The 69,914-nt window shown below is 41.0% G+C and overlaps 5 protein-coding genes across 5 annotated transcripts; all 5 read right to left on the bottom strand.

The window, feature by feature from the left end:
- Positions 1–1,721: 1,721 nt before the first annotated feature.
- LOC146630756 (ubiquitin carboxyl-terminal hydrolase 12-like) lies at positions 1,722–6,555 on the bottom strand. The gene is made up of 18 exons (XM_085356609.1): positions 6,529–6,555; positions 6,275–6,330; positions 5,891–5,963; positions 5,698–5,781; positions 5,154–5,209; positions 4,744–4,834; positions 4,596–4,658; positions 4,386–4,486; positions 4,206–4,262; positions 3,974–4,105; positions 3,758–3,881; positions 3,520–3,671; positions 3,315–3,414; positions 3,098–3,174; positions 2,808–2,916; positions 2,141–2,198; positions 1,814–1,971; positions 1,722–1,727 (listed from the first exon to the last, which is right to left on the bottom strand). The coding sequence occupies exons 1-18, from the start codon at positions 6,553–6,555 to the stop codon at positions 1,722–1,724; spliced, it is 1,524 nt and encodes a 507-aa protein (XP_085212735.1).
- A 9,916-nt stretch (positions 6,556–16,471) lies between these two features.
- Positions 16,472–21,305, bottom strand: LOC146630757 (ubiquitin carboxyl-terminal hydrolase 12-like). The gene is made up of 18 exons (XM_085356610.1): positions 21,279–21,305; positions 21,025–21,080; positions 20,641–20,713; positions 20,448–20,531; positions 19,904–19,959; positions 19,494–19,584; positions 19,346–19,408; positions 19,136–19,236; positions 18,956–19,012; positions 18,724–18,855; positions 18,508–18,631; positions 18,270–18,421; positions 18,065–18,164; positions 17,848–17,924; positions 17,558–17,666; positions 16,891–16,948; positions 16,564–16,721; positions 16,472–16,477 (listed from the first exon to the last, which is right to left on the bottom strand). Exons 1-18 carry the CDS (start codon positions 21,303–21,305, stop codon positions 16,472–16,474), a joined length of 1,524 nt encoding a protein of 507 aa, XP_085212736.1.
- A 9,916-nt stretch (positions 21,306–31,221) lies between these two features.
- Positions 31,222–36,055, bottom strand: LOC146630758 (ubiquitin carboxyl-terminal hydrolase 12-like). Its single transcript, XM_085356611.1, has 18 exons — positions 36,029–36,055; positions 35,775–35,830; positions 35,391–35,463; positions 35,198–35,281; positions 34,654–34,709; positions 34,244–34,334; positions 34,096–34,158; positions 33,886–33,986; positions 33,706–33,762; positions 33,474–33,605; positions 33,258–33,381; positions 33,020–33,171; positions 32,815–32,914; positions 32,598–32,674; positions 32,308–32,416; positions 31,641–31,698; positions 31,314–31,471; positions 31,222–31,227 (listed from the first exon to the last, which is right to left on the bottom strand). Exons 1-18 carry the CDS (start codon positions 36,053–36,055, stop codon positions 31,222–31,224), a joined length of 1,524 nt encoding a protein of 507 aa, XP_085212737.1.
- Positions 36,056–45,971: 9,916 nt separating this feature from the next.
- On the bottom strand, positions 45,972–50,805 carry LOC146630759 (ubiquitin carboxyl-terminal hydrolase 12-like). Its single transcript, XM_085356612.1, has 18 exons — positions 50,779–50,805; positions 50,525–50,580; positions 50,141–50,213; positions 49,948–50,031; positions 49,404–49,459; positions 48,994–49,084; positions 48,846–48,908; positions 48,636–48,736; positions 48,456–48,512; positions 48,224–48,355; positions 48,008–48,131; positions 47,770–47,921; positions 47,565–47,664; positions 47,348–47,424; positions 47,058–47,166; positions 46,391–46,448; positions 46,064–46,221; positions 45,972–45,977 (listed from the first exon to the last, which is right to left on the bottom strand). Exons 1-18 carry the CDS (start codon positions 50,803–50,805, stop codon positions 45,972–45,974), a joined length of 1,524 nt encoding a protein of 507 aa, XP_085212738.1.
- A 9,916-nt stretch (positions 50,806–60,721) lies between these two features.
- Positions 60,722–65,555, bottom strand: LOC146630760 (ubiquitin carboxyl-terminal hydrolase 12-like). Its single transcript, XM_085356613.1, has 18 exons — positions 65,529–65,555; positions 65,275–65,330; positions 64,891–64,963; positions 64,698–64,781; positions 64,154–64,209; positions 63,744–63,834; positions 63,596–63,658; positions 63,386–63,486; positions 63,206–63,262; positions 62,974–63,105; positions 62,758–62,881; positions 62,520–62,671; positions 62,315–62,414; positions 62,098–62,174; positions 61,808–61,916; positions 61,141–61,198; positions 60,814–60,971; positions 60,722–60,727 (listed from the first exon to the last, which is right to left on the bottom strand). Exons 1-18 carry the CDS (start codon positions 65,553–65,555, stop codon positions 60,722–60,724), a joined length of 1,524 nt encoding a protein of 507 aa, XP_085212739.1.
- Between the last annotated feature and the right edge of the window lie 4,359 nt (positions 65,556–69,914).

Genomic DNA, 69,914 nt, shown 5'->3' on the forward strand with positions numbered 1-69,914 from the left:
GTGAAAGCATCCTCACAACATAAATCACCACACTACCTGCTTTTGTTTCAGGTTTTTTCTTTATCCTTGTTAACATGTTTGGGTACTGGGTTTACCTGTAATGCATTTTGTGCTCCAAAAGCTGTTATTTTGTGCAGCTGTGCTCCAAAAGCTGTAAGCATGACCTTTCTTATCATTAGATTGTGCCACACCAGCACCTGAGAGAAAAGCTTTGAGTTTGATTTTGTGTTTGTGTTTTGCAGGCACTCAGGAGAATAAGTCATGATGTTTCTTGTGTTTGTCATGTTAGTATCTCAGTGCTTGTCAATCACCAGTCAACAGTGTCACCACTGTGAACAACATCCTGCGACTGTTTGAGCCAAAACCTTCGAGAAGTCCCTGCAGCTGCTTCAAAACTCATCACTGAGCTCGATCTCTCTTTTAACACGCTGGAGACAACAATGAAAGATGACTTTCTTTCATATGCTGCTTTGAGGGCTTTGCTGATGAAGTTCAGCCAAAACAGGAAACATGCAGCAGGAGACAGTAACTTGTTAAAATGTTATAAAAGGTACAATTAAAGATTTTCACCCTACAGGGTTGTCAATGATCCAAGGATAAATGTCTAATTTGGTCAAAAGTTTATAAGCCATTTCTGGAGAGACTGCAGTGGAAATGTTGTCACTTTTGGACTTTGCTACCTGCAGCTAAACATTTGCAGCTAAATCATTTATTTAAAAGCAGAAGCTGCAACTGATCGAGTGAATGTTTGTCTGAAAACTTAAACTGAACTCCAAGCGTACCATTGCTCCAGCTTACCATCTTTACCTGAGTGAATCAGTTTGTTGAACAATCTAAATGATTCAGAAACTTCTGTGACATCAACTTAACTAAGGCTCATTACAAATTTCACAAAACACTGCTGAATACTTTTAATATTTTTTTTATTAGTTATTTTTGTTTTGTTGTTATTTTGATTTTAATAAAACAAAATAACATAAAGAATCAAATAATTTCTTTGTTTTTTTAAATTTAATTTATTTTACAAATAAATTAATAATAATATTAATAATAATAACAACAAATTAGTGCTGTCAGCGTAAACGTCATTAGTTAAAATGACGTTAACGCTGACAGCACTAATTTGTTGTTCCAGAGAGCAAGCCAAACACTGGTCTAGAAAAGGACGATCTCTAGTAGTGCTGCACTACTAGTAGATTTTGTTTTAACCTCCTAGGACCTGGTGTCCACATATGTGGACATAACATTTATGAGACCAAAATACAAAATTTTGCTCTTCAAAAACCTGATATCCACTTATGAGGGAGGACATTACACTGCCCCTGTTCAATCGAACTTTAAAATGAATGTCCTCATATGTGGATCTCATTTTTTTGAGAAACAAAAAAAAGATAGTCCGAATCTGATGTCTTTGTTTTCACATTCATCAGGTCCCAATCAACCCAAATGGCACAGAGAAATTAAAAATGCATGCCATGAAAGAGTTCAGGTCTTAGGATGTTAAAAATGTCCCTGCTGATGAGACCAGTGAATGTGGGGCGACGGTGGCAAGAAAAAACTCCCTCCTGGAGGAAGAAATCTTGGGAGGACCAGGCTCTCTGGGAGGACCCTTCCTCCTGAGGGCAATACTTACCAGTACTTGTCCTCCAGTGTGCGATGGTGGGCTGGGACGAGTGTTGTTTCTTCTCAGCATGATGATGACCTTCCTTCCATTTCCTGTTTCAGAACTGAGAATGAAGACAAAACTGGTTAACAAGGTAACAGGACATTTAAAAATTCTCTCACTTCAGGATGAGATGCTGTGTCTTCTTACGTTTCTCTTGTAAAACAGCATGTAGGCCGAGTGCTGCTGTTCCTCACAAGCTGCCGATCCGGTTGTGTGGAGCACCTGTGCGTCATTATAGGTGAGCCAGCGATCTGATGTAGAGTGCTGACTCTCCTCAGGATGGACAGAACTACAGATGTAGTGTCCTGAAATCACATTAAGACAAATGAATCCAACTTCTGGAAGTCAGCTGATTCAAGCAAACAGTGATTTTGACTTAGTGCGTCTTAGAACATCAAAAGCTTTTGTGTGTGAGTCCTTCACTGAAAAGTAGAAAGTTTTCATTTTCTGTTTGTAACAAGTCTGTTGTTTTACCTGACTCTGTGCCTCCATAATGATTGATGATGCTGACAAGACTATAACAGCCACCACCCTGAGAAGGAACAAATCCAAAGAGTGTTAGTTTCACAAAGTCTCACATCAGAGCCATAATTAAGCTGATTTGCTGAGGCTACGTCCACACTAATGCGTTTTCGTTTGAAAACACATCGTTTTCTCTCCGCTTTGACCTCCCGTCCACACTGAGATGGCGTTTTCCTCAAGGAAAAACACAGCATCTTGAAAACGCTCTCGAAAACGCACACATTTCAAAACGGAGTTGTCCCGTCGCAGTGTGGACACTCGAAAACGCAGACTTTCTAAAACGATGACGCATTTTAGTCATGTGATGCAGTCATGTGAGCAATTAAACAAAGATAGCCGAGTGCATTATACAGCGGTTGTTTTGATTGCTCTCAACTTTGACAGCCCTAAAAAAGATTAATATCAGTTTGTACATGCTCCGGATAGCTTTTCTTCAAATTCTGTAATCCTCACTCACTTTTGCGCATGCGCAGGACTGGAACGTAAGCGTTTTCGGCCGTTTCAATGCAGACGCACAACTATTTGAAAATGACTGAAAACACTAGTGTGGACACGGAGTTTTCAAATCTATCAGGGCTAGTGTGGACGTAGCCTGAGACGTTCTGCAGTCTGTTTTTACCTGATTGGATGGCACCACCAAGTCCCTCTGCAGCCTGACGGGGTCATCCACCTTCTTAATGTTGTAGGTTTGTGTAAAGCCAAACCTCTTCAGATGCAAGATCAGGACTCTGGCAGAAAAGAAAAAAAAAAAACACAAACAAGGTAGAAAATAAGAAGAATGAGTGTCAAACACAAACAGAAGATGGGAGAAAACGACTGCTCAAGTATTGTCTCGAAAAACTCTGATATTTGATGCGCCACAGTTTGGAAACCTGGTCAGTCGATCAATTCTGATGTGACCTTACTCACCTTGGCAGTGTATCAAAAGACGACTTCAGTTCTGAGGCCGTCCCTCCACAATCACAGCGAAATTCTATTTCTTGTTCCTGAACAACAGCACAGAGAAAACAGGCTTTATGGTAGAAAGAAATCTCAACATATGCACACACACATACGCACAAACACTAACAAAAAAGGTGTGTTAAGATCGCTGACACTACAACTCTATTGGAATTTGTGATCTTACCTTCAAGTATGTCTCTAACATGTTTATAATAGACCCCTCTGGAACAAGGTCAAGAGACAAGCTGGTGAAGTCCTCGTGCTGTGATGATTGGTGACCACAGCTACACATTTCAGGAGTAACGTAGTTAAAGTAAAGATCAGGTAGGTGGAAAAGAGGTATATGAAAATATTGCAACCAGCTCTGCGTTTCTGAAAGACAGGCTTACCTCTTGCATGTCCTCATGTTTTCCATTTTAAAAATGTGATGCTCTTCTACTGGGCAGGTATAACTTTGGCCCAGGAGAGCTGCGTTCCTCTCCAGGTGAGGTGCGAGCCTTTTGACCTCATTGAGGAACAATGTTAGGAATTCATGAGCGTCCTGAAAGAAAAGCAGAGAGATTTAAAACAGTACATCAAAATCAGAAGGTAAAGCAAAAAAACAAAATGTCCAAATAGCTGACGCACTTTCTGTGCACTGCCGGTGTATTCAGGAGCTTGACTGCTGAATGCCTTCTTAAAAGCTCTTAGGTGGTGATCTTTAAGGCCATAATCTGTTGACTCATGACAGTCCCTGACATCAATGAGCCTTCTGTAGAAAGGAAAGGGTAAACAGACATTTCTGCTGTTAGATCTCTTTGTTCTTCAGGTTTTTGAAGAAAGTAGAAGGTTGACGTAGCGCACCTTAAGAGCTGAGCTTCTGGATCTGTGCTCCACAAAACCTCCTGACGCCTGATGTCTCTTATGAACTCCTCAATGTTGAGGAGGCTCTGCAGGCAGGAGTTCATGTAGCAGGTGTTTCCGATGTTTGGAAACCTGACACACACGCACAACGTTTACAGTATCAGTGTAAAAGAATTCATTTTCTCCACTTTGACAAAGTGAGCTTTGGTCTTTGTGCACCACGTGTACTCACCCGAAGCAGTCTATAGTCCCAGTTTGACTTTCTATTATTTCTCCACCGCATGCTACACTGCTCCAAAAAGGTAAAAACACAAACACAAAATTAGGAAAGATGTCAGGATGCTGAGCAGTGTATGTGCATGGATGCATGAGCTTTGAAGTTGAAACATTTTGGAGGACGTCTTTCTCTTACCTGTTAAACACATGCTCCCATCCACTCTCTTGGTCCAGAAGCTCCATAATCCAAGTGTCCCAACTCAGGTCTGCTGGGATCGTTTCCGTGGTGCTTCTTACCTGATATAAATATATAGGACATAGCTGTGTGCCTCATTGCTCTTAATTGCTCTCATTTAACTGTGATGAGTAAATGCTTGATGACAGTGACTCTTTCCATAAAACATACCTTCCCGGATTTAAAAAGAGTCTTCACAGTGTTGCTCTCTGCCTCTGCATCGCTGTCAGTTTGCTGCAGAGGACGAACAAACATAAGTTTATTAAAAAGTACATTTTAAAGAGAATGTGTATTTCATATGTTTTGTGTAAAAGCAAACCGAGGAACAGCAGAAGATGTGTCTCCATTTTCTCTTCTTTTGGCCATTTTCAGGGTCAGCTGGTGTGGCAGCAACAGAAGCATCCGGGATGCTGATGAGGACAAAAGTGTAAATGTTGTGGAAATTTATAAGAAGGAGTACATTTTGCTAATATAGATTGCTAATAAAAGTGAATAACTGTAATGGAATACCAACATGAACAAAATCATGTATTTTATACATTTACACTCTACATTTTCAAACGCTAATCTCTGCATCCATATAAATAATAGACAAGACTAGAAGGAGTAAAAAAGATGTAAATACACAAGGTGGAAGAAAAATGCCAATAAAAGGGAAATAAAAGAGCTCCAACTCAACCACTGCTATAAATATCTCCAGCAGCATTAAAGACTGGCGCATTTCTTTACCTCTGATGAGACGTAGAAGGAATTTCCTTCTCTGCCACGTTTTGTTTGTGTAATTTCTGTTTAGAAACAAGAAAAGCAACATCAGTAATGGCATAAAACAAACATACCAAGTGGGTCTCTCCATGAAAAGTGTCCAGTTAGAGAATTTGGTATTATTTCATATTATTTATCACTTTAGTGAGCTGTCAGCTCATGAAGCAGATATAGGAATATCTTTAAATAAAATAAAAACAATTTATTCATGCCTTAAATTGAGTTTTAAAGTTTGTCCTATGAAATACAAAATCCTTCATTTGGTTCTGATCAAAATTCAGTTTTTACAGAAATCATCCATGAAGCTTCAAAAATGCTTATTCACCATAAAAAATATTTAGAGAAACATCCTGCAAGTCTCTTCGAACTTACCTTTCTGTGAAAAAAAAACGTTTAAACATCTTTGAACTTAATTTGAGGACATGGCTGTGTGCTAAATTGCTCTTAATTCTTCTCATTTAACTGTGATGAGTAAATGCTTGATGACAGTGACTCTTTCCATAAAACATACCTTCCAGAATTTAAAAAGAAACCAGCGACACTTTTTTTGTGTCTTCACAGTGTTGCTCTCTGCCTCTGCATCGCTGTCAGTTTGCTGCAGAGTACGAACAAACATACGTTTATTAAAAAAGTAAAGTCACTTTAAATTAACAAGTGCAATTTAAAGAGAATGTGCATTTCATATGTTTTGTGTAAAAGCAAACCGAGGAACAGCAGAGGTGTCTCCATTTTCTCTTCTTCTTTTGACCATTTTCAGTAACAGGAGCATCCGGGATGCTGATGAGGACAAAAGTGTAAATGTTATTTTTCAAAGTGCAAATTTTTAACAAGGAGTACATGCTGGAGATTGCAGATAAAAATTAATAACTGTAATGGAACAAAATCATGTATTTTGTACATTTACACTCTACATTTTCAAACGCTAATCTCTGAATCAATATAAATTATAGACAAGACTAGAAGGAGTAAAAAAGATGTAAATACACAAGGTGGAAGAAAAATGCCAATAAAAGGGAAATAAAAGAGCTCCAACTCAACCACTGCTATAAATATCTCCAGCAGCATTAAAGACTGGCGCATTTCTTTACCTCTGATGAGACGTAGAAGGAATTTCCTTCTCTGCCACGTTTTGTTTGTGTGATTTCTGTTTAGAAACAAGAAAACCAACATCAGTAATGGCATAAAACAAAGTATATGGTATGAAAATACAAAATCCTTCATTTGGATTCAAAATTCAGTTTTTACAGAAATCATCCAAGAAGCTTCCTTAAAAGTTTCAAAAATGCTTGTTTACCATAAGAAAATATTCATAGAAATGTGCTGCGAGTCTCTTCAAACTTACCTTTCTGTGAAAAAGAAGTTTAAACATCTTTGGACTTGATGTGATCGCAGCCAAAATCTCCTCAGCTTTGCAAAAGTTCAACTGAAAACAAGCAGTCAAAGGTTGTATATTTATAAACTTTCAGCATAGAACGTTCATACCCTGAACAGCAAACATCATCATTATGATGTATGGGGCAAATTTGCATATTTTGGAATGTATGCTCATTTGAACTGTATGGTGCTCGTCTCCAAGCAACTGCTACACAAAACAGGTCAAGTCAAGTGGCTTTTATTGTCATTTTAACCACGTGCAGAGGTGCTGTACAGAGTGAAACGAGACAGCGTTCCTCCGAGACCCTGGTGCTATATATGACATATACGGACAAACCCAGGACTACATAAAGTGCAGTGTGCATAAATTGCAAAAATAAACAAGACAAAACAGTGCAAAACGTGACAGAACAGGACGAAACAGACACAAGACAATGGAAATGTGCAAAATGCTGAGTATTGTGCAAAAGTAACTTGGTGTCTGTATGTATGTATATGAGTGTGAGATACTGCAGATAAGTGCTTGGTAGTGACATGTGTGAAGGTGTGCGTGTGCCAGTGCAGTCACTGAGTGTTCAGGGGTCTGACGGCTTGTGGGAAGAAACTTTTCCGTAGTTTGGTAGCGAGGGCCCGGATGTTGTGGGACCTCTTTCCAGAAGGCAGCAGGGTGAAGAGTGTGTTTGAAGGCTGTGTGGGGTCCTCCAGCAAGCGGGTGTTATAAGGAGGGGAGAGGGGCTCCAATGACCTTCTTAGCTGCTCTCACAATCCGTTGTAGGGTACTGCGATCCAATACGCTGCAGTTACCATACCAGACAGTGATGCAGCTACTTAGGATGCTCTCATTAGTCCCACTGTAAAAGGTGGTGAGAATGGATGGTGGGAGATGGGCTTTCCTCAGCTTCTGCATGAAGTAGAGACGCTGCTGGGCCTTCTTGGTTATGGAGCTGGTGTTGAGGGAGCAGGAGTGGTTCTCCGCCAGGTGGACACCAAGAAATCTGGTGCTCTTGACGACCTCCACAGAGGATCCATTCATGTTAAGTGGGCAGTGATCCCACTGTGCTCTCCTGAAGTCAACGATCTCTTTTGTTTTGTTTTGGTGTGCTGGGGGAGCAGCACAGCAAAGAAGGACTCATCCAGGCTGGAGAAACTGATCAGGAGGGCTAGCTCTGTGGTCGGCATGAAGCTGGACACTCTGGTGACAGTGGCAGAGAAAAGGACATTAAAGAAACTGATGGACATTATGAACAATGCTGGGCATCCTCTGCACATGGCCATTAACAACCAGAAGAGTCTGTTCAGTGACAGGTTGCTTCTCCCAAAGACAAGAACTAACAGACTTAAAAACTCCTTTGTCCCACACGCCATCAGACTGTTTAACTCCTCTCTGGAGGGGAGAGGGAGGGGAAACAGGAGGACAAAGGAGGGGGGAACAACTAAGCTGTAGTGCCTCTTCACCTCACTGTGCAATACCTTTTGTGCAATACTTTTGTAAATAGTCAACAGTGCAATAGACTCAATACTTGAAATGTGCAATTCACTTGTATTTTTATTTTTTATTCCTATTTATTCTATTTATCCCCTTCGTATATGCTGCTGTTCCTCACAAGCTGCAGATCCAGTTGTGTGCAGCACCTGTGCATCATTATAGGTGAGCCAAGGATCTGATGTAGAGTGTGGACTCTCCTCAGGATGGACAGAATTACAGATGCAGCAGCTGTTTCCGATGTATGGAAACCTGACACACAAACAAAAGTTTACAGTATCAGTGTAAAATAATTCATTTTGTCCAGGTTGAGAAGGTGAGCTTTGGTCCTTGTGCACCACGTGTACTCACCTGAAGCCGTCTCTAGTCTGAATTTTATTTTCCATTATTTATCCACCGCCCAAATGTTTCACTACGCTACTGCAAAAAGGTAAAAACACAAACACACAATTAGACGCTGAGCACTAGATGTGCATGTATGCTAGTGATGTGTCGAGTAATGGAGGGGGCGTTTCCGCGATGCACGTATCGAGGCTTGCTTCATTTATGGGAGGAGCTGAAAATGATGACGTCCGAAGCCTCGCTGCCCGGCTGTACCACGTGACTGGTTCATGAAGTGGTTCGAACTTTGCCGCGAGATGTGACAGCGATACAAACCCCTCAGACTTCAATCAAAATGTGGGTGTTTGATGGAGAGCTGCGGTTAGTGAGAGTTGGAGACAGCTGGGAGGCAGTTTGGAGGTTTATGAGAGTGAGGAGAGAAACTCAGGAGAGAATGGAGCCAGCTAAGAAGAGGAGGATGTCCTCCCCTGTGTGGGAACATTTTGATCTTATTCCTCCCAACAAGGTATTTCTACAGAAGATGTATTTTCATAATACTGATGGTGCAATACAATTTAAGTTAAGCTGTATTTACTTTTGTACAAGGTGAAGTGTTTGCTATGTGCCAGGGAGCTGGGATATAACAACAACACCTCATCCATGCTTAGGCACTACAGAGCTTTGCATGAGAATAAGGGGAACAGCGATTGTTGAGCAAGACCAGGTGAGCCATCAAATGCCATGATAATAATAGCATGCCGTAATGTTACTAAATGATATAACAATATTATACAAACTGTAATAAGTTACGTGTGTGATATTTATATTTGTGCTTTGTTTTTATTGTCTTTCCTCAGGAGAACAATCTCAAATAGATGAAAACCTGGTTAGCATGGTGATTGAGGACTCCCAGCCATTTAGCATTGTGGAGGACAAAGGATTTATAAGATTTGTTAAATCATTAAATCCTAGCTATGTTCTCCCCACTAAAAAGGTCATAAAAGCAGTGAAAATTTAGTTTTTACTGAATAAAATATGGGCAGGACTGACGCCTCAGTGTGTAGCTGTCCATACCTCAACGTTACAAAAGCACAACCACTGTCCACACCCCAACCACACCTCACCTCACAGTAAATGATCATTTCCATTTTAAGCATTTCCAAATAATCATTTTCCATACTGCCAGTATAAATATACACAGTATACTGCATCACTACAATATACATGTTTTACACACTCCTTTTGTTGTTGACATTTACAGGCTGTGTGCAAAAGGCCACACTCTTCAAATTCATGCCAACTAATATTTTTACGTCCAGTAGGTGTCCTACTAGAGCAAATAAAGCTTCAAGAAGCTTTGCGCTGGGGTGAACCAATTGGATGAAAAGCTTCAATGCTTCATCTGCCCATCACTAATGTATGCATGAGCTTTGAAATGTAAACATTTTGGGGGACGTTATTCTCTTACTTATTAAACACATGCTCCCATCCACTCTCTTGGTCCAGAAGCTCCATAATCCAAGTGTCCCAACTCAGGTCTGATGGCATTTTTTCAGTGGTGTTTTTAACCTCTTGGGAACTTTCACTACATTCCTTACTTGATGCAGAAAGAAGAAACGAGTCCATATCCAACCTTCAGAGCAGAGGCGATTAAGATCGGTATGGGTGTCACAGGTGTACCAGTCCGCCTTTTCTTCCAGGGCGAGAGGGGTTGCCATTCTTGTTCGCAGAACTATTCCTTTTATATTCAAAACTCAGATATGTGATCCAGGTGGGAGGTTCATACTTGTTACAGGTACAGTCAACTCCACCCCTGTAGTCCTCTTGAACATCTATGCCCCTAATTTTGACAACCCTGACTTCTTTAGTAAAATATTCAATCTTGTCTCACAATACAATGACCATAATATCATTATCGGTGGTGATTTTAATTGTTATTTCGGTCCATTGTTGGATAGGTCTTCTGCGTCCCTGGCCCCAACCTTGAGAGCTGTTTCTGTACTCAATACTCTTACTAAATCTTTGGACTTGGTTGACATTTGGAGGCACCAGCATCCGTTAGAAAAGCAATACTCTTTCTTCTCCCCTGTCCATGGCAGCTTCAGTAGAATTGACTATTTTCTTATTGATTCCAGGCTTATTTCGAAAGTGGTTAGTTCCACTTATCACAGTATTTTAGTTTCGGACCACGCACCTCTCTCAACGGTAATTGACTTCAACCTATATACCCCCCAATACAATTGGAAATTTAACCCCTCTTTATATCTAAATGACTCTTTTACGGTTTACCTATCTACTAAAATCGCAGAATTTTTACAATTTAATGATAATGGTGTAGTTTCAGACTCTGTTTTGTGGGAGTCCTTTAAAGTCGTTATTAGAGGCCATATTATTGCTTATCAAGCTTCTCAGAAGAGGGACAAACTCAGGCTGCGTACTAATATTGAGGCAGAGCTGTCTGTGTTGGAGGAGAAGTATCGCGATACCGGGGCTGCTGACACACTTAATACCATTCTCAAATTGAAATATGACTACAACCACATGTTGGGGGAGCAGGTCATGAATTGTATTCGTCGATTAAAACAGAAGCATTTTGAGCTTGGTGAAAAGGCTGACAAGGTGCTTTCCAGACAGCTGAAGGGCATTCAAGCTGAAAGGGCGATACACAGAATTCTCTCTGCAACTGGCCAGTTGCTGTCCGATCACAAGCAGATAAATGACAGATTTCGCAGTTTTTATTGTCAGTTATACACATCTAGTACTACGGCCACAGTTGCTGAAATCACTAATTTTCTTAATGCTTTAGACATCCCGACTCTTCCTGAGGCTGCACGGGGCTTACTCGATGCAGACTTTACGCTGGAGGAAATTAGAAATGCAATCTGCTCCTTTCCTAATGGAAAAGCATGTGGTCCGGACGGTTTCGGGATAGAGCTTTATAAGACACATATTGACGTTATCGCTCCCCTGCTACTTCGGATGGTAAATTGCGCAGTGTTAAACGGCTCATTCCCTCATTCTTTCTACGATGCCCATATATGTCTCCTCCTGAAAAAAGACAGAGACGAAACTAATGTTTCTTCCTATCGTCCCCTAAGTCTTCTCAACTCAGACCAAAAGATAATTGCTAAAGTCCTAACCAACCGGTTAAATAAGCACATAGGCTCTATAATTCATCCTGACCAATCGGGTTTTATCCCCAATAGATTCTCTTTTTCTAATACTAGATGTCTCTTAAATGCGATGTACTCAACGACACTGCCCAATTCTGCGGTGATTTCACTCGATGCCCAGCAGGCTTTCGACCAAGTGGAATGGAGTTATTTGTTTGCTACTCTTGAAAAATTTGGTTTTGGGTCGAATTTTTTGAATATGATTAAGTTGCTTTACGCTTGCCCTCGTTCCTCGGTCCTTACCAACCATGAGAGGTCGCTCCCGTTCCTCTTACACCGTGGGACAAGGCAGGGTTGTTGCCTCTCTCCAATGCTTTTTGCTTTAGCTCTTGAGCCGTTGGCCATTGCCATCAGAGCCAATTCCCATATCTCTGGTATAAATTGTGGCACGTCAGAGTACACCATCGGTCTGTATGCAGATGATATCATATTGGCTCTTTCAGATTTAAAGATCTCCCTTCCTCCACTTCTTAAGCTGATTGACAGCTTTGGCCACCTATCAGGGTTCACCATAAATTGGAAGAAGTCTGTTCTTATGCCGCTGTCGTCTGGTCTGGGCCCTGATTTCCTGTCTAGTTTGCCCTTTAAGGTCTCCCAGGATTACTTTTCATACCTGGGTATTAACATCCCTAGGAACTCAAAACTCCTCTTCAGGCTTAATTATTCGGTTCTAACTGATGAGCTCAAGTGTAAACTTCTCCCACTTTCAATGATTGGCCGTATCAATATAATCAAAATGGTTGTGCTCCCTAAATTCATGTACCTATTCCAGAACGTTCCTATTTTTCTCAGGTCTTCCTTTTTCAAAGCGTTGGATGCCATTATCATGCCTTTCGTTTGGGCCTACAAGCCCCCCCGCATCTCGAAGTCTCACTTGCAAAAGCCCTCGGACGAGGGTGGTCTGGGCCTTCCAGTTTTCAGACATTATTACTGGGCCTGTAATGCCAGAGCCTGGGTCTTCTGGAATCTGCCTATAGTTGGTGATGCTGTGGGATGCAGGTCCAGCCCTAAATGGCTCGAATTGGAGCTTAGCACTGCTATCGAGCACACTGGAGCATCCTTGCCAGCTATCTTATTTTCAAAATCGGTTATTAAAAGTGCATGTGATGACTTTATTCTTTGCAACTCCGTAAAAATATTGAATCAAATTAAGAGAATCTTGAACCTCCCGGTAGTGTCAACTTTTGCCCCGATCTGCCACAATCCTAGCTTTACGCCTAGTACAATGGATGCTGCTTTCAAACAATGGCCTGTCAAAGGGTTAATTGCTATAAAGGATCTTTATATTGACAATCATTTTGCCTCTTTTGCTCAGCTTCAGACAAAGTACAATCTCCCTACAAGTCATTTTTTTCGGTACTTACAAATTAGGAATTATGTCAAGCAAGCATTCTCAAATTTAGATACCATCCCCATACAGCATGTCTTTTACAATATGATGAACGAACCTCCCACCTCAAAACACTTAATTTCTCGGCTTGTCAACCTTTTTTCTTCGGCAGCCCCCTCTTGCCATATTAAAGAGGCTTGGACAAGGGACACTGGTTTGGTTATCTCTGACGATCTATGGGCTGAAGTGTTAAGTCGGATAAAACTATGCTCTGTTAACGCCCGGCTTCAGTTAATTCAATTTAAGGTTGTCCATAGACTGCACTATTCCAAAACCAAATTGAACAAGATTTTTCCTAACGTTTCCCCCAAATGTGATAAATGTAAACTTGTGGACGGTACTCTTGGGCATCTTTTTTGGTCCTGTTCTACGCTTACAGCCTTTTGGACTAGTATTTTTAGTTTCTATAGCACTGTTTATGATAGGCAACTGTATCCTGACTGTCTTATGGTGATCCTGGGCTGCTCCGGCGACTCCTTGGCACTTCCCTTTGCTGTTCAACAGGCCCTCATGTTTGGTATGGTGATTGCCAAACGTTTGATTCTGGGGGAGTGGAAATCTGCCTCCCCTCCCTGCTTCAAGAGGTGGCTCGAGGAGATGGTCTCCTGTCTATACCTGGAAGAAATTCGGTTCTCTACGTCTGATTCCATGGAGAAGTTCAGGAAGATATGGGGGCCCTTTATAGACCACATTAAGAAGGACAGTCCACGCCCTGGGTCCTGACCACATTGTTTTAACTGCTTTCATTCTGAGCTGTTGCCCATAACTGTTTTTGCATGATTGTTATCAGCTCCTCCTAGCGATCTTTGGATTTGATCTTGTGGATTGGACTCACTAGATTGTGAGTTGTTTGACATGTATACCAGTTGCTTTGTTTGCTTCTCTGCTGTTTTTAATAAGTGCTGGCCTTGTACCCTGTTGTGTGGTTTGTTGCTCTGTTTTTTTTGTTTGTTTGTTTGTTTTTTTTGGTTGTTATTGTCTTTATTGTCTGTGTTCTTCTGTCCCGCTGTTTGTGAATGTGTAAAAAAATTTTGAAACTTGCATAAATAAATACATTAAAAAAAAAGAAAAAAAAAGAAAGAAGAAACGAGTCAGGGATGCATAGCAAGCACAACAAGACACCAGCAGCCCAGACCTTTCACCAACTGAAGACATTTGCAGCACCATAAAACATGACAGAGAAGAGCTGGGACTATGTGAAAGGGTGAAGTGCTGCAGTAAAGTTGCAATGGTCCTATCTTTTATACAGTCTATGGTTCACTCTATTCGATTACCCTTTTCTCATGTTTTTGTTAGTTAGGGAGATAAGACATTGTTATTTGGTTTTATTCTTTTCATAAATAAGTTTTGTACATCCTTTAGATACGGTCCCTTTTGTTTGTTGTTTTGGGGTCCACCCCGAAGCTGTAGTTCGCTCCTTTCCTTTGTTAGAATTCAATCACTGTGAAAAAAAATCACCATCAAAATTGTACTGGTTGTGTGATGTGCTGCTTGGGGTCAGACAGGGGTGGATCACCCTTATATTATGGTCTGGCCACCCTTAGACAGGCCATAACACTAACTAAAATGAAAATTAAAACTAGACTTATAACTGGCTGGCTGGTGTCCTTACCAGTGTCCTTGGGTCTGAACTGTGGGCTCCTCTTTCCAGGTGTTCGTACTGCCTGAGTGGCACCAAGGTGTGCTGTCTTGCCTCTTTTGGGTTTTCTGCATGTTTCTGGCTCAACATGCAAGTATCCACTTCTTGACGTTCGCTGTTGGTTGCAGCCACTTGAGGTTTTTGGGCTCATTTGGGTTCTCAACACTGGGCGACTTTGATGGGAGTGAAAGCATCCTCACAACATAAATCACCACACTACCTGCTTTTGTTTCAGGTTTTTTCTTTATCCTTGTTAACATGTTTGGGTACTGGGTTTACCTGTAATGCATTTTGTGCTCCAAAAGCTGTTATTTTGTGCAGCTGTGCTCCAAAAGCTGTAAGCATGACCTTTCTTATCATTAGATTGTGCCACACCAGCACCTGAGAGAAAAGCTTTGAGTTTGATTTTGTGTTTGTGTTTTGCAGGCACTCAGGAGAATAAGTCATGATGTTTCTTGTGTTTGTCATGTTAGTATCTCAGTGCTTGTCAATCACCAGTCAACAGTGTCACCACTGTGAACAACATCCTGCGACTGTTTGAGCCAAAACCTTCGAGAAGTCCCTGCAGCTGCTTCAAAACTCATCACTGAGCTCGATCTCTCTTTTAACACGCTGGAGACAACAATGAAAGATGACTTTCTTTCATATGCTGCTTTGAGGGCTTTGCTGATGAAGTTCAGCCAAAACAGGAAACATGCAGCAGGAGACAGTAACTTGTTAAAATGTTATAAAAGGTACAATTAAAGATTTTCACCCTACAGGGTTGTCAATGATCCAAGGATAAATGTCTAATTTGGTCAAAAGTTTATAAGCCATTTCTGGAGAGACTGCAGTGGAAATGTTGTCACTTTTGGACTTTGCTACCTGCAGCTAAACATTTGCAGCTAAATCATTTATTTAAAAGCAGAAGCTGCAACTGATCGAGTGAATGTTTGTCTGAAAACTTAAACTGAACTCCAAGCGTACCATTGCTCCAGCTTACCATCTTTACCTGAGTGAATCAGTTTGTTGAACAATCTAAATGATTCAGAAACTTCTGTGACATCAACTTAACTAAGGCTCATTACAAATTTCACAAAACACTGCTGAATACTTTTAATATTTTTTTTATTAGTTATTTTTGTTTTGTTGTTATTTTGATTTTAATAAAACAAAATAACATAAAGAATCAAATTGTTTCTTTGTTTTTTTAAATTTAATTTATTTTACAAATAAATTAATAATAATATTAATAATAATAACAACAAATTAGTGCTGTCAGCGTAAACGTCATTAGTTAAAATGACGTTAACGCTGACAGCACTAATTTGTTGTTCCAGAGAGCAAGCCAAACACTGGTCTAGAAAAGGACGATCTCTAGTAGTGCTGCACTACTAGTAGATTTTGTTTTAACCTCCTAGGACCTGGTGTCCACATATGTGGACATAACATTTATGAGACCAAAATACAAAATTTTGCTCTTCAAAAACCTGATATCCACTTATGAGGGAGGACATTACACTGCCCCTGTTCAATCGAACTTTAAAATGAATGTCCTCATATGTGGATCTCATTTTTTTGAGAAACAAAAAAAAGATAGTCCGAATCTGATGTCTTTGTTTTCACATTCATCAGGTCCCAATCAACCCAAATGGCACAGAGAAATTAAAAATGCATGCCATGAAAGAGTTCAGGTCTTAGGATGTTAAAAATGTCCCTGCTGATGAGACCAGTGAATGTGGGGCGACAGTGGCAAGAAAAAACTCCCTCCTGGAGGAAGAAATCTTGGGAGGACCAGGCTCTCTGGGAGGACCCTCCCTCCTGAGGGCAATACTTACCAGTACTTGTCCTCCAGTGTGCGATGGTGGGCTGGGACGAGTGTTGTTTCTTCTCAGCATGATGATGACCTTCCTTCCATTTCCTGTTTCAGAACTGAGAATGAAGACAAAACTGGTTAACAAGGTAACAGGACATTTAAAAATTCTCTCACTTCAGGATGAGATGCTGTGTCTTCTTACGTTTCTCTTGTAAAACAGCATGTAGGCCGAGTGCTGCTGTTCCTCACAAGCTGCCGATCCGGTTGTGTGGAGCACCTGTGCGTCATTATAGGTGAGCCAGCGATCTGATGTAGAGTGCTGACTCTCCTCAGGATGGACAGAACTACAGATGTAGTGTCCTGAAATCACATTAAGACAAATGAATCCAACTTCTGGAAGTCAGCTGATTCAAGCAAACAGTGATTTTGACTTAGTGCGTCTTAGAACATCAAAAGCTTTTGTGTGTGAGTCCTTCACTGAAAAGTAGAAAGTTTTCATTTTCTGTTTGTAACAAGTCTGTTGTTTTACCTGACTCTGTGCCTCCATAATGATTGATGATGCTGACAAGACTATAACAGCCACCACCCTGAGAAGGAACAAATCCAAAGAGTGTTAGTTTCACAAAGTCTCACATCAGAGCCATAATTAAGCTGATTTGCTGAGGCTACGTCCACACTAATGCGTTTTCGTTTGAAAACACATCGTTTTCTCTCCGCTTTGACCTCCCGTCCACACTGAGATGGCGTTTTCCTCAAGGAAAAACACAGCATCTTGAAAACGCTCTCGAAAACGCACACATTTCAAAACGGAGTTGTCCCGTCGCAGTGTGGACACTCGAAAACGCAGACTTTCTAAAACGATGACGCATTTTAGTCATGTGATGCAGTCATGTGAGCAATTAAACAAAGATAGCCGAGTGCATTATACAGCGGTTGTTTTGATTGCTCTCAACTTTGACAGCCCTAAAAAAGATTAATATCAGTTTGTACATGCTCCGGATAGCTTTTCTTCAAATTCTGTAATCCTCACTCACTTTTGCGCATGCGCAGGACTGGAACGTAAGCGTTTTCGGCCGTTTCAATGCAGACGCACAACTATTTGAAAATGACTGAAAACACTAGTGTGGACACGGAGTTTTCAAATCTATCAGGGCTAGTGTGGACGTAGCCTGAGACGTTCTGCAGTCTGTTTTTACCTGATTGGATGGCACCACCAAGTCCCTCTGCAGCCTGACGGGGTCATCCACCTTCTTAATGTTGTAGGTTTGTGTAAAGCCAAACCTCTTCAGATGCAAGATCAGGACTCTGGCAGAAAAGAAAAAAAAAAAACACAAACAAGGTAGAAAATAAGAAGAATGAGTGTCAAACACAAACAGAAGATGGGAGAAAACGACTGCTCAAGTATTGTCTCGAAAAACTCTGATATTTGATGCGCCACAGTTTGGAAACCTGGTCAGTCGATCAATTCTGATGTGACCTTACTCACCTTGGCAGTGTATCAAAAGACGACTTCAGTTCTGAGGCCGTCCCTCCACAATCACAGCGAAATTCTATTTCTTGTTCCTGAACAACAGCACAGAGAAAACAGGCTTTATGGTAGAAAGAAATCTCAACATATGCACACACACATACGCACAAACACTAACAAAAAAGGTGTGTTAAGATCGCTGACACTACAACTCTATTGGAATTTGTGATCTTACCTTCAAGTATGTCTCTAACATGTTTATAATAGACCCCTCTGGAACAAGGTCAAGAGACAAGCTGGTGAAGTCCTCGTGCTGTGATGATTGGTGACCACAGCTACACATTTCAGGAGTAACGTAGTTAAAGTAAAGATCAGGTAGGTGGAAAAGAGGTATATGAAAATATTGCAACCAGCTCTGCGTTTCTGAAAGACAGGCTTACCTCTTGCATGTCCTCATGTTTTCCATTTTAAAAATGTGATGCTCTTCTACTGGGCAGGTATAACTTTGGCCCAGGAGAGCTGCGTTCCTCTCCAGGTGAGGTGCGAGCCTTTTGACCTCATTGAGGAACAATGTTAGGAATTCATGAGCGTCCTGAAAGAAAAGCAGAGAGATTTAAAACAGTACATCAAAATCAGAAGGTAAAGCAAAAAAACAAAATGTCCAAATAGCTGACGCACTTTCTGTGCACTGCCGGTGTATTCAGGAGCTTGACTGCTGAATGCCTTCTTAAAAGCTCTTAGGTGGTGATCTTTAAGGCCATAATCTGTTGACTCATGACAGTCCCTGACATCAATGAGCCTTCTGTAGAAAGGAAAGGGTAAACAGACATTTCTGCTGTTAGATCTCTTTGTTCTTCAGGTTTTTGAAGAAAGTAGAAGGTTGACGTAGCGCACCTTAAGAGCTGAGCTTCTGGATCTGTGCTCCACAAAACCTCCTGACGCCTGATGTCTCTTATGAACTCCTCAATGTTGAGGAGGCTCTGCAGGCAGGAGTTCATGTAGCAGGTGTTTCCGATGTTTGGAAACCTGACACACACGCACAACGTTTACAGTATCAGTGTAAAAGAATTCATTTTCTCCACTTTGACAAAGTGAGCTTTGGTCTTTGTGCACCACGTGTACTCACCCGAAGCAGTCTATAGTCCCAGTTTGACTTTCTATTATTTCTCCACCGCATGCTACACTGCTCCAAAAAGGTAAAAACACAAACACAAAATTAGGAAAGATGTCAGGATGCTGAGCAGTGTATGTGCATGGATGCATGAGCTTTGAAGTTGAAACATTTTGGAGGACGTCTTTCTCTTACCTGTTAAACACATGCTCCCATCCACTCTCTTGGTCCAGAAGCTCCATAATCCAAGTGTCCCAACTCAGGTCTGCTGGGATCGTTTCCGTGGTGCTTCTTACCTGATATAAATATATAGGACATAGCTGTGTGCCTCATTGCTCTTAATTGCTCTCATTTAACTGTGATGAGTAAATGCTTGATGACAGTGACTCTTTCCATAAAACATACCTTCCCGGATTTAAAAAGAGTCTTCACAGTGTTGCTCTCTGCCTCTGCATCGCTGTCAGTTTGCTGCAGAGGACGAACAAACATAAGTTTATTAAAAAGTACATTTTAAAGAGAATGTGTATTTCATATGTTTTGTGTAAAAGCAAACCGAGGAACAGCAGAAGATGTGTCTCCATTTTCTCTTCTTTTGGCCATTTTCAGGGTCAGCTGGTGTGGCAGCAACAGAAGCATCCGGGATGCTGATGAGGACAAAAGTGTAAATGTTGTGGAAATTTATAAGAAGGAGTACATTTTGCTAATATAGATTGCTAATAAAAGTGAATAACTGTAATGGAATACCAACATGAACAAAATCATGTATTTTATACATTTACACTCTACATTTTCAAACGCTAATCTCTGCATCCATATAAATAATAGACAAGACTAGAAGGAGTAAAAAAGATGTAAATACACAAGGTGGAAGAAAAATGCCAATAAAAGGGAAATAAAAGAGCTCCAACTCAACCACTGCTATAAATATCTCCAGCAGCATTAAAGACTGGCGCATTTCTTTACCTCTGATGAGACGTAGAAGGAATTTCCTTCTCTGCCACGTTTTGTTTGTGTGATTTCTGTTTAGAAACAAGAAAAGCAACATCAGTAATGGCATAAAACAAACATACCAAGTGGGTCTCTCCATGAAAAGTGTCCAGTTAGAGAATTTGGTATTATTTCATATTATTTATCACTTTAGTGAGCTGTCAGCTCATGAAGCAGATATAGGAATATCTTTAAATAAAATAAAAACAATTTATTCATGCCTTAAATTGAGTTTTAAAGTTTGTCCTATGAAATACAAAATCCTTCATTTGGTTCTGATCAAAATTCAGTTTTTACAGAAATCATCCATGAAGCTTCAAAAATGCTTATTCACCATAAAAAATATTTAGAGAAACATCCTGCAAGTCTCTTCGAACTTACCTTTCTGTGAAAAAAAAACGTTTAAACATCTTTGAACTTAATTTGAGGACATGGCTGTGTGCTAAATTGCTCTTAATTCTTCTCATTTAACTGTGATGAGTAAATGCTTGATGACAGTGACTCTTTCCATAAAACATACCTTCCAGAATTTAAAAAGAAACCAGCGACACTTTTTTTGTGTCTTCACAGTGTTGCTCTCTGCCTCTGCATCGCTGTCAGTTTGCTGCAGAGTACGAACAAACATACGTTTATTAAAAAAGTAAAGTCACTTTAAATTAACAAGTGCAATTTAAAGAGAATGTGCATTTCATATGTTTTGTGTAAAAGCAAACCGAGGAACAGCAGAGGTGTCTCCATTTTCTCTTCTTCTTTTGACCATTTTCAGTAACAGGAGCATCCGGGATGCTGATGAGGACAAAAGTGTAAATGTTATTTTTCAAAGTGCAAATTTTTAACAAGGAGTACATGCTGGAGATTGCAGATAAAAATTAATAACTGTAATGGAACAAAATCATGTATTTTGTACATTTACACTCTACATTTTCAAACGCTAATCTCTGAATCAATATAAATTATAGACAAGACTAGAAGGAGTAAAAAAGATGTAAATACACAAGGTGGAAGAAAAATGCCAATAAAAGGGAAATAAAAGAGCTCCAACTCAACCACTGCTATAAATATCTCCAGCAGCATTAAAGACTGGCGCATTTCTTTACCTCTGATGAGACGTAGAAGGAATTTCCTTCTCTGCCACGTTTTGTTTGTGTGATTTCTGTTTAGAAACAAGAAAACCAACATCAGTAATGGCATAAAACAAAGTATATGGTATGAAAATACAAAATCCTTCATTTGGATTCAAAATTCAGTTTTTACAGAAATCATCCAAGAAGCTTCCTTAAAAGTTTCAAAAATGCTTGTTTACCATAAGAAAATATTCATAGAAATGTGCTGCGAGTCTCTTCAAACTTACCTTTCTGTGAAAAAGAAGTTTAAACATCTTTGGACTTGATGTGATCGCAGCCAAAATCTCCTCAGCTTTGCAAAAGTTCAACTGAAAACAAGCAGTCAAAGGTTGTATATTTATAAACTTTCAGCATAGAACGTTCATACCCTGAACAGCAAACATCATCATTATGATGTATGGGGCAAATTTGCATATTTTGGAATGTATGCTCATTTGAACTGTATGGTGCTCGTCTCCAAGCAACTGCTACACAAAACAGGTCAAGTCAAGTGGCTTTTATTGTCATTTTAACCACGTGCAGAGGTGCTGTACAGAGTGAAACGAGACAGCGTTCCTCCGAGACCCTGGTGCTATATATGACATATACGGACAAACCCAGGACTACATAAAGTGCAGTGTGCATAAATTGCAAAAATAAACAAGACAAAACAGTGCAAAACGTGACAGAACAGGACGAAACAGACACAAGACAATGGAAATGTGCAAAATGCTGAGTATTGTGCAAAAGTAACTTGGTGTCTGTATGTATGTATATGAGTGTGAGATACTGCAGATAAGTGCTTGGTAGTGACATGTGTGAAGGTGTGCGTGTGCCAGTGCAGTCACTGAGTGTTCAGGGGTCTGACGGCTTGTGGGAAGAAACTTTTCCGTAGTTTGGTAGCGAGGGCCCGGATGTTGTGGGACCTCTTTCCAGAAGGCAGCAGGGTGAAGAGTGTGTTTGAAGGCTGTGTGGGGTCCTCCAGCAAGCGGGTGTTATAAGGAGGGGAGAGGGGCTCCAATGACCTTCTTAGCTGCTCTCACAATCCATTGTAGGGTACTGCGATCCAATACGCTGCAGTTACCATACCAGACAGTGATGCAGCTACTTAGGATGCTCTCATTAGTCCCACTGTAAAAGGTGGTGAGAATGGATGGTGGGAGATGGGCTTTCCTCAGCTTCTGCATGAAGTAGAGACGCTGCTGGGCCTTCTTGGTTATGGAGCTGGTGTTGAGGGAGCAGGAGTGGTTCTCCGCCAGGTGGACACCAAGAAATCTGGTGCTCTTGACGACCTCCACAGAGGATCCATTCATGTTAAGTGGGCAGTGATCCCACTGTGCTCTCCTGAAGTCAACGATCTCTTTTGTTTTGTTTTGGTGTGCTGGGGGAGCAGCACAGCAAAGAAGGACTCATCCAGGCTGGAGAAACTGATCAGGAGGGCTAGCTCTGTGGTCGGCATGAAGCTGGACACTCTGGTGACAGTGGCAGAGAAAAGGACATTAAAGAAACTGATGGACATTATGAACAATGCTGGGCATCCTCTGCACATGGCCATTAACAACCAGAAGAGTCTGTTCAGTGACAGGTTGCTTCTCCCAAAGACAAGAACTAACAGACTTAAAAACTCCTTTGTCCCACACGCCATCAGACTGTTTAACTCCTCTCTGGAGGGGAGAGGGAGGGGAAACAGGAGGACAAAGGAGGGGGGAACAACTAAGCTGTAGTGCCTCTTCACCTCACTGTGCAATACCTTTTGTGCAATACTTTTGTAAATAGTCAACAGTGCAATAGACTCAATACTTGAAATGTGCAATTCACTTGTATTTTTATTTTTTATTCCTATTTATTCTATTTATCCCCTTCGTATATGCTGCTGTTCCTCACAAGCTGCAGATCCAGTTGTGTGCAGCACCTGTGCATCATTATAGGTGAGCCAAGGATCTGATGTAGAGTGTGGACTCTCCTCAGGATGGACAGAATTACAGATGCAGCAGCTGTTTCCGATGTATGGAAACCTGACACACAAACAAAAGTTTACAGTATCAGTGTAAAATAATTCATTTTGTCCAGGTTGAGAAGGTGAGCTTTGGTCCTTGTGCACCACGTGTACTCACCTGAAGCCGTCTCTAGTCTGAATTTTATTTTCCATTATTTATCCACCGCCCAAATGTTTCACTACGCTACTGCAAAAAGGTAAAAACACAAACACACAATTAGACGCTGAGCACTAGATGTGCATGTATGCTAGTGATGTGTCGAGTAATGGAGGGGGCGTTTCCGCGATGCACGTATCGAGGCTTGCTTCATTTATGGGAGGAGCTGAAAATGATGACGTCCGAAGCCTCGCTGCCCGGCTGTACCACGTGACTGGTTCATGAAGTGGTTCGAACTTTGCCGCGAGATGTGACAGCGATACAAACCCCTCAGACTTCAATCAAAATGTGGGTGTTTGATGGAGAGCTGCGGTTAGTGAGAGTTGGAGACAGCTGGGAGGCAGTTTGGAGGTTTATGAGAGTGAGGAGAGAAACTCAGGAGAGAATGGAGCCAGCTAAGAAGAGGAGGATGTCCTCCCCTGTGTGGGAACATTTTGATCTTATTCCTCCCAACAAGGTATTTCTACAGAAGATGTATTTTCATAATACTGATGGTGCAATACAATTTAAGTTAAGCTGTATTTACTTTTGTACAAGGTGAAGTGTTTGCTATGTGCCAGGGAGCTGGGATATAACAACAACACCTCATCCATGCTTAGGCACTACAGAGCTTTGCATGAGAATAAGGGGAACAGCGATTGTTGAGCAAGACCAGGTGAGCCATCAAATGCCATGATAATAATAGCATGCCGTAATGTTACTAAATGATATAACAATATTATACAAACTGTAATAAGTTACGTGTGTGATATTTATATTTGTGCTTTGTTTTTATTGTCTTTCCTCAGGAGAACAATCTCAAATAGATGAAAACCTGGTTAGCATGGTGATTGAGGACTCCCAGCCATTTAGCATTGTGGAGGACAAAGGATTTATAAGATTTGTTAAATCATTAAATCCTAGCTATGTTCTCCCCACTAAAAAGGTCATAAAAGCAGTGAAAATTTAGTTTTTACTGAATAAAATATGGGCAGGACTGACGCCTCAGTGTGTAGCTGTCCATACCTCAACGTTACAAAAGCACAACCACTGTCCACACCCCAACCACACCTCACCTCACAGTAAATGATCATTTCCATTTTAAGCATTTCCAAATAATCATTTTCCATACTGCCAGTATAAATATACACAGTATACTGCATCACTACAATATACATGTTTTACACACTCCTTTTGTTGTTGACATTTACAGGCTGTGTGCAAAAGGCCACACTCTTCAAATTCATGCCAACTAATATTTTTACGTCCAGTAGGTGTCCTACTAGAGCAAATAAAGCTTCAAGAAGCTTTGCGCTGGGGTGAACCAATTGGATGAAAAGCTTCAATGCTTCATCTGCCCATCACTAATGTATGCATGAGCTTTGAAATGTAAACATTTTGGGGGACGTTATTCTCTTACTTATTAAACACATGCTCCCATCCACTCTCTTGGTCCAGAAGCTCCATAATCCAAGTGTCCCAACTCAGGTCTGATGGCATTTTTTCAGTGGTGTTTTTAACCTCTTGGGAACTTTCACTACATTCCTTACTTGATGCAGAAAGAAGAAACGAGTCCATATCCAACCTTCAGAGCAGAGGCGATTAAGATCGGTATGGGTGTCACAGGTGTACCAGTCCGCCTTTTCTTCCAGGGCGAGAGGGGTTGCCATTCTTGTTCGCAGAACTATTCCTTTTATATTCAAAACTCAGATATGTGATCCAGGTGGGAGGTTCATACTTGTTACAGGTACAGTCAACTCCACCCCTGTAGTCCTCTTGAACATCTATGCCCCTAATTTTGACAACCCTGACTTCTTTAGTAAAATATTCAATCTTGTCTCACAATACAATGACCATAATATCATTATCGGTGGTGATTTTAATTGTTATTTCGGTCCATTGTTGGATAGGTCTTCTGCGTCCCTGGCCCCAACCTTGAGAGCTGTTTCTGTACTCAATACTCTTACTAAATCTTTGGACTTGGTTGACATTTGGAGGCACCAGCATCCGTTAGAAAAGCAATACTCTTTCTTCTCCCCTGTCCATGGCAGCTTCAGTAGAATTGACTATTTTCTTATTGATTCCAGGCTTATTTCGAAAGTGGTTAGTTCCACTTATCACAGTATTTTAGTTTCGGACCACGCACCTCTCTCAACGGTAATTGACTTCAACCTATATACCCCCCAATACAATTGGAAATTTAACCCCTCTTTATATCTAAATGACTCTTTTACGGTTTACCTATCTACTAAAATCGCAGAATTTTTACAATTTAATGATAATGGTGTAGTTTCAGACTCTGTTTTGTGGGAGTCCTTTAAAGTCGTTATTAGAGGCCATATTATTGCTTATCAAGCTTCTCAGAAGAGGGACAAACTCAGGCTGCGTACTAATATTGAGGCAGAGCTGTCTGTGTTGGAGGAGAAGTATCGCGATACCGGGGCTGCTGACACACTTAATACCATTCTCAAATTGAAATATGACTACAACCACATGTTGGGGGAGCAGGTCATGAATTGTATTCGTCGATTAAAACAGAAGCATTTTGAGCTTGGTGAAAAGGCTGACAAGGTGCTTTCCAGACAGCTGAAGGGCATTCAAGCTGAAAGGGCGATACACAGAATTCTCTCTGCAACTGGCCAGTTGCTGTCCGATCACAAGCAGATAAATGACAGATTTCGCAGTTTTTATTGTCAGTTATACACATCTAGTACTACGGCCACAGTTGCTGAAATCACTAATTTTCTTAATGCTTTAGACATCCCGACTCTTCCTGAGGCTGCACGGGGCTTACTCGATGCAGACTTTACGCTGGAGGAAATTAGAAATGCAATCTGCTCCTTTCCTAATGGAAAAGCATGTGGTCCGGACGGTTTCGGGATAGAGCTTTATAAGACACATATTGACGTTATCGCTCCCCTGCTACTTCGGATGGTAAATTGCGCAGTGTTAAACGGCTCATTCCCTCATTCTTTCTACGATGCCCATATATGTCTCCTCCTGAAAAAAGACAGAGACGAAACTAATGTTTCTTCCTATCATCCCCTAAGTCTTCTCAACTCAGACCAAAAGATAATTGCTAAAGTCCTAACCAACCGGTTAAATAAGCACATAGGCTCTATAATTCATCCTGACCAATCGGGTTTTATCCCCAATAGATTCTCTTTTTCTAATACTAGATGTCTCTTAAATGCGATGTACTCAACGACACTGCCCAATTCTGCGGTGATTTCACTCGATGCCCAGCAGGCTTTCGACCAAGTGGAATGGAGTTATTTGTTTGCTACTCTTGAAAAATTTGGTTTTGGGTCGAATTTTTTGAATATGATTAAGTTGCTTTACGCTTGCCCTCGTTCCTCGGTCCTTACCAACCATGAGAGGTCGCTCCCGTTCCTCTTACACCGTGGGACAAGGCAGGGTTGTTGCCTCTCTCCAATGCTTTTTGCTTTAGCTCTTGAGCCGTTGGCCATTGCCATCAGAGCCAATTCCCATATCTCTGGTATAAATTGTGGCACGTCAGAGTACACCATCGGTCTGTATGCAGATGATATCATATTGGCTCTTTCAGATTTAAAGATCTCCCTTCCTCCACTTCTTAAGCTGATTGACAGCTTTGGCCACCTATCAGGGTTCACCATAAATTGGAAGAAGTCTGTTCTTATGCCGCTGTCGTCTGGTCTGGGCCCTGATTTCCTGTCTAGTTTGCCCTTTAAGGTCTCCCAGGATTACTTTTCATACCTGGGTATTAACATCCCTAGGAACTCAAAACTCCTCTTCAGGCTTAATTATTCGGTTCTAACTGATGAGCTCAAGTGTAAACTTCTCCCACTTTCAATGATTGGCCGTATCAATATAATCAAAATGGTTGTGCTCCCTAAATTCATGTACCTATTCCAGAACGTTCCTATTTTTCTCAGGTCTTCCTTTTTCAAAGCGTTGGATGCCATTATCATGCCTTTCGTTTGGGCCTACAAGCCCCCCCGCATCTCGAAGTCTCACTTGCAAAAGCCCTCGGACGAGGGTGGTCTGGGCCTTCCAGTTTTCAGACATTATTACTGGGCCTGTAATGCCAGAGCCTGGGTCTTCTGGAATCTGCCTATAGTTGGTGATGCTGTGGGATGCAGGTCCAGCCCTAAATGGCTCGAATTGGAGCTTAGCACTGCTATCGAGCACACTGGAGCATCCTTGCCAGCTATCTTATTTTCAAAATCGGTTATTAAAAGTGCATGTGATGACTTTATTCTTTGCAACTCCGTAAAAATATTGAATCAAATTAAGAGAATCTTGAACCTCCCGGTAGTGTCAACTTTTGCCCCGATCTGCCACAATCCTAGCTTTACGCCTAGTACAATGGATGCTGCTTTCAAACAATGGCCTGTCAAAGGGTTAATTGCTATAAAGGATCTTTATATTGACAATCATTTTGCCTCTTTTGCTCAGCTTCAGACAAAGTACAATCTCCCTACAAGTCATTTTTTTCGGTACTTACAAATTAGGAATTATGTCAAGCAAGCATTCTCAAATTTAGATACCATCCCCATACAGCATGTCTTTTACAATATGATGAACGAACCTCCCACCTCAAAACACTTAATTTCTCGGCTTGTCAACCTTTTTTCTTCGGCAGCCCCCTCTTGCCATATTAAAGAGGCTTGGACAAGGGACACTGGTTTGGTTATCTCTGACGATCTATGGGCTGAAGTGTTAAGTCGGATAAAACTATGCTCTGTTAACGCCCGGCTTCAGTTAATTCAATTTAAGGTTGTCCATAGACTGCACTATTCCAAAACCAAATTGAACAAGATTTTTCCTAACGTTTCCCCCAAATGTGATAAATGTAAACTTGTGGACGGTACTCTTGGGCATCTTTTTTGGTCCTGTTCTACGCTTACAGCCTTTTGGACTAGTATTTTTAGTTTCTATAGCACTGTTTATGATAGGCAACTGTATCCTGACTGTCTTATGGTGATCCTGGGCTGCTCCGGCGACTCCTTGGCACTTCCCTTTGCTGTTCAACAGGCCCTCATGTTTGGTATGGTGATTGCCAAACGTTTGATTCTGGGGGAGTGGAAATCTGCCTCCCCTCCCTGCTTCAAGAGGTGGCTCGAGGAGATGGTCTCCTGTCTATACCTGGAAGAAATTCGGTTCTCTACGTCTGATTCCATGGAGAAGTTCAGGAAGATATGGGGGCCCTTTATAGACCACATTAAGAAGGACAGTCCACGCCCTGGGTCCTGACCACATTGTTTTAACTGCTTTCATTCTGAGCTGTTGCCCATAACTGTTTTTGCATGATTGTTATCAGCTCCTCCTAGCGATCTTTGGATTTGATCTTGTGGATTGGACTCACTAGATTGTGAGTTGTTTGACATGTATACCAGTTGCTTTGTTTGCTTCTCTGCTGTTTTTAATAAGTGCTGGCCTTGTACCCTGTTGTGTGGTTTGTTGCTCTGTTTTTTTTGTTTGTTTGTTTGTTTTTTTTGGTTGTTATTGTCTTTATTGTCTGTGTTCTTCTGTCCCGCTGTTTGTGAATGTGTAAAAAAATTTTGAAACTTGCATAAATAAATACATTAAAAAAAAAGAAAAAAAAAGAAAGAAGAAACGAGTCAGGGATGCATAGCAAGCACAACAAGACACCAGCAGCCCAGACCTTTCACCAACTGAAGACATTTGCAGCACCATAAAACATGACAGAGAAGAGCTGGGACTATGTGAAAGGGTGAAGTGCTGCAGTAAAGTTGCAATGGTCCTATCTTTTATACAGTCTATGGTTCACTCTATTCGATTACCCTTTTCTCATGTTTTTGTTAGTTAGGGAGATAAGACATTGTTATTTGGTTTTATTCTTTTCATAAATAAGTTTTGTACATCCTTTAGATACGGTCCCTTTTGTTTGTTGTTTTGGGGTCCACCCCGAAGCTGTAGTTCGCTCCTTTCCTTTGTTAGAATTCAATCACTGTGAAAAAAAATCACCATCAAAATTGTACTGGTTGTGTGATGTGCTGCTTGGGGTCAGACAGGGGTGGATCACCCTTATATTATGGTCTGGCCACCCTTAGACAGGCCATAACACTAACTAAAATGAAAATTAAAACTAGACTTATAACTGGCTGGCTGGTGTCCTTACCAGTGTCCTTGGGTCTGAACTGTGGGCTCCTCTTTCCAGGTGTTCGTACTGCCTGAGTGGCACCAAGGTGTGCTGTCTTGCCTCTTTTGGGTTTTCTGCATGTTTCTGGCTCAACATGCAAGTATCCACTTCTTGACGTTCGCTGTTGGTTGCAGCCACTTGAGGTTTTTGGGCTCATTTGGGTTCTCAACACTGGGCGACTTTGATGGGAGTGAAAGCATCCTCACAACATAAATCACCACACTACCTGCTTTTGTTTCAGGTTTTTTCTTTATCCTTGTTAACATGTTTGGGTACTGGGTTTACCTGTAATGCATTTTGTGCTCCAAAAGCTGTTATTTTGTGCAGCTGTGCTCCAAAAGCTGTAAGCATGACCTTTCTTATCATTAGATTGTGCCACACCAGCACCTGAGAGAAAAGCTTTGAGTTTGATTTTGTGTTTGTGTTTTGCAGGCACTCAGGAGAATAAGTCATGATGTTTCTTGTGTTTGTCATGTTAGTATCTCAGTGCTTGTCAATCACCAGTCAACAGTGTCACCACTGTGAACAACATCCTGCGACTGTTTGAGCCAAAACCTTCGAGAAGTCCCTGCAGCTGCTTCAAAACTCATCACTGAGCTCGATCTCTCTTTTAACACGCTGGAGACAACAATGAAAGATGACTTTCTTTCATATGCTGCTTTGAGGGCTTTGCTGATGAAGTTCAGCCAAAACAGGAAACATGCAGCAGGAGACAGTAACTTGTTAAAATGTTATAAAAGGTACAATTAAAGATTTTCACCCTACAGGGTTGTCAATGATCCAAGGATAAATGTCTAATTTGGTCAAAAGTTTATAAGCCATTTCTGGAGAGACTGCAGTGGAAATGTTGTCACTTTTGGACTTTGCTACCTGCAGCTAAACATTTGCAGCTAAATCATTTATTTAAAAGCAGAAGCTGCAACTGATCGAGTGAATGTTTGTCTGAAAACTTAAACTGAACTCCAAGCGTACCATTGCTCCAGCTTACCATCTTTACCTGAGTGAATCAGTTTGTTGAACAATCTAAATGATTCAGAAACTTCTGTGACATCAACTTAACTAAGGCTCATTACAAATTTCACAAAACACTGCTGAATACTTTTAATATTTTTTTTATTAGTTATTTTTGTTTTGTTGTTATTTTGATTTTAATAAAACAAAATAACATAAAGAATCAAATTGTTTCTTTGTTTTTTTAAATTTAATTTATTTTACAAATAAATTAATAATAATATTAATAATAATAACAACAAATTAGTGCTGTCAGCGTAAACGTCATTAGTTAAAATGACGTTAACGCTGACAGCACTAATTTGTTGTTCCAGAGAGCAAGCCAAACACTGGTCTAGAAAAGGACGATCTCTAGTAGTGCTGCACTACTAGTAGATTTTGTTTTAACCTCCTAGGACCTGGTGTCCACATATGTGGACATAACATTTATGAGACCAAAATACAAAATTTTGCTCTTCAAAAACCTGATATCCACTTATGAGGGAGGACATTACACTGCCCCTGTTCAATCGAACTTTAAAATGAATGTCCTCATATGTGGATCTCATTTTTTTGAGAAACAAAAAAAAGATAGTCCGAATCTGATGTCTTTGTTTTCACATTCATCAGGTCCCAATCAACCCAAATGGCACAGAGAAATTAAAAATGCATGCCATGAAAGAGTTCAGGTCTTAGGATGTTAAAAATGTCCCTGCTGATGAGACCAGTGAATGTGGGGCGACAGTGGCAAGAAAAAACTCCCTCCTGGAGGAAGAAATCTTGGGAGGACCAGGCTCTCTGGGAGGACCCTCCCTCCTGAGGGCAATACTTACCAGTACTTGTCCTCCAGTGTGCGATGGTGGGCTGGGACGAGTGTTGTTTCTTCTCAGCATGATGATGACCTTCCTTCCATTTCCTGTTTCAGAACTGAGAATGAAGACAAAACTGGTTAACAAGGTAACAGGACATTTAAAAATTCTCTCACTTCAGGATGAGATGCTGTGTCTTCTTACGTTTCTCTTGTAAAACAGCATGTAGGCCGAGTGCTGCTGTTCCTCACAAGCTGCCGATCCGGTTGTGTGGAGCACCTGTGCGTCATTATAGGTGAGCCAGCGATCTGATGTAGAGTGCTGACTCTCCTCAGGATGGACAGAACTACAGATGTAGTGTCCTGAAATCACATTAAGACAAATGAATCCAACTTCTGGAAGTCAGCTGATTCAAGCAAACAGTGATTTTGACTTAGTGCGTCTTAGAACATCAAAAGCTTTTGTGTGTGAGTCCTTCACTGAAAAGTAGAAAGTTTTCATTTTCTGTTTGTAACAAGTCTGTTGTTTTACCTGACTCTGTGCCTCCATAATGATTGATGATGCTGACAAGACTATAACAGCCACCACCCTGAGAAGGAACAAATCCAAAGAGTGTTAGTTTCACAAAGTCTCACATCAGAGCCATAATTAAGCTGATTTGCTGAGGCTACGTCCACACTAATGCGTTTTCGTTTGAAAACACATCGTTTTCTCTCCGCTTTGACCTCCCGTCCACACTGAGATGGCGTTTTCCTCAAGGAAAAACACAGCATCTTGAAAACGCTCTCGAAAACGCACACATTTCAAAACGGAGTTGTCCCGTCGCAGTGTGGACACTCGAAAACGCAGACTTTCTAAAACGATGACGCATTTTAGTCATGTGATGCAGTCATGTGAGCAATTAAACAAAGATAGCCGAGTGCATTATACAGCGGTTGTTTTGATTGCTCTCAACTTTGACAGCCCTAAAAAAGATTAATATCAGTTTGTACATGCTCCGGATAGCTTTTCTTCAAATTCTGTAATCCTCACTCACTTTTGCGCATGCGCAGGACTGGAACGTAAGCGTTTTCGGCCGTTTCAATGCAGACGCACAACTATTTGAAAATGACTGAAAACACTAGTGTGGACACGGAGTTTTCAAATCTATCAGGGCTAGTGTGGACGTAGCCTGAGACGTTCTGCAGTCTGTTTTTACCTGATTGGATGGCACCACCAAGTCCCTCTGCAGCCTGACGGGGTCATCCACCTTCTTAATGTTGTAGGTTTGTGTAAAGCCAAACCTCTTCAGATGCAAGATCAGGACTCTGGCAGAAAAGAAAAAAAAAAAACACAAACAAGGTAGAAAATAAGAAGAATGAGTGTCAAACACAAACAGAAGATGGGAGAAAACGACTGCTCAAGTATTGTCTCGAAAAACTCTGATATTTGATGCGCCACAGTTTGGAAACCTGGTCAGTCGATCAATTCTGATGTGACCTTACTCACCTTGGCAGTGTATCAAAAGACGACTTCAGTTCTGAGGCCGTCCCTCCACAATCACAGCGAAATTCTATTTCTTGTTCCTGAACAACAGCACAGAGAAAACAGGCTTTATGGTAGAAAGAAATCTCAACATATGCACACACACATACGCACAAACACTAACAAAAAAGGTGTGTTAAGATCGCTGACACTACAACTCTATTGGAATTTGTGATCTTACCTTCAAGTATGTCTCTAACATGTTTATAATAGACCCCTCTGGAACAAGGTCAAGAGACAAGCTGGTGAAGTCCTCGTGCTGTGATGATTGGTGACCACAGCTACACATTTCAGGAGTAACGTAGTTAAAGTAAAGATCAGGTAGGTGGAAAAGAGGTATATGAAAATATTGCAACCAGCTCTGCGTTTCTGAAAGACAGGCTTACCTCTTGCATGTCCTCATGTTTTCCATTTTAAAAATGTGATGCTCTTCTACTGGGCAGGTATAACTTTGGCCCAGGAGAGCTGCGTTCCTCTCCAGGTGAGGTGCGAGCCTTTTGACCTCATTGAGGAACAATGTTAGGAATTCATGAGCGTCCTGAAAGAAAAGCAGAGAGATTTAAAACAGTACATCAAAATCAGAAGGTAAAGCAAAAAAACAAAATGTCCAAATAGCTGACGCACTTTCTGTGCACTGCCGGTGTATTCAGGAGCTTGACTGCTGAATGCCTTCTTAAAAGCTCTTAGGTGGTGATCTTTAAGGCCATAATCTGTTGACTCATGACAGTCCCTGACATCAATGAGCCTTCTGTAGAAAGGAAAGGGTAAACAGACATTTCTGCTGTTAGATCTCTTTGTTCTTCAGGTTTTTGAAGAAAGTAGAAGGTTGACGTAGCGCACCTTAAGAGCTGAGCTTCTGGATCTGTGCTCCACAAAACCTCCTGACGCCTGATGTCTCTTATGAACTCCTCAATGTTGAGGAGGCTCTGCAGGCAGGAGTTCATGTAGCAGGTGTTTCCGATGTTTGGAAACCTGACACACACGCACAACGTTTACAGTATCAGTGTAAAAGAATTCATTTTCTCCACTTTGACAAAGTGAGCTTTGGTCTTTGTGCACCACGTGTACTCACCCGAAGCAGTCTATAGTCCCAGTTTGACTTTCTATTATTTCTCCACCGCATGCTACACTGCTCCAAAAAGGTAAAAACACAAACACAAAATTAGGAAAGATGTCAGGATGCTGAGCAGTGTATGTGCATGGATGCATGAGCTTTGAAGTTGAAACATTTTGGAGGACGTCTTTCTCTTACCTGTTAAACACATGCTCCCATCCACTCTCTTGGTCCAGAAGCTCCATAATCCAAGTGTCCCAACTCAGGTCTGCTGGGATCGTTTCCGTGGTGCTTCTTACCTGATATAAATATATAGGACATAGCTGTGTGCCTCATTGCTCTTAATTGCTCTCATTTAACTGTGATGAGTAAATGCTTGATGACAGTGACTCTTTCCATAAAACATACCTTCCCGGATTTAAAAAGAGTCTTCACAGTGTTGCTCTCTGCCTCTGCATCGCTGTCAGTTTGCTGCAGAGGACGAACAAACATAAGTTTATTAAAAAGTACATTTTAAAGAGAATGTGTATTTCATATGTTTTGTGTAAAAGCAAACCGAGGAACAGCAGAAGATGTGTCTCCATTTTCTCTTCTTTTGGCCATTTTCAGGGTTAGCTGGTGTGGCAGCAACAGAAGCATCCGGGATGCTGATGAGGACAAAAGTGTAAATGTTGTGGAAATTTATAAGAAGGAGTACATTTTGCTAATATAGATTGCTAATAAAAGTGAATAACTGTAATGGAATACCAACATGAACAAAATCATGTATTTTATACATTTACACTCTACATTTTCAAACGCTAATCTCTGCATCCATATAAATAATAGACAAGACTAGAAGGAGTAAAAAAGATGTAAATACACAAGGTGGAAGAAAAATGCCAATAAAAGGGAAATAAAAGAGCTCCAACTCAACCACTGCTATAAATATCTCCAGCAGCATTAAAGACTGGCGCATTTCTTTACCTCTGATGAGACGTAGAAGGAATTTCCTTCTCTGCCACGTTTTGTTTGTGTAATTTCTGTTTAGAAACAAGAAAAGCAACATCAGTAATGGCATAAAACAAACATACCAAGTGGGTCTCTCCATGAAAAGTGTCCAGTTAGAGAATTTGGTATTATTTCATATTATTTATCACTTTAGTGAGCTGTCAGCTCATGAAGCAGATATAGGAATATCTTTAAATAAAATAAAAACAATTTATTCATGCCTTAAATTGAGTTTTAAAGTTTGTCCTATGAAATACAAAATCCTTCATTTGGTTCTGATCAAAATTCAGTTTTTACAGAAATCATCCATGAAGCTTCAAAAATGCTTATTCACCATAAAAAATATTTAGAGAAACATCCTGCAAGTCTCTTCGAACTTACCTTTCTGTGAAAAAAAAACGTTTAAACATCTTTGAACTTAATTTGAGGACATGGCTGTGTGCTAAATTGCTCTTAATTCTTCTCATTTAACTGTGATGAGTAAATGCTTGATGACAGTGACTCTTTCCATAAAACATACCTTCCAGAATTTAAAAAGAAACCAGCGACACTTTTTTTGTGTCTTCACAGTGTTGCTCTCTGCCTCTGCATCGCTGTCAGTTTGCTGCAGAGTACGAACAAACATACGTTTATTAAAAAAGTAAAGTCACTTTAAATTAACAAGTGCAATTTAAAGAGAATGTGCATTTCATATGTTTTGTGTAAAAGCAAACCGAGGAACAGCAGAGGTGTCTCCATTTTCTCTTCTTCTTTTGACCATTTTCAGTAACAGGAGCATCCGGGATGCTGATGAGGACAAAAGTGTAAATGTTATTTTTCAAAGTGCAAATTTTTAACAAGGAGTACATGCTGGAGATTGCAGATAAAAATTAATAACTGTAATGGAACAAAATCATGTATTTTGTACATTTACACTCTACATTTTCAAACGCTAATCTCTGAATCAATATAAATTATAGACAAGACTAGAAGGAGTAAAAAAGATGTAAATACACAAGGTGGAAGAAAAATGCCAATAAAAGGGAAATAAAAGAGCTCCAACTCAACCACTGCTATAAATATCTCCAGCAGCATTAAAGACTGGCGCATTTCTTTACCTCTGATGAGACGTAGAAGGAATTTCCTTCTCTGCCACGTTTTGTTTGTGTGATTTCTGTTTAGAAACAAGAAAAGCAACATCAGTAATGGCATAAAACAAAGTATATGGTATGAAAATACAAAATCCTTCATTTGGATTCAAAATTCAGTTTTTACAGAAATCATCCAAGAAGCTTCCTTAAAAGTTTCAAAAATGCTTGTTTACCATAAGAAAATATTCATAGAAATGTGCTGCGAGTCTCTTCAAACTTACCTTTCTGTGAAAAAGAAGTTTAAACATCTTTGGACTTGATGTGATCGCAGCCAAAATCTCCTCAGCTTTGCAAAAGTTCAACTGAAAACAAGCAGTCAAAGGTTGTATATTTATAAACTTTCAGCATAGAACGTTCATACCCTGAACAGCAAACATCATCATTATGATGTATGGGGCAAATTTGCATATTTTGGAATGTATGCTCATTTGAACTGTATGGTGCTCGTCTCCAAGCAACTGCTACACAAAACAGGTCAAGTCAAGTGGCTTTTATTGTCATTTTAACCACGTGCAGAGGTGCTGTACAGAGTGAAACGAGACAGCGTTCCTCCGAGACCCTGGTGCTATATATGACATATACGGACAAACCCAGGACTACATAAAGTGCAGTGTGCATAAATTGCAAAAATAAACAAGACAAAACAGTGCAAAACGTGACAGAACAGGACGAAACAGACACAAGACAATGGAAATGTGCAAAATGCTGAGTATTGTGCAAAAGTAACTTGGTGTCTGTATGTATGTATATGAGTGTGAGATACTGCAGATAAGTGCTTGGTAGTGACATGTGTGAAGGTGTGCGTGTGCCAGTGCAGTCACTGAGTGTTCAGGGGTCTGACGGCTTGTGGGAAGAAACTTTTCCGTAGTTTGGTAGCGAGGGCCCGGATGTTGTGGGACCTCTTTCCAGAAGGCAGCAGGGTGAAGAGTGTGTTTGAAGGCTGTGTGGGGTCCTCCAGCAAGCGGGTGTTATAAGGAGGGGAGAGGGGCTCCAATGACCTTCTTAGCTGCTCTCACAATCCGTTGTAGGGTACTGCGATCCAATACGCTGCAGTTACCATACCAGACAGTGATGCAGCTACTTAGGATGCTCTCATTAGTCCCACTGTAAAAGGTGGTGAGAATGGATGGTGGGAGATGGGCTTTCCTCAGCTTCTGCATGAAGTAGAGACGCTGCTGGGCCTTCTTGGTTATGGAGCTGGTGTTGAGGGAGCAGGAGTGGTTCTCCGCCAGGTGGACACCAAGAAATCTGGTGCTCTTGACGACCTCCACAGAGGATCCATTCATGTTAAGTGGGCAGTGATCCCACTGTGCTCTCCTGAAGTCAACGATCTCTTTTGTTTTGTTTTGGTGTGCTGGGGGAGCAGCACAGCAAAGAAGGACTCATCCAGGCTGGAGAAACTGATCAGGAGGGCTAGCTCTGTGGTCGGCATGAAGCTGGACACTCTGGTGACAGTGGCAGAGAAAAGGACATTAAAGAAACTGATGGACATTATGAACAATGCTGGGCATCCTCTGCACATGGCCATTAACAACCAGAAGAGTCTGTTCAGTGACAGGTTGCTTCTCCCAAAGACAAGAACTAACAGACTTAAAAACTCCTTTGTCCCACACGCCATCAGACTGTTTAACTCCTCTCTGGAGGGGAGAGGGAGGGGAAACAGGAGGACAAAGGAGGGGGGAACAACTAAGCTGTAGTGCCTCTTCACCTCACTGTGCAATACCTTTTGTGCAATACTTTTGTAAATAGTCAACAGTGCAATAGACTCAATACTTGAAATGTGCAATTCACTTGTATTTTTATTTTTTATTCCTATTTATTCTATTTATCCCCTTCGTATATGCTGCTGTTCCTCACAAGCTGCAGATCCAGTTGTGTGCAGCACCTGTGCATCATTATAGGTGAGCCAAGGATCTGATGTAGAGTGTGGACTCTCCTCAGGATGGACAGAATTACAGATGCAGCAGCTGTTTCCGATGTATGGAAACCTGACACACAAACAAAAGTTTACAGTATCAGTGTAAAATAATTCATTTTGTCCAGGTTGAGAAGGTGAGCTTTGGTCCTTGTGCACCACGTGTACTCACCTGAAGCCGTCTCTAGTCTGAATTTTATTTTCCATTATTTATCCACCGCCCAAATGTTTCACTACGCTACTGCAAAAAGGTAAAAACACAAACACACAATTAGACGCTGAGCACTAGATGTGCATGTATGCTAGTGATGTGTCGAGTAATGGAGGGGGCGTTTCCGCGATGCACGTATCGAGGCTTGCTTCATTTATGGGAGGAGCTGAAAATGATGACGTCCGAAGCCTCGCTGCCCGGCTGTACCACGTGACTGGTTCATGAAGTGGTTCGAACTTTGCCGCGAGATGTGACAGCGATACAAACCCCTCAGACTTCAATCAAAATGTGGGTGTTTGATGGAGAGCTGCGGTTAGTGAGAGTTGGAGACAGCTGGGAGGCAGTTTGGAGGTTTATGAGAGTGAGGAGAGAAACTCAGGAGAGAATGGAGCCAGCTAAGAAGAGGAGGATGTCCTCCCCTGTGTGGGAACATTTTGATCTTATTCCTCCCAACAAGGTATTTCTACAGAAGATGTATTTTCATAATACTGATGGTGCAATACAATTTAAGTTAAGCTGTATTTACTTTTGTACAAGGTGAAGTGTTTGCTATGTGCCAGGGAGCTGGGATATAACAACAACACCTCATCCATGCTTAGGCACTACAGAGCTTTGCATGAGAATAAGGGGAACAGCGATTGTTGAGCAAGACCAGGTGAGCCATCAAATGCCATGATAATAATAGCATGCCGTAATGTTACTAAATGATATAACAATATTATACAAACTGTAATAAGTTACGTGTGTGATATTTATATTTGTGCTTTGTTTTTATTGTCTTTCCTCAGGAGAACAATCTCAAATAGATGAAAACCTGGTTAGCATGGTGATTGAGGACTCCCAGCCATTTAGCATTGTGGAGGACAAAGGATTTATAAGATTTGTTAAATCATTAAATCCTAGCTATGTTCTCCCCACTAAAAAGGTCATAAAAGCAGTGAAAATTTAGTTTTTACTGAATAAAATATGGGCAGGACTGACGCCTCAGTGTGTAGCTGTCCATACCTCAACGTTACAAAAGCACAACCACTGTCCACACCCCAACCACACCTCACCTCACAGTAAATGATCATTTCCATTTTAAGCATTTCCAAATAATCATTTTCCATACTGCCAGTATAAATATACACAGTATACTGCATCACTACAATATACATGTTTTACACACTCCTTTTGTTGTTGACATTTACAGGCTGTGTGCAAAAGGCCACACTCTTCAAATTCATGCCAACTAATATTTTTACGTCCAGTAGGTGTCCTACTAGAGCAAATAAAGCTTCAAGAAGCTTTGCGCTGGGGTGAACCAATTGGATGAAAAGCTTCAATGCTTCATCTGCCCATCACTAATGTATGCATGAGCTTTGAAATGTAAACATTTTGGGGGACGTTATTCTCTTACTTATTAAACACATGCTCCCATCCACTCTCTTGGTCCAGAAGCTCCATAATCCAAGTGTCCCAACTCAGGTCTGATGGCATTTTTTCAGTGGTGTTTTTAACCTCTTGGGAACTTTCACTACATTCCTTACTTGATGCAGAAAGAAGAAACGAGTCCATATCCAACCTTCAGAGCAGAGGCGATTAAGATCGGTATGGGTGTCACAGGTGTACCAGTCCGCCTTTTCTTCCAGGGCGAGAGGGGTTGCCATTCTTGTTCGCAGAACTATTCCTTTTATATTCAAAACTCAGATATGTGATCCAGGTGGGAGGTTCATACTTGTTACAGGTACAGTCAACTCCACCCCTGTAGTCCTCTTGAACATCTATGCCCCTAATTTTGACAACCCTGACTTCTTTAGTAAAATATTCAATCTTGTCTCACAATACAATGACCATAATATCATTATCGGTGGTGATTTTAATTGTTATTTCGGTCCATTGTTGGATAGGTCTTCTGCGTCCCTGGCCCCAACCTTGAGAGCTGTTTCTGTACTCAATACTCTTACTAAATCTTTGGACTTGGTTGACATTTGGAGGCACCAGCATCCGTTAGAAAAGCAATACTCTTTCTTCTCCCCTGTCCATGGCAGCTTCAGTAGAATTGACTATTTTCTTATTGATTCCAGGCTTATTTCGAAAGTGGTTAGTTCCACTTATCACAGTATTTTAGTTTCGGACCACGCACCTCTCTCAACGGTAATTGACTTCAACCTATATACCCCCCAATACAATTGGAAATTTAACCCCTCTTTATATCTAAATGACTCTTTTACGGTTTACCTATCTACTAAAATCGCAGAATTTTTACAATTTAATGATAATGGTGTAGTTTCAGACTCTGTTTTGTGGGAGTCCTTTAAAGTCGTTATTAGAGGCCATATTATTGCTTATCAAGCTTCTCAGAAGAGGGACAAACTCAGGCTGCGTACTAATATTGAGGCAGAGCTGTCTGTGTTGGAGGAGAAGTATCGCGATACCGGGGCTGCTGACACACTTAATACCATTCTCAAATTGAAATATGACTACAACCACATGTTGGGGGAGCAGGTCATGAATTGTATTCGTCGATTAAAACAGAAGCATTTTGAGCTTGGTGAAAAGGCTGACAAGGTGCTTTCCAGACAGCTGAAGGGCATTCAAGCTGAAAGGGCGATACACAGAATTCTCTCTGCAACTGGCCAGTTGCTGTCCGATCACAAGCAGATAAATGACAGATTTCGCAGTTTTTATTGTCAGTTATACACATCTAGTACTACGGCCACAGTTGCTGAAATCACTAATTTTCTTAATGCTTTAGACATCCCGACTCTTCCTGAGGCTGCACGGGGCTTACTCGATGCAGACTTTACGCTGGAGGAAATTAGAAATGCAATCTGCTCCTTTCCTAATGGAAAAGCATGTGGTCCGGACGGTTTCGGGATAGAGCTTTATAAGACACATATTGACGTTATCGCTCCCCTGCTACTTCGGATGGTAAATTGCGCAGTGTTAAACGGCTCATTCCCTCATTCTTTCTACGATGCCCATATATGTCTCCTCCTGAAAAAAGACAGAGACGAAACTAATGTTTCTTCCTATCGTCCCCTAAGTCTTCTCAACTCAGACCAAAAGATAATTGCTAAAGTCCTAACCAACCGGTTAAATAAGCACATAGGCTCTATAATTCATCCTGACCAATCGGGTTTTATCCCCAATAGATTCTCTTTTTCTAATACTAGATGTCTCTTAAATGCGATGTACTCAACGACACTGCCCAATTCTGCGGTGATTTCACTCGATGCCCAGCAGGCTTTCGACCAAGTGGAATGGAGTTATTTGTTTGCTACTCTTGAAAAATTTGGTTTTGGGTCGAATTTTTTGAATATGATTAAGTTGCTTTACGCTTGCCCTCGTTCCTCGGTCCTTACCAACCATGAGAGGTCGCTCCCGTTCCTCTTACACCGTGGGACAAGGCAGGGTTGTTGCCTCTCTCCAATGCTTTTTGCTTTAGCTCTTGAGCCGTTGGCCATTGCCATCAGAGCCAATTCCCATATCTCTGGTATAAATTGTGGCACGTCAGAGTACACCATCGGTCTGTATGCAGATGATATCATATTGGCTCTTTCAGATTTAAAGATCTCCCTTCCTCCACTTCTTAAGCTGATTGACAGCTTTGGCCACCTATCAGGGTTCACCATAAATTGGAAGAAGTCTGTTCTTATGCCGCTGTCGTCTGGTCTGGGCCCTGATTTCCTGTCTAGTTTGCCCTTTAAGGTCTCCCAGGATTACTTTTCATACCTGGGTATTAACATCCCTAGGAACTCAAAACTCCTCTTCAGGCTTAATTATTCGGTTCTAACTGATGAGCTCAAGTGTAAACTTCTCCCACTTTCAATGATTGGCCGTATCAATATAATCAAAATGGTTGTGCTCCCTAAATTCATGTACCTATTCCAGAACGTTCCTATTTTTCTCAGGTCTTCCTTTTTCAAAGCGTTGGATGCCATTATCATGCCTTTCGTTTGGGCCTACAAGCCCCCCCGCATCTCGAAGTCTCACTTGCAAAAGCCCTCGGACGAGGGTGGTCTGGGCCTTCCAGTTTTCAGACATTATTACTGGGCCTGTAATGCCAGAGCCTGGGTCTTCTGGAATCTGCCTATAGTTGGTGATGCTGTGGGATGCAGGTCCAGCCCTAAATGGCTCGAATTGGAGCTTAGCACTGCTATCGAGCACACTGGAGCATCCTTGCCAGCTATCTTATTTTCAAAATCGGTTATTAAAAGTGCATGTGATGACTTTATTCTTTGCAACTCCGTAAAAATATTGAATCAAATTAAGAGAATCTTGAACCTCCCGGTAGTGTCAACTTTTGCCCCGATCTGCCACAATCCTAGCTTTACGCCTAGTACAATGGATGCTGCTTTCAAACAATGGCCTGTCAAAGGGTTAATTGCTATAAAGGATCTTTATATTGACAATCATTTTGCCTCTTTTGCTCAGCTTCAGACAAAGTACAATCTCCCTACAAGTCATTTTTTTCGGTACTTACAAATTAGGAATTATGTCAAGCAAGCATTCTCAAATTTAGATACCATCCCCATACAGCATGTCTTTTACAATATGATGAACGAACCTCCCACCTCAAAACACTTAATTTCTCGGCTTGTCAACCTTTTTTCTTCGGCAGCCCCCTCTTGCCATATTAAAGAGGCTTGGACAAGGGACACTGGTTTGGTTATCTCTGACGATCTATGGGCTGAAGTGTTAAGTCGGATAAAACTATGCTCTGTTAACGCCCGGCTTCAGTTAATTCAATTTAAGGTTGTCCATAGACTGCACTATTCCAAAACCAAATTGAACAAGATTTTTCCTAACGTTTCCCCCAAATGTGATAAATGTAAACTTGTGGACGGTACTCTTGGGCATCTTTTTTGGTCCTGTTCTACGCTTACAGCCTTTTGGACTAGTATTTTTAGTTTCTATAGCACTGTTTATGATAGGCAACTGTATCCTGACTGTCTTATGGTGATCCTGGGCTGCTCCGGCGACTCCTTGGCACTTCCCTTTGCTGTTCAACAGGCCCTCATGTTTGGTATGGTGATTGCCAAACGTTTGATTCTGGGGGAGTGGAAATCTGCCTCCCCTCCCTGCTTCAAGAGGTGGCTCGAGGAGATGGTCTCCTGTCTATACCTGGAAGAAATTCGGTTCTCTACGTCTGATTCCATGGAGAAGTTCAGGAAGATATGGGGGCCCTTTATAGACCACATTAAGAAGGACAGTCCACGCCCTGGGTCCTGACCACATTGTTTTAACTGCTTTCATTCTGAGCTGTTGCCCATAACTGTTTTTGCATGATTGTTATCAGCTCCTCCTAGCGATCTTTGGATTTGATCTTGTGGATTGGACTCACTAGATTGTGAGTTGTTTGACATGTATACCAGTTGCTTTGTTTGCTTCTCTGCTGTTTTTAATAAGTGCTGGCCTTGTACCCTGTTGTGTGGTTTGTTGCTCTGTTTTTTTTGTTTGTTTGTTTGTTTTTTTTGGTTGTTATTGTCTTTATTGTCTGTGTTCTTCTGTCCCGCTGTTTGTGAATGTGTAAAAAAATTTTGAAACTTGCATAAATAAATACATTAAAAAAAAAGAAAAAAAAAGAAAGAAGAAACGAGTCAGGGATGCATAGCAAGCACAACAAGACACCAGCAGCCCAGACCTTTCACCAACTGAAGACATTTGCAGCACCATAAAACATGACAGAGAAGAGCTGGGACTATGTGAAAGGGTGAAGTGCTGCAGTAAAGTTGCAATGGTCCTATCTTTTATACAGTCTATGGTTCACTCTATTCGATTACCCTTTTCTCATGTTTTTGTTAGTTAGGGAGATAAGACATTGTTATTTGGTTTTATTCTTTTCATAAATAAGTTTTGTACATCCTTTAGATACGGTCCCTTTTGTTTGTTGTTTTGGGGTCCACCCCGAAGCTGTAGTTCGCTCCTTTCCTTTGTTAGAATTCAATCACTGTGAAAAAAAATCACCATCAAAATTGTACTGGTTGTGTGATGTGCTGCTTGGGGTCAGACAGGGGTGGATCACCCTTATATTATGGTCTGGCCACCCTTAGACAGGCCATAACACTAACTAAAATGAAAATTAAAACTAGACTTATAACTGGCTGGCTGGTGTCCTTACCAGTGTCCTTGGGTCTGAACTGTGGGCTCCTCTTTCCAGGTGTTCGTACTGCCTGAGTGGCACCAAGGTGTGCTGTCTTGCCTCTTTTGGGTTTTCTGCATGTTTCTGGCTCAACATGCAAGTATCCACTTCTTGACGTTCGCTGTTGGTTGCAGCCACTTGAGGTTTTTGGGCTCATTTGGGTTCTCAACACTGGGCGACTTTGATGGGAGTGAAAGCATCCTCACAACATAAATCACCACACTACCTGCTTTTGTTTCAGGTTTTTTCTTTATCCTTGTTAACATGTTTGGGTACTGGGTTTACCTGTAATGCATTTTGTGCTCCAAAAGCTGTTATTTTGTGCAGCTGTGCTCCAAAAGCTGTAAGCATGACCTTTCTTATCATTAGATTGTGCCACACCAGCACCTGAGAGAAAAGCTTTGAGTTTGATTTTGTGTTTGTGTTTTGCAGGCACTCAGGAGAATAAGTCATGATGTTTCTTGTGTTTGTCATGTTAGTATCTCAGTGCTTGTCAATCACCAGTCAACAGTGTCACCACTGTGAACAACATCCTGCGACTGTTTGAGCCAAAACCTTCGAGAAGTCCCTGCAGCTGCTTCAAAACTCATCACTGAGCTCGATCTCTCTTTTAACACGCTGGAGACAACAATGAAAGATGACTTTCTTTCATATGCTGCTTTGAGGGCTTTGCTGATGAAGTTCAGCCAAAACAGGAAACATGCAGCAGGAGACAGTAACTTGTTAAAATGTTATAAAAGGTACAATTAAAGATTTTCACCCTACAGGGTTGTCAATGATCCAAGGATAAATGTCTAATTTGGTCAAAAGTTTATAAGCCATTTCTGGAGAGACTGCAGTGGAAATGTTGTCACTTTTGGACTTTGCTACCTGCAGCTAAACATTTGCAGCTAAATCATTTATTTAAAAGCAGAAGCTGCAACTGATCGAGTGAATGTTTGTCTGAAAACTTAAACTGAACTCCAAGCGTACCATTGCTCCAGCTTACCATCTTTACCTGAGTGAATCAGTTTGTTGAACAATCTAAATGATTCAGAAACTTCTGTGACATCAACTTAACTAAGGCTCATTACAAATTTCACAAAACACTGCTGAATACTTTTAATATTTTTTTTATTAGTTATTTTTGTTTTGTTGTTATTTTGATTTTAATAAAACAAAATAACATAAAGAATCAAATTGTTTCTTTGTTTTTTTAAATTTAATTTATTTTACAAATAAATTAATAATAATATTAATAATAATAACAACAAATTAGTGCTGTCAGCGTAAACGTCATTAGTTAAAATGACGTTAACGCTGACAGCACTAATTTGTTGTTCCAGAGAGCAAGCCAAACACTGGTCTAGAAAAGGACGATCTCTAGTAGTGCTGCACTACTAGTAGATTTTGTTTTAACCTCCTAGGACCTGGTGTCCACATATGTGGACATAACATTTATGAGACCAAAATACAAAATTTTGCTCTTCAAAAACCTGATATCCACTTATGAGGGAGGACATTACACTGCCCCTGTTCAATCGAACTTTAAAATGAATGTCCTCATATGTGGATCTCATTTTTTTGAGAAACAAAAAAAAGATAGTCCGAATCTGATGTCTTTGTTTTCACATTCATCAGGTCCCAATCAACCCAAATGGCACAGAGAAATTAAAAATGCATGCCATGAAAGAGTTCAGGTCTTAGGATGTTAAAAATGTCCCTGCTGATGAGACCAGTGAATGTGGGGCGACAGTGGCAAGAAAAAACTCCCTCCTGGAGGAAGAAATCTTGGGAGGACCAGGCTCTCTGGGAGGACCCTCCCTCCTGAGGGCAATACTTACCAGTACTTGTCCTCCAGTGTGCGATGGTGGGCTGGGACGAGTGTTGTTTCTTCTCAGCATGATGATGACCTTCCTTCCATTTCCTGTTTCAGAACTGAGAATGAAGACAAAACTGGTTAACAAGGTAACAGGACATTTAAAAATTCTCTCACTTCAGGATGAGATGCTGTGTCTTCTTACGTTTCTCTTGTAAAACAGCATGTAGGCCGAGTGCTGCTGTTCCTCACAAGCTGCCGATCCGGTTGTGTGGAGCACCTGTGCGTCATTATAGGTGAGCCAGCGATCTGATGTAGAGTGCTGACTCTCCTCAGGATGGACAGAACTACAGATGTAGTGTCCTGAAATCACATTAAGACAAATGAATCCAACTTCTGGAAGTCAGCTGATTCAAGCAAACAGTGATTTTGACTTAGTGCGTCTTAGAACATCAAAAGCTTTTGTGTGTGAGTCCTTCACTGAAAAGTAGAAAGTTTTCATTTTCTGTTTGTAACAAGTCTGTTGTTTTACCTGACTCTGTGCCTCCATAATGATTGATGATGCTGACAAGACTATAACAGCCACCACCCTGAGAAGGAACAAATCCAAAGAGTGTTAGTTTCACAAAGTCTCACATCAGAGCCATAATTAAGCTGATTTGCTGAGGCTACGTCCACACTAATGCGTTTTCGTTTGAAAACACATCGTTTTCTCTCCGCTTTGACCTCCCGTCCACACTGAGATGGCGTTTTCCTCAAGGAAAAACACAGCATCTTGAAAACGCTCTCGAAAACGCACACATTTCAAAACGGAGTTGTCCCGTCGCAGTGTGGACACTCGAAAACGCAGACTTTCTAAAACGATGACGCATTTTAGTCATGTGATGCAGTCATGTGAGCAATTAAACAAAGATAGCCGAGTGCATTATACAGCGGTTGTTTTGATTGCTCTCAACTTTGACAGCCCTAAAAAAGATTAATATCAGTTTGTACATGCTCCGGATAGCTTTTCTTCAAATTCTGTAATCCTCACTCACTTTTGCGCATGCGCAGGACTGGAACGTAAGCGTTTTCGGCCGTTTCAATGCAGACGCACAACTATTTGAAAATGACTGAAAACACTAGTGTGGACACGGAGTTTTCAAATCTATCAGGGCTAGTGTGGACGTAGCCTGAGACGTTCTGCAGTCTGTTTTTACCTGATTGGATGGCACCACCAAGTCCCTCTGCAGCCTGACGGGGTCATCCACCTTCTTAATGTTGTAGGTTTGTGTAAAGCCAAACCTCTTCAGATGCAAGATCAGGACTCTGGCAGAAAAGAAAAAAAAAAAACACAAACAAGGTAGAAAATAAGAAGAATGAGTGTCAAACACAAACAGAAGATGGGAGAAAACGACTGCTCAAGTATTGTCTCGAAAAACTCTGATATTTGATGCGCCACAGTTTGGAAACCTGGTCAGTCGATCAATTCTGATGTGACCTTACTCACCTTGGCAGTGTATCAAAAGACGACTTCAGTTCTGAGGCCGTCCCTCCACAATCACAGCGAAATTCTATTTCTTGTTCCTGAACAACAGCACAGAGAAAACAGGCTTTATGGTAGAAAGAAATCTCAACATATGCACACACACATACGCACAAACACTAACAAAAAAGGTGTGTTAAGATCGCTGACACTACAACTCTATTGGAATTTGTGATCTTACCTTCAAGTATGTCTCTAACATGTTTATAATAGACCCCTCTGGAACAAGGTCAAGAGACAAGCTGGTGAAGTCCTCGTGCTGTGATGATTGGTGACCACAGCTACACATTTCAGGAGTAACGTAGTTAAAGTAAAGATCAGGTAGGTGGAAAAGAGGTATATGAAAATATTGCAACCAGCTCTGCGTTTCTGAAAGACAGGCTTACCTCTTGCATGTCCTCATGTTTTCCATTTTAAAAATGTGATGCTCTTCTACTGGGCAGGTATAACTTTGGCCCAGGAGAGCTGCGTTCCTCTCCAGGTGAGGTGCGAGCCTTTTGACCTCATTGAGGAACAATGTTAGGAATTCATGAGCGTCCTGAAAGAAAAGCAGAGAGATTTAAAACAGTACATCAAAATCAGAAGGTAAAGCAAAAAAACAAAATGTCCAAATAGCTGACGCACTTTCTGTGCACTGCCGGTGTATTCAGGAGCTTGACTGCTGAATGCCTTCTTAAAAGCTCTTAGGTGGTGATCTTTAAGGCCATAATCTGTTGACTCATGACAGTCCCTGACATCAATGAGCCTTCTGTAGAAAGGAAAGGGTAAACAGACATTTCTGCTGTTAGATCTCTTTGTTCTTCAGGTTTTTGAAGAAAGTAGAAGGTTGACGTAGCGCACCTTAAGAGCTGAGCTTCTGGATCTGTGCTCCACAAAACCTCCTGACGCCTGATGTCTCTTATGAACTCCTCAATGTTGAGGAGGCTCTGCAGGCAGGAGTTCATGTAGCAGGTGTTTCCGATGTTTGGAAACCTGACACACACGCACAACGTTTACAGTATCAGTGTAAAAGAATTCATTTTCTCCACTTTGACAAAGTGAGCTTTGGTCTTTGTGCACCACGTGTACTCACCCGAAGCAGTCTATAGTCCCAGTTTGACTTTCTATTATTTCTCCACCGCATGCTACACTGCTCCAAAAAGGTAAAAACACAAACACAAAATTAGGAAAGATGTCAGGATGCTGAGCAGTGTATGTGCATGGATGCATGAGCTTTGAAGTTGAAACATTTTGGAGGACGTCTTTCTCTTACCTGTTAAACACATGCTCCCATCCACTCTCTTGGTCCAGAAGCTCCATAATCCAAGTGTCCCAACTCAGGTCTGCTGGGATCGTTTCCGTGGTGCTTCTTACCTGATATAAATATATAGGACATAGCTGTGTGCCTCATTGCTCTTAATTGCTCTCATTTAACTGTGATGAGTAAATGCTTGATGACAGTGACTCTTTCCATAAAACATACCTTCCCGGATTTAAAAAGAGTCTTCACAGTGTTGCTCTCTGCCTCTGCATCGCTGTCAGTTTGCTGCAGAGGACGAACAAACATAAGTTTATTAAAAAGTACATTTTAAAGAGAATGTGTATTTCATATGTTTTGTGTAAAAGCAAACCGAGGAACAGCAGAAGATGTGTCTCCATTTTCTCTTCTTTTGGCCATTTTCAGGGTTAGCTGGTGTGGCAGCAACAGAAGCATCCGGGATGCTGATGAGGACAAAAGTGTAAATGTTGTGGAAATTTATAAGAAGGAGTACATTTTGCTAATATAGATTGCTAATAAAAGTGAATAACTGTAATGGAATACCAACATGAACAAAATCATGTATTTTATACATTTACACTCTACATTTTCAAACGCTAATCTCTGCATCCATATAAATAATAGACAAGACTAGAAGGAGTAAAAAAGATGTAAATACACAAGGTGGAAGAAAAATGCCAATAAAAGGGAAATAAAAGAGCTCCAACTCAACCACTGCTATAAATATCTCCAGCAGCATTAAAGACTGGCGCATTTCTTTACCTCTGATGAGACGTAGAAGGAATTTCCTTCTCTGCCACGTTTTGTTTGTGTAATTTCTGTTTAGAAACAAGAAAAGCAACATCAGTAATGGCATAAAACAAACATACCAAGTGGGTCTCTCCATGAAAAGTGTCCAGTTAGAGAATTTGGTATTATTTCATATTATTTATCACTTTAGTGAGCTGTCAGCTCATGAAGCAGATATAGGAATATCTTTAAATAAAATAAAAACAATTTATTCATGCCTTAAATTGAGTTTTAAAGTTTGTCCTATGAAATACAAAATCCTTCATTTGGTTCTGATCAAAATTCAGTTTTTACAGAAATCATCCATGAAGCTTCAAAAATGCTTATTCACCATAAAAAATATTTAGAGAAACATCCTGCAAGTCTCTTCGAACTTACCTTTCTGTGAAAAAAAAACGTTTAAACATCTTTGAACTTAATTTGAGGACATGGCTGTGTGCTAAATTGCTCTTAATTCTTCTCATTTAACTGTGATGAGTAAATGCTTGATGACAGTGACTCTTTCCATAAAACATACCTTCCAGAATTTAAAAAGAAACCAGCGACACTTTTTTTGTGTCTTCACAGTGTTGCTCTCTGCCTCTGCATCGCTGTCAGTTTGCTGCAGAGTACGAACAAACATACGTTTATTAAAAAAGTAAAGTCACTTTAAATTAACAAGTGCAATTTAAAGAGAATGTGCATTTCATATGTTTTGTGTAAAAGCAAACCGAGGAACAGCAGAGGTGTCTCCATTTTCTCTTCTTCTTTTGACCATTTTCAGTAACAGGAGCATCCGGGATGCTGATGAGGACAAAAGTGTAAATGTTATTTTTCAAAGTGCAAATTTTTAACAAGGAGTACATGCTGGAGATTGCAGATAAAAATTAATAACTGTAATGGAACAAAATCATGTATTTTGTACATTTACACTCTACATTTTCAAACGCTAATCTCTGAATCAATATAAATTATAGACAAGACTAGAAGGAGTAAAAAAGATGTAAATACACAAGGTGGAAGAAAAATGCCAATAAAAGGGAAATAAAAGAGCTCCAACTCAACCACTGCTATAAATATCTCCAGCAGCATTAAAGACTGGCGCATTTCTTTACCTCTGATGAGACGTAGAAGGAATTTCCTTCTCTGCCACGTTTTGTTTGTGTGATTTCTGTTTAGAAACAAGAAAAGCAACATCAGTAATGGCATAAAACAAAGTATATGGTATGAAAATACAAAATCCTTCATTTGGATTCAAAATTCAGTTTTTACAGAAATCATCCAAGAAGCTTCCTTAAAAGTTTCAAAAATGCTTGTTTACCATAAGAAAATATTCATAGAAATGTGCTGCGAGTCTCTTCAAACTTACCTTTCTGTGAAAAAGAAGTTTAAACATCTTTGGACTTGATGTGATCGCAGCCAAAATCTCCTCAGCTTTGCAAAAGTTCAACTGAAAACAAGCAGTCAAAGGTTGTATATTTATAAACTTTCAGCATAGAACGTTCATACCCTGAACAGCAAACATCATCATTATGATGTATGGGGCAAATTTGCATATTTTGGAATGTATGCTCATTTGAACTGTATGGTGCTCGTCTCCAAGCAACTGCTACACAAAACAGGTCAAGTCAAGTGGCTTTTATTGTCATTTTAACCACGTGCAGAGGTGCTGTACAGAGTGAAACGAGACAGCGTTCCTCCGAGACCCTGGTGCTATATATGACATATACGGACAAACCCAGGACTACATAAAGTGCAGTGTGCATAAATTGCAAAAATAAACAAGACAAAACAGTGCAAAACGTGACAGAACAGGACGAAACAGACACAAGACAATGGAAATGTGCAAAATGCTGAGTATTGTGCAAAAGTAACTTGGTGTCTGTATGTATGTATATGAGTGTGAGATACTGCAGATAAGTGCTTGGTAGTGACATGTGTGAAGGTGTGCGTGTGCCAGTGCAGTCACTGAGTGTTCAGGGGTCTGACGGCTTGTGGGAAGAAACTTTTCCGTAGTTTGGTAGCGAGGGCCCGGATGTTGTGGGACCTCTTTCCAGAAGGCAGCAGGGTGAAGAGTGTGTTTGAAGGCTGTGTGGGGTCCTCCAGCAAGCGGGTGTTATAAGGAGGGGAGAGGGGCTCCAATGACCTTCTTAGCTGCTCTCACAATCCGTTGTAGGGTACTGCGATCCAATACGCTGCAGTTACCATACCAGACAGTGATGCAGCTACTTAGGATGCTCTCATTAGTCCCACTGTAAAAGGTGGTGAGAATGGATGGTGGGAGATGGGCTTTCCTCAGCTTCTGCATGAAGTAGAGACGCTGCTGGGCCTTCTTGGTTATGGAGCTGGTGTTGAGGGAGCAGGAGTGGTTCTCCGCCAGGTGGACACCAAGAAATCTGGTGCTCTTGACGACCTCCACAGAGGATCCATTCATGTTAAGTGGGCAGTGATCCCACTGTGCTCTCCTGAAGTCAACGATCTCTTTTGTTTTGTTTTGGTGTGCTGGGGGAGCAGCACAGCAAAGAAGGACTCATCCAGGCTGGAGAAACTGATCAGGAGGGCTAGCTCTGTGGTCGGCATGAAGCTGGACACTCTGGTGACAGTGGCAGAGAAAAGGACATTAAAGAAACTGATGGACATTATGAACAATGCTGGGCATCCTCTGCACATGGCCATTAACAACCAGAAGAGTCTGTTCAGTGACAGGTTGCTTCTCCCAAAGACAAGAACTAACAGACTTAAAAACTCCTTTGTCCCACACGCCATCAGACTGTTTAACTCCTCTCTGGAGGGGAGAGGGAGGGGAAACAGGAGGACAAAGGAGGGGGGAACAACTAAGCTGTAGTGCCTCTTCACCTCACTGTGCAATACCTTTTGTGCAATACTTTTGTAAATAGTCAACAGTGCAATAGACTCAATACTTGAAATGTGCAATTCACTTGTATTTTTATTTTTTATTCCTATTTATTCTATTTATCCCCTTCGTATATGCTGCTGTTCCTCACAAGCTGCAGATCCAGTTGTGTGCAGCACCTGTGCATCATTATAGGTGAGCCAAGGATCTGATGTAGAGTGTGGACTCTCCTCAGGATGGACAGAATTACAGATGCAGCAGCTGTTTCCGATGTATGGAAACCTGACACACAAACAAAAGTTTACAGTATCAGTGTAAAATAATTCATTTTGTCCAGGTTGAGAAGGTGAGCTTTGGTCCTTGTGCACCACGTGTACTCACCTGAAGCCGTCTCTAGTCTGAATTTTATTTTCCATTATTTATCCACCGCCCAAATGTTTCACTACGCTACTGCAAAAAGGTAAAAACACAAACACACAATTAGACGCTGAGCACTAGATGTGCATGTATGCTAGTGATGTGTCGAGTAATGGAGGGGGCGTTTCCGCGATGCACGTATCGAGGCTTGCTTCATTTATGGGAGGAGCTGAAAATGATGACGTCCGAAGCCTCGCTGCCCGGCTGTACCACGTGACTGGTTCATGAAGTGGTTCGAACTTTGCCGCGAGATGTGACAGCGATACAAACCCCTCAGACTTCAATCAAAATGTGGGTGTTTGATGGAGAGCTGCGGTTAGTGAGAGTTGGAGACAGCTGGGAGGCAGTTTGGAGGTTTATGAGAGTGAGGAGAGAAACTCAGGAGAGAATGGAGCCAGCTAAGAAGAGGAGGATGTCCTCCCCTGTGTGGGAACATTTTGATCTTATTCCTCCCAACAAGGTATTTCTACAGAAGATGTATTTTCATAATACTGATGGTGCAATACAATTTAAGTTAAGCTGTATTTACTTTTGTACAAGGTGAAGTGTTTGCTATGTGCCAGGGAGCTGGGATATAACAACAACACCTCATCCATGCTTAGGCACTACAGAGCTTTGCATGAGAATAAGGGGAACAGCGATTGTTGAGCAAGACCAGGTGAGCCATCAAATGCCATGATAATAATAGCATGCCGTAATGTTACTAAATGATATAACAATATTATACAAACTGTAATAAGTTACGTGTGTGATATTTATATTTGTGCTTTGTTTTTATTGTCTTTCCTCAGGAGAACAATCTCAAATAGATGAAAACCTGGTTAGCATGGTGATTGAGGACTCCCAGCCATTTAGCATTGTGGAGGACAAAGGATTTATAAGATTTGTTAAATCATTAAATCCTAGCTATGTTCTCCCCACTAAAAAGGTCATAAAAGCAGTGAAAATTTAGTTTTTACTGAATAAAATATGGGCAGGACTGACGCCTCAGTGTGTAGCTGTCCATACCTCAACGTTACAAAAGCACAACCACTGTCCACACCCCAACCACACCTCACCTCACAGTAAATGATCATTTCCATTTTAAGCATTTCCAAATAATCATTTTCCATACTGCCAGTATAAATATACACAGTATACTGCATCACTACAATATACATGTTTTACACACTCCTTTTGTTGTTGACATTTACAGGCTGTGTGCAAAAGGCCACACTCTTCAAATTCATGCCAACTAATATTTTTACGTCCAGTAGGTGTCCTACTAGAGCAAATAAAGCTTCAAGAAGCTTTGCGCTGGGGTGAACCAATTGGATGAAAAGCTTCAATGCTTCATCTGCCCATCACTAATGTATGCATGAGCTTTGAAATGTAAACATTTTGGGGGACGTTATTCTCTTACTTATTAAACACATGCTCCCATCCACTCTCTTGGTCCAGAAGCTCCATAATCCAAGTGTCCCAACTCAGGTCTGATGGCATTTTTTCAGTGGTGTTTTTAACCTCTTGGGAACTTTCACTACATTCCTTACTTGATGCAGAAAGAAGAAACGAGTCCATATCCAACCTTCAGAGCAGAGGCGATTAAGATCGGTATGGGTGTCACAGGTGTACCAGTCCGCCTTTTCTTCCAGGGCGAGAGGGGTTGCCATTCTTGTTCGCAGAACTATTCCTTTTATATTCAAAACTCAGATATGTGATCCAGGTGGGAGGTTCATACTTGTTACAGGTACAGTCAACTCCACCCCTGTAGTCCTCTTGAACATCTATGCCCCTAATTTTGACAACCCTGACTTCTTTAGTAAAATATTCAATCTTGTCTCACAATACAATGACCATAATATCATTATCGGTGGTGATTTTAATTGTTATTTCGGTCCATTGTTGGATAGGTCTTCTGCGTCCCTGGCCCCAACCTTGAGAGCTGTTTCTGTACTCAATACTCTTACTAAATCTTTGGACTTGGTTGACATTTGGAGGCACCAGCATCCGTTAGAAAAGCAATACTCTTTCTTCTCCCCTGTCCATGGCAGCTTCAGTAGAATTGACTATTTTCTTATTGATTCCAGGCTTATTTCGAAAGTGGTTAGTTCCACTTATCACAGTATTTTAGTTTCGGACCACGCACCTCTCTCAACGGTAATTGACTTCAACCTATATACCCCCCAATACAATTGGAAATTTAACCCCTCTTTATATCTAAATGACTCTTTTACGGTTTACCTATCTACTAAAATCGCAGAATTTTTACAATTTAATGATAATGGTGTAGTTTCAGACTCTGTTTTGTGGGAGTCCTTTAAAGTCGTTATTAGAGGCCATATTATTGCTTATCAAGCTTCTCAGAAGAGGGACAAACTCAGGCTGCGTACTAATATTGAGGCAGAGCTGTCTGTGTTGGAGGAGAAGTATCGCGATACCGGGGCTGCTGACACACTTAATACCATTCTCAAATTGAAATATGACTACAACCACATGTTGGGGGAGCAGGTCATGAATTGTATTCGTCGATTAAAACAGAAGCATTTTGAGCTTGGTGAAAAGGCTGACAAGGTGCTTTCCAGACAGCTGAAGGGCATTCAAGCTGAAAGGGCGATACACAGAATTCTCTCTGCAACTGGCCAGTTGCTGTCCGATCACAAGCAGATAAATGACAGATTTCGCAGTTTTTATTGTCAGTTATACACATCTAGTACTACGGCCACAGTTGCTGAAATCACTAATTTTCTTAATGCTTTAGACATCCCGACTCTTCCTGAGGCTGCACGGGGCTTACTCGATGCAGACTTTACGCTGGAGGAAATTAGAAATGCAATCTGCTCCTTTCCTAATGGAAAAGCATGTGGTCCGGACGGTTTCGGGATAGAGCTTTATAAGACACATATTGACGTTATCGCTCCCCTGCTACTTCGGATGGTAAATTGCGCAGTGTTAAACGGCTCATTCCCTCATTCTTTCTACGATGCCCATATATGTCTCCTCCTGAAAAAAGACAGAGACGAAACTAATGTTTCTTCCTATCATCCCCTAAGTCTTCTCAACTCAGACCAAAAGATAATTGCTAAAGTCCTAACCAACCGGTTAAATAAGCACATAGGCTCTATAATTCATCCTGACCAATCGGGTTTTATCCCCAATAGATTCTCTTTTTCTAATACTAGATGTCTCTTAAATGCGATGTACTCAACGACACTGCCCAATTCTGCGGTGATTTCACTCGATGCCCAGCAGGCTTTCGACCAAGTGGAATGGAGTTATTTGTTTGCTACTCTTGAAAAATTTGGTTTTGGGTCGAATTTTTTGAATATGATTAAGTTGCTTTACGCTTGCCCTCGTTCCTCGGTCCTTACCAACCATGAGAGGTCGCTCCCGTTCCTCTTACACCGTGGGACAAGGCAGGGTTGTTGCCTCTCTCCAATGCTTTTTGCTTTAGCTCTTGAGCCGTTGGCCATTGCCATCAGAGCCAATTCCCATATCTCTGGTATAAATTGTGGCACGTCAGAGTACACCATCGGTCTGTATGCAGATGATATCATATTGGCTCTTTCAGATTTAAAGATCTCCCTTCCTCCACTTCTTAAGCTGATTGACAGCTTTGGCCACCTATCAGGGTTCACCATAAATTGGAAGAAGTCTGTTCTTATGCCGCTGTCGTCTGGTCTGGGCCCTGATTTCCTGTCTAGTTTGCCCTTTAAGGTCTCCCAGGATTACTTTTCATACCTGGGTATTAACATCCCTAGGAACTCAAAACTCCTCTTCAGGCTTAATTATTCGGTTCTAACTGATGAGCTCAAGTGTAAACTTCTCCCACTTTCAATGATTGGCCGTATCAATATAATCAAAATGGTTGTGCTCCCTAAATTCATGTACCTATTCCAGAACGTTCCTATTTTTCTCAGGTCTTCCTTTTTCAAAGCGTTGGATGCCATTATCATGCCTTTCGTTTGGGCCTACAAGCCCCCCCGCATCTCGAAGTCTCACTTGCAAAAGCCCTCGGACGAGGGTGGTCTGGGCCTTCCAGTTTTCAGACATTATTACTGGGCCTGTAATGCCAGAGCCTGGGTCTTCTGGAATCTGCCTATAGTTGGTGATGCTGTGGGATGCAGGTCCAGCCCTAAATGGCTCGAATTGGAGCTTAGCACTGCTATCGAGCACACTGGAGCATCCTTGCCAGCTATCTTATTTTCAAAATCGGTTATTAAAAGTGCATGTGATGACTTTATTCTTTGCAACTCCGTAAAAATATTGAATCAAATTAAGAGAATCTTGAACCTCCCGGTAGTGTCAACTTTTGCCCCGATCTGCCACAATCCTAGCTTTACGCCTAGTACAATGGATGCTGCTTTCAAACAATGGCCTGTCAAAGGGTTAATTGCTATAAAGGATCTTTATATTGACAATCATTTTGCCTCTTTTGCTCAGCTTCAGACAAAGTACAATCTCCCTACAAGTCATTTTTTTCGGTACTTACAAATTAGGAATTATGTCAAGCAAGCATTCTCAAATTTAGATACCATCCCCATACAGCATGTCTTTTACAATATGATGAACGAACCTCCCACCTCAAAACACTTAATTTCTCGGCTTGTCAACCTTTTTTCTTCGGCAGCCCCCTCTTGCCATATTAAAGAGGCTTGGACAAGGGACACTGGTTTGGTTATCTCTGACGATCTATGGGCTGAAGTGTTAAGTCGGATAAAACTATGCTCTGTTAACGCCCGGCTTCAGTTAATTCAATTTAAGGTTGTCCATAGACTGCACTATTCCAAAACCAAATTGAACAAGATTTTTCCTAACGTTTCCCCCAAATGTGATAAATGTAAACTTGTGGACGGTACTCTTGGGCATCTTTTTTGGTCCTGTTCTACGCTTACAGCCTTTTGGACTAGTATTTTTAGTTTCTATAGCACTGTTTATGATAGGCAACTGTATCCTGACTGTCTTATGGTGATCCTGGGCTGCTCCGGCGACTCCTTGGCACTTCCCTTTGCTGTTCAACAGGCCCTCATGTTTGGTATGGTGATTGCCAAACGTTTGATTCTGGGGGAGTGGAAATCTGCCTCCCCTCCCTGCTTCAAGAGGTGGCTCGAGGAGATGGTCTCCTGTCTATACCTGGAAGAAATTCGGTTCTCTACGTCTGATTCCATGGAGAAGTTCAGGAAGATATGGGGGCCCTTTATAGACCACATTAAGAAGGACAGTCCACGCCCTGGGTCCTGACCACATTGTTTTAACTGCTTTCATTCTGAGCTGTTGCCCATAACTGTTTTTGCATGATTGTTATCAGCTCCTCCTAGCGATCTTTGGATTTGATCTTGTGGATTGGACTCACTAGATTGTGAGTTGTTTGACATGTATACCAGTTGCTTTGTTTGCTTCTCTGCTGTTTTTAATAAGTGCTGGCCTTGTACCCTGTTGTGTGGTTTGTTGCTCTGTTTTTTTTGTTTGTTTGTTTGTTTTTTTTGGTTGTTATTGTCTTTATTGTCTGTGTTCTTCTGTCCCGCTGTTTGTGAATGTGTAAAAAAATTTTGAAACTTGCATAAATAAATACATTAAAAAAAAAGAAAAAAAAAGAAAGAAGAAACGAGTCAGGGATGCATAGCAAGCACAACAAGACACCAGCAGCCCAGACCTTTCACCAACTGAAGACATTTGCAGCACCATAAAACATGACAGAGAAGAGCTGGGACTATGTGAAAGGGTGAAGTGCTGCAGTAAAGTTGCAATGGTCCTATCTTTTATACAGTCTATGGTTCACTCTATTCGATTACCCTTTTCTCATGTTTTTGTTAGTTAGGGAGATAAGACATTGTTATTTGGTTTTATTCTTTTCATAAATAAGTTTTGTACATCCTTTAGATACGGTCCCTTTTGTTTGTTGTTTTGGGGTCCACCCCGAAGCTGTAGTTCGCTCCTTTCCTTTGTTAGAATTCAATCACTGTGAAAAAAAATCACCATCAAAATTGTACTGGTTGTGTGATGTGCTGCTTGGGGTCAGACAGGGGTGGATCACCCTTATATTATGGTCTGGCCACCCTTAGACAGGCCATAACACTAACTAAAATGAAAATTAAAACTAGACTTATAACTGGCTGGCTGGTGTCCTTACCAGTGTCCTTGGGTCTGAACTGTGGGCTCCTCTTTCCAGGTGTTCGTACTGCCTGAGTGGCACCAAGGTGTGCTGTCTTGCCTCTTTTGGGTTTTCTGCATGTTTCTGGCTCAACATGCAAGTATCCACTTCTTGACGTTCGCTGTTGGTTGCAGCCACTTGAGGTTTTTGGGCTCATTTGGGTTCTCAACACTGGGCGACTTTGATGGGAGTGAAAGCATCCTCACAACATAAATCACCACACTACCTGCTTTTGTTTCAGGTTTTTTCTTTATCCTTGTTAACATGTTTGGGTACTGGGTTTACCTGTAATGCATTTTGTGCTCCAAAAGCTGTTATTTTGTGCAGCTGTGCTCCAAAAGCTGTAAGCATGACCTTTCTTATCATTAGATTGTGCCACACCAGCACCTGAGAGAAAAGCTTTGAGTTTGATTTTGTGTTTGTGTTTTGCAGGCACTCAGGAGAATAAGTCATGATGTTTCTTGTGTTTGTCATGTTAGTATCTCAGTGCTTGTCAATCACCAGTCAACAGTGTCACCACTGTGAACAACATCCTGCGACTGTTTGAGCCAAAACCTTCGAGAAGTCCCTGCAGCTGCTTCAAAACTCATCACTGAGCTCGATCTCTCTTTTAACACGCTGGAGACAACAATGAAAGATGACTTTCTTTCATATGCTGCTTTGAGGGCTTTGCTGATGAAGTTCAGCCAAAACAGGAAACATGCAGCAGGAGACAGTAACTTGTTAAAATGTTATAAAAGGTACAATTAAAGATTTTCACCCTACAGGGTTGTCAATGATCCAAGGATAAATGTCTAATTTGGTCAAAAGTTTATAAGCCATTTCTGGAGAGACTGCAGTGGAAATGTTGTCACTTTTGGACTTTGCTACCTGCAGCTAAACATTTGCAGCTAAATCATTTATTTAAAAGCAGAAGCTGCAACTGATCGAGTGAATGTTTGTCTGAAAACTTAAACTGAACTCCAAGCGTACCATTGCTCCAGCTTACCATCTTTACCTGAGTGAATCAGTTTGTTGAACAATCTAAATGATTCAGAAACTTCTGTGACATCAACTTAACTAAGGCTCATTACAAATTTCACAAAACACTGCTGAATACTTTTAATATTTTTTTTATTAGTTATTTTTGTTTTGTTGTTATTTTGATTTTAATAAAACAAAATAACATAAAGAATCAAATTGTTTCTTTGTTTTTTTAAATTTAATTTATTTTACAAATAAATTAATAATAATATTAATAATAATAACAACAAATTAGTGCTGTCAGCGTAAACGTCATTAGTTAAAATGACGTTAACGCTGACAGCACTAATTTGTTGTTCCAGAGAGCAAGCCAAACACTGGTCTAGAAAAGGACGATCTCTAGTAGTGCTGCACTACTAGTAGATTTTGTTTTAACCTCCTAGGACCTGGTGTCCACATATGTGGACATAACATTTATGAGACCAAAATACAAAATTTTGCTCTTCAAAAACCTGATATCCACTTATGAGGGAGGACATTACACTGCCCCTGTTCAATCGAACTTTAAAATGAATGTCCTCATATGTGGATCTCATTTTTTTGAGAAACAAAAAAAAGATAGTCCGAATCTGATGTCTTTGTTTTCACATTCATCAGGTCCCAATCAACCCAAATGGCACAGAGAAATTAAAAATGCATGCCATGAAAGAGTTCAGGTCTTAGGATGTTAAAAATGTCCCTGCTGATGAGACCAGTGAATGTGGGGCGACAGTGGCAAGAAAAAACTCCCTCCTGGAGGAAGAAATCTTGGGAGGACCAGGCTCTCTGGGAGGACCCTCCCTCCTGAGGGCAATACTTACCAGTACTTGTCCTCCAGTGTGCGATGGTGGGCTGGGACGAGTGTTGTTTCTTCTCAGCATGATGATGACCTTCCTTCCATTTCCTGTTTCAGAACTGAGAATGAAGACAAAACTGGTTAACAAGGTAACAGGACATTTAAAAATTCTCTCACTTCAGGATGAGATGCTGTGTCTTCTTACGTTTCTCTTGTAAAACAGCATGTAGGCCGAGTGCTGCTGTTCCTCACAAGCTGCCGATCCGGTTGTGTGGAGCACCTGTGCGTCATTATAGGTGAGCCAGCGATCTGATGTAGAGTGCTGACTCTCCTCAGGATGGACAGAACTACAGATGTAGTGTCCTGAAATCACATTAAGACAAATGAATCCAACTTCTGGAAGTCAGCTGATTCAAGCAAACAGTGATTTTGACTTAGTGCGTCTTAGAACATCAAAAGCTTTTGTGTGTGAGTCCTTCACTGAAAAGTAGAAAGTTTTCATTTTCTGTTTGTAACAAGTCTGTTGTTTTACCTGACTCTGTGCCTCCATAATGATTGATGATGCTGACAAGACTATAACAGCCACCACCCTGAGAAGGAACAAATCCAAAGAGTGTTAGTTTCACAAAGTCTCACATCAGAGCCATAATTAAGCTGATTTGCTGAGGCTACGTCCACACTAATGCGTTTTCGTTTGAAAACACATCGTTTTCTCTCCGCTTTGACCTCCCGTCCACACTGAGATGGCGTTTTCCTCAAGGAAAAACACAGCATCTTGAAAACGCTCTCGAAAACGCACACATTTCAAAACGGAGTTGTCCCGTCGCAGTGTGGACACTCGAAAACGCAGACTTTCTAAAACGATGACGCATTTTAGTCATGTGATGCAGTCATGTGAGCAATTAAACAAAGATAGCCGAGTGCATTATACAGCGGTTGTTTTGATTGCTCTCAACTTTGACAGCCCTAAAAAAGATTAATATCAGTTTGTACATGCTCCGGATAGCTTTTCTTCAAATTCTGTAATCCTCACTCACTTTTGCGCATGCGCAGGACTGGAACGTAAGCGTTTTCGGCCGTTTCAATGCAGACGCACAACTATTTGAAAATGACTGAAAACACTAGTGTGGACACGGAGTTTTCAAATCTATCAGGGCTAGTGTGGACGTAGCCTGAGACGTTCTGCAGTCTGTTTTTACCTGATTGGATGGCACCACCAAGTCCCTCTGCAGCCTGACGGGGTCATCCACCTTCTTAATGTTGTAGGTTTGTGTAAAGCCAAACCTCTTCAGATGCAAGATCAGGACTCTGGCAGAAAAGAAAAAAAAAAAACACAAACAAGGTAGAAAATAAGAAGAATGAGTGTCAAACACAAACAGAAGATGGGAGAAAACGACTGCTCAAGTATTGTCTCGAAAAACTCTGATATTTGATGCGCCACAGTTTGGAAACCTGGTCAGTCGATCAATTCTGATGTGACCTTACTCACCTTGGCAGTGTATCAAAAGACGACTTCAGTTCTGAGGCCGTCCCTCCACAATCACAGCGAAATTCTATTTCTTGTTCCTGAACAACAGCACAGAGAAAACAGGCTTTATGGTAGAAAGAAATCTCAACATATGCACACACACATACGCACAAACACTAACAAAAAAGGTGTGTTAAGATCGCTGACACTACAACTCTATTGGAATTTGTGATCTTACCTTCAAGTATGTCTCTAACATGTTTATAATAGACCCCTCTGGAACAAGGTCAAGAGACAAGCTGGTGAAGTCCTCGTGCTGTGATGATTGGTGACCACAGCTACACATTTCAGGAGTAACGTAGTTAAAGTAAAGATCAGGTAGGTGGAAAAGAGGTATATGAAAATATTGCAACCAGCTCTGCGTTTCTGAAAGACAGGCTTACCTCTTGCATGTCCTCATGTTTTCCATTTTAAAAATGTGATGCTCTTCTACTGGGCAGGTATAACTTTGGCCCAGGAGAGCTGCGTTCCTCTCCAGGTGAGGTGCGAGCCTTTTGACCTCATTGAGGAACAATGTTAGGAATTCATGAGCGTCCTGAAAGAAAAGCAGAGAGATTTAAAACAGTACATCAAAATCAGAAGGTAAAGCAAAAAAACAAAATGTCCAAATAGCTGACGCACTTTCTGTGCACTGCCGGTGTATTCAGGAGCTTGACTGCTGAATGCCTTCTTAAAAGCTCTTAGGTGGTGATCTTTAAGGCCATAATCTGTTGACTCATGACAGTCCCTGACATCAATGAGCCTTCTGTAGAAAGGAAAGGGTAAACAGACATTTCTGCTGTTAGATCTCTTTGTTCTTCAGGTTTTTGAAGAAAGTAGAAGGTTGACGTAGCGCACCTTAAGAGCTGAGCTTCTGGATCTGTGCTCCACAAAACCTCCTGACGCCTGATGTCTCTTATGAACTCCTCAATGTTGAGGAGGCTCTGCAGGCAGGAGTTCATGTAGCAGGTGTTTCCGATGTTTGGAAACCTGACACACACGCACAACGTTTACAGTATCAGTGTAAAAGAATTCATTTTCTCCACTTTGACAAAGTGAGCTTTGGTCTTTGTGCACCACGTGTACTCACCCGAAGCAGTCTATAGTCCCAGTTTGACTTTCTATTATTTCTCCACCGCATGCTACACTGCTCCAAAAAGGTAAAAACACAAACACAAAATTAGGAAAGATGTCAGGATGCTGAGCAGTGTATGTGCATGGATGCATGAGCTTTGAAGTTGAAACATTTTGGAGGACGTCTTTCTCTTACCTGTTAAACACATGCTCCCATCCACTCTCTTGGTCCAGAAGCTCCATAATCCAAGTGTCCCAACTCAGGTCTGCTGGGATCGTTTCCGTGGTGCTTCTTACCTGATATAAATATATAGGACATAGCTGTGTGCCTCATTGCTCTTAATTGCTCTCATTTAACTGTGATGAGTAAATGCTTGATGACAGTGACTCTTTCCATAAAACATACCTTCCCGGATTTAAAAAGAGTCTTCACAGTGTTGCTCTCTGCCTCTGCATCGCTGTCAGTTTGCTGCAGAGGACGAACAAACATAAGTTTATTAAAAAGTACATTTTAAAGAGAATGTGTATTTCATATGTTTTGTGTAAAAGCAAACCGAGGAACAGCAGAAGATGTGTCTCCATTTTCTCTTCTTTTGGCCATTTTCAGGGTTAGCTGGTGTGGCAGCAACAGAAGCATCCGGGATGCTGATGAGGACAAAAGTGTAAATGTTGTGGAAATTTATAAGAAGGAGTACATTTTGCTAATATAGATTGCTAATAAAAGTGAATAACTGTAATGGAATACCAACATGAACAAAATCATGTATTTTATACATTTACACTCTACATTTTCAAACGCTAATCTCTGCATCCATATAAATAATAGACAAGACTAGAAGGAGTAAAAAAGATGTAAATACACAAGGTGGAAGAAAAATGCCAATAAAAGGGAAATAAAAGAGCTCCAACTCAACCACTGCTATAAATATCTCCAGCAGCATTAAAGACTGGCGCATTTCTTTACCTCTGATGAGACGTAGAAGGAATTTCCTTCTCTGCCACGTTTTGTTTGTGTAATTTCTGTTTAGAAACAAGAAAAGCAACATCAGTAATGGCATAAAACAAACATACCAAGTGGGTCTCTCCATGAAAAGTGTCCAGTTAGAGAATTTGGTATTATTTCATATTATTTATCACTTTAGTGAGCTGTCAGCTCATGAAGCAGATATAGGAATATCTTTAAATAAAATAAAAACAATTTATTCATGCCTTAAATTGAGTTTTAAAGTTTGTCCTATGAAATACAAAATCCTTCATTTGGTTCTGATCAAAATTCAGTTTTTACAGAAATCATCCATGAAGCTTCAAAAATGCTTATTCACCATAAAAAATATTTAGAGAAACATCCTGCAAGTCTCTTCGAACTTACCTTTCTGTGAAAAAAAAACGTTTAAACATCTTTGAACTTAATTTGAGGACATGGCTGTGTGCTAAATTGCTCTTAATTCTTCTCATTTAACTGTGATGAGTAAATGCTTGATGACAGTGACTCTTTCCATAAAACATACCTTCCAGAATTTAAAAAGAAACCAGCGACACTTTTTTTGTGTCTTCACAGTGTTGCTCTCTGCCTCTGCATCGCTGTCAGTTTGCTGCAGAGTACGAACAAACATACGTTTATTAAAAAAGTAAAGTCACTTTAAATTAACAAGTGCAATTTAAAGAGAATGTGCATTTCATATGTTTTGTGTAAAAGCAAACCGAGGAACAGCAGAGGTGTCTCCATTTTCTCTTCTTCTTTTGACCATTTTCAGTAACAGGAGCATCCGGGATGCTGATGAGGACAAAAGTGTAAATGTTATTTTTCAAAGTGCAAATTTTTAACAAGGAGTACATGCTGGAGATTGCAGATAAAAATTAATAACTGTAATGGAACAAAATCATGTATTTTGTACATTTACACTCTACATTTTCAAACGCTAATCTCTGAATCAATATAAATTATAGACAAGACTAGAAGGAGTAAAAAAGATGTAAATACACAAGGTGGAAGAAAAATGCCAATAAAAGGGAAATAAAAGAGCTCCAACTCAACCACTGCTATAAATATCTCCAGCAGCATTAAAGACTGGCGCATTTCTTTACCTCTGATGAGACGTAGAAGGAATTTCCTTCTCTGCCACGTTTTGTTTGTGTGATTTCTGTTTAGAAACAAGAAAACCAACATCAGTAATGGCATAAAACAAAGTATATGGTATGAAAATACAAAATCCTTCATTTGGATTCAAAATTCAGTTTTTACAGAAATCATCCAAGAAGCTTCCTTAAAAGTTTCAAAAATGCTTGTTTACCATAAGAAAATATTCATAGAAATGTGCTGCGAGTCTCTTCAAACTTACCTTTCTGTGAAAAAGAAGTTTAAACATCTTTGGACTTGATGTGATCGCAGCCAAAATCTCCTCAGCTTTGCAAAAGTTCAACTGAAAACAAGCAGTCAAAGGTTGTATATTTATAAACTTTCAGCATAGAACGTTCATACCCTGAACAGCAAACATCATCATTATGATGTATGGGGCAAATTTGCATATTTTGGAATGTATGCTCATTTGAACTGTATGGTGCTCGTCTCCAAGCAACTGCTACACAAAACAGGTCAAGTCAAGTGGCTTTTATTGTCATTTTAACCACGTGCAGAGGTGCTGTACAGAGTGAAACGAGACAGCGTTCCTCCGAGACCCTGGTGCTATATATGACATATACGGACAAACCCAGGACTACATAAAGTGCAGTGTGCATAAATTGCAAAAATAAACAAGACAAAACAGTGCAAAACGTGACAGAACAGGACGAAACAGACACAAGACAATGGAAATGTGCAAAATGCTGAGTATTGTGCAAAAGTAACTTGGTGTCTGTATGTATGTATATGAGTGTGAGATACTGCAGATAAGTGCTTGGTAGTGACATGTGTGAAGGTGTGCGTGTGCCAGTGCAGTCACTGAGTGTTCAGGGGTCTGACGGCTTGTGGGAAGAAACTTTTCCGTAGTTTGGTAGCGAGGGCCCGGATGTTGTGGGACCTCTTTCCAGAAGGCAGCAGGGTGAAGAGTGTGTTTGAAGGCTGTGTGGGGTCCTCCAGCAAGCGGGTGTTATAAGGAGGGGAGAGGGGCTCCAATGACCTTCTTAGCTGCTCTCACAATCCGTTGTAGGGTACTGCGATCCAATACGCTGCAGTTACCATACCAGACAGTGATGCAGCTACTTAGGATGCTCTCATTAGTCCCACTGTAAAAGGTGGTGAGAATGGATGGTGGGAGATGGGCTTTCCTCAGCTTCTGCATGAAGTAGAGACGCTGCTGGGCCTTCTTGGTTATGGAGCTGGTGTTGAGGGAGCAGGAGTGGTTTTCCGCCAGGTGGACACCAAGAAATCTGGTGCTCTTGACGACCTCCACAGAGGATCCATTCATGTTAAGTGGGCAGTGATCCCACTGTGCTCTCCTGAAGTCAACGATCTCTTTTGTTTTGTTTTGGTGTGCTGGGGGAGCAGCACAGCAAAGAAGGACTCATCCAGGCTGGAGAAACTGATCAGGAGGGCTAGCTCTGTGGTCGGCATGAAGCTGGACACTCTGGTGACAGTGGCAGAGAAAAGGACATTAAAGAAACTGATGGACATTATGAACAATGCTGGGCATCCTCTGCACATGGCCATTAACAACCAGAAGAGTCTGTTCAGTGACAGGTTGCTTCTCCCAAAGACAAGAACTAACAGACTTAAAAACTCCTTTGTCCCACACGCCATCAGACTGTTTAACTCCTCTCTGGAGGGGAGAGGGAGGGGAAACAGGAGGACAAAGGAGGGGGGAACAACTAAGCTGTAGTGCCTCTTCACCTCACTGTGCAATACCTTTTGTGCAATACTTTTGTAAATAGTCAACAGTGCAATAGACTCAATACTTGAAATGTGCAATTCACTTGTATTTTTATTTTTTATTCCTATTTATTCTATTTATCCCCTTCGTATATGCTGCTGTTCCTCACAAGCTGCAGATCCAGTTGTGTGCAGCACCTGTGCATCATTATAGGTGAGCCAAGGATCTGATGTAGAGTGTGGACTCTCCTCAGGATGGACAGAATTACAGATGCAGCAGCTGTTTCCGATGTATGGAAACCTGACACACAAACAAAAGTTTACAGTATCAGTGTAAAATAATTCATTTTGTCCAGGTTGAGAAGGTGAGCTTTGGTCCTTGTGCACCACGTGTACTCACCTGAAGCCGTCTCTAGTCTGAATTTTATTTTCCATTATTTATCCACCGCCCAAATGTTTCACTACGCTACTGCAAAAAGGTAAAAACACAAACACACAATTAGACGCTGAGCACTAGATGTGCATGTATGCTAGTGATGTGTCGAGTAATGGAGGGGGCGTTTCCGCGATGCACGTATCGAGGCTTGCTTCATTTATGGGAGGAGCTGAAAATGATGACGTCCGAAGCCTCGCTGCCCGGCTGTACCACGTGACTGGTTCATGAAGTGGTTCGAACTTTGCCGCGAGATGTGACAGCGATACAAACCCCTCAGACTTCAATCAAAATGTGGGTGTTTGATGGAGAGCTGCGGTTAGTGAGAGTTGGAGACAGCTGGGAGGCAGTTTGGAGGTTTATGAGAGTGAGGAGAGAAACTCAGGAGAGAATGGAGCCAGCTAAGAAGAGGAGGATGTCCTCCCCTGTGTGGGAACATTTTGATCTTATTCCTCCCAACAAGGTATTTCTACAGAAGATGTATTTTCATAATACTGATGGTGCAATACAATTTAAGTTAAGCTGTATTTACTTTTGTACAAGGTGAAGTGTTTGCTATGTGCCAGGGAGCTGGGATATAACAACAACACCTCATCCATGCTTAGGCACTACAGAGCTTTGCATGAGAATAAGGGGAACAGCGATTGTTGAGCAAGACCAGGTGAGCCATCAAATGCCATGATAATAATAGCATGCCGTAATGTTACTAAATGATATAACAATATTATACAAACTGTAATAAGTTACGTGTGTGATATTTATATTTGTGCTTTGTTTTTATTGTCTTTCCTCAGGAGAACAATCTCAAATAGATGAAAACCTGGTTAGCATGGTGATTGAGGACTCCCAGCCATTTAGCATTGTGGAGGACAAAGGATTTATAAGATTTGTTAAATCATTAAATCCTAGCTATGTTCTCCCCACTAAAAAGGTCATAAAAGCAGTGAAAATTTAGTTTTTACTGAATAAAATATGGGCAGGACTGACGCCTCAGTGTGTAGCTGTCCATACCTCAACGTTACAAAAGCACAACCACTGTCCACACCCCAACCACACCTCACCTCACAGTAAATGATCATTTCCATTTTAAGCATTTCCAAATAATCATTTTCCATACTGCCAGTATAAATATACACAGTATACTGCATCACTACAATATACATGTTTTACACACTCCTTTTGTTGTTGACATTTACAGGCTGTGTGCAAAAGGCCACACTCTTCAAATTCATGCCAACTAATATTTTTACGTCCAGTAGGTGTCCTACTAGAGCAAATAAAGCTTCAAGAAGCTTTGCGCTGGGGTGAACCAATTGGATGAAAAGCTTCAATGCTTCATCTGCCCATCACTAATGTATGCATGAGCTTTGAAATGTAAACATTTTGGGGGACGTTATTCTCTTACTTATTAAACACATGCTCCCATCCACTCTCTTGGTCCAGAAGCTCCATAATCCAAGTGTCCCAACTCAGGTCTGATGGCATTTTTTCAGTGGTGTTTTTAACCTCTTGGGAACTTTCACTACATTCCTTACTTGATGCAGAAAGAAGAAACGAGTCCATATCCAACCTTCAGAGCAGAGGCGATTAAGATCGGTATGGGTGTCACAGGTGTACCAGTCCGCCTTTTCTTCCAGGGCGAGAGGGGTTGCCATTCTTGTTCGCAGAACTATTCCTTTTATATTCAAAACTCAGATATGTGATCCAGGTGGGAGGTTCATACTTGTTACAGGTACAGTCAACTCCACCCCTGTAGTCCTCTTGAACATCTATGCCCCTAATTTTGACAACCCTGACTTCTTTAGTAAAATATTCAATCTTGTCTCACAATACAATGACCATAATATCATTATCGGTGGTGATTTTAATTGTTATTTCGGTCCATTGTTGGATAGGTCTTCTGCGTCCCTGGCCCCAACCTTGAGAGCTGTTTCTGTACTCAATACTCTTACTAAATCTTTGGACTTGGTTGACATTTGGAGGCACCAGCATCCGTTAGAAAAGCAATACTCTTTCTTCTCCCCTGTCCATGGCAGCTTCAGTAGAATTGACTATTTTCTTATTGATTCCAGGCTTATTTCGAAAGTGGTTAGTTCCACTTATCACAGTATTTTAGTTTCGGACCACGCACCTCTCTCAACGGTAATTGACTTCAACCTATATACCCCCCAATACAATTGGAAATTTAACCCCTCTTTATATCTAAATGACTCTTTTACGGTTTACCTATCTACTAAAATCGCAGAATTTTTACAATTTAATGATAATGGTGTAGTTTCAGACTCTGTTTTGTGGGAGTCCTTTAAAGTCGTTATTAGAGGCCATATTATTGCTTATCAAGCTTCTCAGAAGAGGGACAAACTCAGGCTGCGTACTAATATTGAGGCAGAGCTGTCTGTGTTGGAGGAGAAGTATCGCGATACCGGGGCTGCTGACACACTTAATACCATTCTCAAATTGAAATATGACTACAACCACATGTTGGGG

Source organism: Diplotaxodon limnothrissa, linkage group LG6 (genome assembly GCF_057381915.1).
Source record: "Diplotaxodon limnothrissa isolate DT_005_m linkage group LG6, D_limnothrissa_male_GT1.1, whole genome shotgun sequence".
Classification (NCBI taxonomy): domain Eukaryota; kingdom Metazoa; phylum Chordata; class Actinopteri; order Cichliformes; family Cichlidae; genus Diplotaxodon; species Diplotaxodon limnothrissa.

Coding starts and splice junctions, on each gene's coding strand:
- LOC146630756 (XM_085356609.1), bottom strand. CDS start 6,555: ATGTTTAAACTTCTTTTTCACAGAAAG. Junction 5,782..5,890: donor GACACCTCTGCTGTTCCTCG/GTTTGCTTTTAC, acceptor CGTACTCTGCAG/CAAACTGACAGCGATGCAGA. Junction 4,106..4,205: donor GGGACTATAGACTGCTTCGG/GTGAGTACACGT, acceptor CGTGTGTGTCAG/GTTTCCAAACATCGGAAACA.
- LOC146630757 (XM_085356610.1), bottom strand. CDS start 21,305: ATGTTTAAACTTCTTTTTCACAGAAAG. Junction 20,714..21,024: donor CCTTCTACGTCTCATCAGAG/GTAAAGAAATGC, acceptor TGTCCTCATCAG/CATCCCGGATGCTCCTGTTA. Junction 18,632..18,723: donor CCAGAAGCTCAGCTCTTAAG/GTGCGCTACGTC, acceptor TCCTTTCTACAG/AAGGCTCATTGATGTCAGGG.
- LOC146630758 (XM_085356611.1), bottom strand. CDS start 36,055: ATGTTTAAACTTCTTTTTCACAGAAAG. Junction 34,159..34,243: donor ACATCTTCTGCTGTTCCTCG/GTTTGCTTTTAC, acceptor CGTCCTCTGCAG/CAAACTGACAGCGATGCAGA. Junction 32,675..32,814: donor TGTTAGAGACATACTTGAAG/GTAAGATCACAA, acceptor GCTGTTGTTCAG/GAACAAGAAATAGAATTTCG.
- LOC146630759 (XM_085356612.1), bottom strand. CDS start 50,805: ATGTTTAAACTTCTTTTTCACAGAAAG. Junction 48,909..48,993: donor ACATCTTCTGCTGTTCCTCG/GTTTGCTTTTAC, acceptor CGTCCTCTGCAG/CAAACTGACAGCGATGCAGA. Junction 47,922..48,007: donor ACACCGGCAGTGCACAGAAA/GTGCGTCAGCTA, acceptor CTTTTCTTTCAG/GACGCTCATGAATTCCTAAC.
- LOC146630760 (XM_085356613.1), bottom strand. CDS start 65,555: ATGTTTAAACTTCTTTTTCACAGAAAG. Junction 64,210..64,697: donor TTCTTTTTAAATTCTGGAAG/GTATGTTTTATG, acceptor GTTTCTAAACAG/AAATTACACAAACAAAACGT. Junction 63,487..63,595: donor CTCTTTTTAAATCCGGGAAG/GTATGTTTTATG, acceptor TATTTATATCAG/GTAAGAAGCACCACGGAAAC.